This window comes from Lissotriton vulgaris, chromosome 7, assembly GCF_964263255.1.
Source record: "Lissotriton vulgaris chromosome 7, aLisVul1.2, whole genome shotgun sequence".
NCBI lineage: Eukaryota > Metazoa > Chordata > Amphibia > Caudata > Salamandridae > Lissotriton > Lissotriton vulgaris.
This window is the reverse complement of record NC_141695.1, coordinates 1,302,617,251-1,302,689,339: the sequence shown is the minus strand read 5'-3', so window position 1 is coordinate 1,302,689,339 and position 72,089 is coordinate 1,302,617,251. Positions and strand designations below refer to the sequence as shown.

The 72,089-nt window shown below is 43.6% G+C and overlaps 1 protein-coding gene across 1 annotated transcript; it reads left to right on the top strand.

The window, feature by feature from the left end:
• The first annotated feature begins 13,090 nt into the window (after positions 1-13,090).
• On the top strand, positions 13,091-60,617 carry LOC147703543 (vomeronasal type-2 receptor 26-like). Its single transcript, XM_086929508.1, has 3 exons — positions 13,091-13,210; positions 18,657-18,780; positions 59,698-60,617. The coding sequence occupies exons 1-3, from the start codon at positions 13,091-13,093 to the stop codon at positions 60,615-60,617; spliced, it is 1,164 nt and encodes a 387-aa protein (XP_086785634.1).
• The last annotated feature ends 11,472 nt before the right edge of the window (positions 60,618-72,089 follow it).

Sequence of the window (72,089 nt, the reverse complement as noted above, 5' to 3'; positions counted from 1 at the left end):
TCTTCTAGGCCAGCCCTAGTAAGTGCTTAAAAAATGGATAGGCAGACAAGGGAGGCAGGCATTGTCTCCAATGTCATGAAGACATTGTGGAGGCTTCTTCAATTCACACTGTCCAACTGCAATCGAGCAATATATATGTGACTAAAAAGTGATGGGACAGCATAAATCTGACCCAAAAATAATAATGTTCCTCTAGCAATTCTATTGGGGGGGGGCAAAGGTAGAAGTGCAACAAGAAACAATTAAAATTTTATATGGGGGAACTGGCATACTCAGTCCAGGAAGTAGAGTTTGTCCTCTAACTTAGGTGGTTCACCCAGAAGTTGTCAGCTAACACACTTGAATCTGACCAATCCTCCTCTTCTGCTGCTTCATGTATAGTGTAATTATGTGATATGAAATGTTGATTCATTTTGATCATGGTCAATCTCTCCATGTTTAGAGGCAAAAGACTGGTCCTTTTCACTGTAACAACTTTACCAGCTGAACTAAACATATGCTCAGCAGACACAATAGCTGCAGGAAAAGCAAGATATTTAGTTTCCAGCATGTTGAGCTCTGGCCATTAGCTCATCTCCCCTTACCAATATATTGATGAGTCTTGATCAACATAGAACACTTTTGCATCATCCAGATACTCCTAAAACATCCTGTGATGGCCATTGGTGCTGCCACTTCCTCAACCACTTTTGCCATCACCTCTTCCCTGGATTTAAGCCCTGTCAATTCAAACCAATACAATGCAGAGGTTGGGTCTGTTGCAGTTGTTGCTGGTGTTCTGGTTGATGGTGTTGTTGGCTGCTGTGAGACAAGACAGTGTGTTGAAAGTGGCACCCCAGAACTGCAGGGTGGGGCTCTAAGTTCCAACCATTCTTCTTCTAGATCTCCAGCCTGTTTTACTGTCGACCTCTTGTATTTTGAAACATCCCCTTCAGAAAAAAGAACGAAAGTGGCAGAATTGTTTGTACCCTGGATTAAGTAGTGTGACATAGATGTGTTGTTTGAATGACATGATGTCCTGTTGCAGCCTTGTATTACAAGCCAAGCAAAGAGTTAAGCTCCCAACCAAGGCATGTGCTTCTGTGTTTTCGTTCACACCTGCGGGGGTAATCCTTTCAGACACCTTCTTTACCTGATTCTGTATCAGATGCAACAAAGGGGTAGCTTGGCCCATTGTACTGTTCTCCTTGCTAACTTAAAAACCTCAAAAGGGAGTAGCATATGTTTCAGGCATTTAACTAGAACCCTTTTGCCTGCATCCATATTCATAGCTTTCCTAACTGCATCCCCTCCTCTTTAAATGACATAGGCATTGATCTGTTTGTACTGCTCAAACAGATGTTGCAACATGCAATACGCAGAGTTCCTACGTGTTTGCACCTCCTATATCAGGGATATGTTTAACGGTGCTCTATTAGCACGCTGAATAATCAGTAACTGCTTCCGGGCTTTAAAAGAATAGCTGAAATGAGTGAAGATTCTTCTGCAGGTGGTCAGTATGTTGCTGACTAGGTCTTTTTTCTGAGAAAGTCTTGCACTATGCAATGGTATAAACACAGGACCCTGAAATAGCCACATCTGCCATGGCCTTGAATATGTTACTGCCATTGCCCATGGCAACAAATCTAATTATGAGACCTCCGGTTTGCAGCCATTCAAACACCCTGCTGTTAAATTCGCCCAAGATTTTTACAGCTGTATGTGATTTTTCCATTGCAAACATGGCCACTGCTGCATGCTACCAAACGCTCTCAAAACCTTTTAGGGACAAGAACTGTAGATATCTTTTGCTTTACCCCCAAAAAAGAGATCCAGTGTGCCATGAAGCACATTTAATCAGTCACCTGACAACTGGTCCACATCTGTTGTCAGGTGGATATTGTGAACAACATTTTGCTGCAGGGCTTTTCCAACCAATTACAGTACATCCTGATACAGGACTGGAACAGCAACTCTGCCAAATTAGTTCCAACTTGAAACAATCCATTTCAGGCAGGTGGCTGTCACAAATGCTAAGACTCCCACTCCTTCCACAAAACACAAGTTGAGGTGGTCCAGCGCTAACATTTTTGCCAGCTTCCCATTGTACAAACGTGCCATCGGGTGGTTGCGGTCATAGGGCCCCTGCTGCCTGAAAATGCCCGTTATAGTAGTCTGTATTCTTTCTTTTTTTCTGGGACCACTGATGCAGACGACTTTTGAGAAGTAGATTGTGGTAGACTTAGTGCACAACTTAGCAGGAAAGTCACTGTATGCTGTTTTGTCTCCAGCTGACTCTGAGTCTTGTGTCACTGTGAAGTGTAGAGGTGGTTGATTCTGCTGGTGAACGGCTGAGGACAAGGGCTGCTTTGCGTGGAGATGTCACCCTCTTCTTCCTCATCATCATCATCTACCACCATGATTGCACTTCTAGATGATGTTCCACAGCTTACCTCGCCTTCACCATCTCGACCACATTAAGCAATTTCTTTCAAGGTACTCCTCCTACTTGGTTATGTGGTGTTTGTTCATATAAGTCATTTAGCCTCAAGTACCATATTGTATACCGGGCTTACCTTGATGAACATTTGTGTGGCAAATGGTGCATACAGCAATATGCTTCCTCTCTTTGCTAATCACAAAAAGTCTCAAACTGGGCAGGCAAGGCGTTTACTGTGACACTGCCAAACCCTGAAGGAGAACTGGAGGTAGGTGGGAGTTTTGACATTTGCCTTTTGGCAGTGCATACTTGTACTGAAGTAGTGGTTAATAGTGCAGGTCTCCGCTGGGCCTTTCCAAATACAGGAGCTCCTGTTCTACCTGTGCCATATCCCTTGGAGCAGATTGAATAGCAAAGTTGGACTTCTCTGTGTCACTTTCCAGAATGACTGCCTTGTCGTTGCTATTCTCCTCATCATACCCTTCCATAAGTCTAAGGCTTTCAGCAACTTTTCCTTTCCCTTGCCGCTCCTGGCGTCTCTTGGACTCTTGTGTTGTCCACTCAATGTCCCTATTATCATCATCAGAAGTGGCGCTTAGAGAAGATGCTGGAGTAGTACCCTTCCTTTTCCTTGCTGGACATCTGGAGCCAATGATTCTGAAAGAGGAGGAAGCTCCACCTCCTGTTTTGCTCGAACATTGTGAAGATCTACTACTTTTGCAGGCTGTGGCTGCTGTCCACTCTGCTCTGTTTCCTGAAATGATTGTGTGCTACTTTGCAAAACGGGTATATCTAATTTAATGTCACTACTTCTCTGGGTCGCCATGATTACAGTGGCTGCCTCACTGATAGACATCTTCCCGGGCTTAGTTTGGGTAGGTGCTATTGATGTGGGAGTACTGCTCTCAGCTTGCTTTCTGGAGACAGGTGCGTCAGGAACACATTGTCCAAAAAAGGTCTCAACCAACACACCACTGGTGGAAAGCTGCTTCTTCTCACTGACCACTTTCTTGGCAAAAACTTTCTTTTGGGGCAATCTTAAAGCTCTCAGTTGGCAGTGGCACTAAGCTTCACAAGTGAAAGAGATTGGAGGACTGATGTGATGTCACTGTACAGTTCTACTGTTTGCCGATACTGCAGGAGATGTCTCTTCTCGTATGTACCTAAAAGCAAACAAGCAAGAAAAACATTTTGTGTGAAACGTGGCATTTGTTGCAGTTTAAATTAGTACATTCAAAGGCAATATTATTGTGGTTGTTTACTTAGGTAAAAATAACCACTTTATATCAAACCACACCACCATGCCATAAATGTATTACCCCATCGGAATAATACAGAATATTCAGAATGATAGAGTGCTTCCTTAATGTCCTAAAGGAGACAACTATGGCACTCAGGGAAGTGCATGGGTAAATGGAATAGTAATCATTAAAAAAACTGGAGGTTAGTGTGCTTCTATGGCAGGCAATGTGGCCGAGGGGGAAATTAAATAATCATCAATACACAAATGAATGATGCTGATGTGTCTAAAGTCCACCACAGCCAGGGTGTCAAGAGGAAATGGAAGTTTATATACCTAAAACTCTGAATTCTGTTGAAAGGCTGTGCACTTATGGTGGATGGATGGCTGATGGATCGACTAGGGCAAAAAAATGCAATTAAGAAAAAAAGAAAACAAATTACAATTTAACAAATTACATTAGAAATTATATGAAAAAAGATTGGGACACAAATTGAAATGTTTTACAGTCATCAAAAATATTAAAAAAATCAAATTGAACATAATAAAATAAAAAAGTAAGTAAAATATATTTTTTAATAAAGAATAAACAAATTTGATAGAAAAATCAATAATTGCTGATGTTTGCATGGGAGGATGAGAATAAACCTTGAGATACAAAATATAAAAAAATGTAAAACATTTATGTAATATGTATAAACACTATTCATCTAAATTAGATTCTTAATTTATATACCACAATGATCCTGAAACATATAAAGAAACTGATTTTCATCCATCTACTCAAGCCTATGGCAAAGGCACACTAGCTGGACGCACAAAATGGCTGTCTGCTAGTGCCACATGGTCAAACAACAACACTGAGCAAAAAGGCATGGCCACAACAGAGAATGAACACATGCAGGCCCATGGCAAGAGCACACTGGCTGGTTACACAAAATGGTCACCAGCGACATGGTCAAACAACAACCGGCAAGGAGGCATGCCCACAACATAAAGGCTTTACGCTCAAAAAAAGAACTCCAAAAACCCAGAGGAGAACAAAATCCACTTGAAAAGCCTCTCAGCTGCTTCTCAACCACAAAAGGTGCTTGAGCGTTAAATTTGCAATTGGCACTCCACTCCCACCAGTGAGATTGTCATGGTGCGCGCAAGTAAGTGGAAAAAAAAGCTCTACTTTGCACCCGGGGAGGTGTGCTCCTCCACAGAGCGTGGAGTGCCCCACTTCTGCAAACTCAATGAACAAAGCGGAGTTTACCATCTGAGCCTAGTGATAAGGACTTTAGTGTAGTCAGATTACTTCATGTACAGTAAACACTGTATTTCCTGCCCCAAACTTTTATGTAAAAAATCTTCATCCACAGATCTAACTTTTTTTCTACTATATCTCTGGCATTAGTGTCCCATCCCCAAATGTGGCCTTAAATTCTCAGGTCGATCTCTGGCCTTAGTGATTTATTCACAAACTAATCCCTAGTTTCTGACTCTCACAGTTTTTCCATTTCCCATTAATTAACTGAAATCACAGCGGCCCTTCCCTAGTGTGAATGGCATTCTTATGTACTTAAGACTTTGTCCGTCTTTTTCCCCAAACAAATATCCTAAAACTGGATGAAATACCTTTTTAAATTGGACTACAGGAAACTACTTTATGGTCTGCATCATGTCACCATGTAACACTCCACTCAACAGATATATATCTATCAACTAGCAGCCCGTCCCGACGTTGTCCGGGTATGAATTGCTGCCGGCCAGTAGTATATTGTTTTGTAGGATTTCGTTTAGATAGCATTTCTTATCTGTGACAGGCCTGTGAAACGCTCCGATTCACAGTGCACTGCTGATGCACTTAAGAGTGCACGTTCAGTAGTGTGTGAACTCGAGTTTCCCTACTTTATTTTTCCTTGCAATATTATATAGCGCAAACTCGACAACATGGCATGAGCACAATTTACATTACAGAAGAACACATTCATTTGCGGTAGGCATGGGGAGACAAAGCGATTTGCCTGGAATCACAGGATGTTGAGCTGATGCTGAGATTCGAAAGTAGCTCCCCTGCTCCAAAGTTCGCAATTCTAGAACTTGTGGCGGGAGGTGTGTATAAAAGTGTATGTCGGTGCTGGCCATCAATGAGAGAGACCTGTGCATTGGGCATGGGTGGTGAAAAAATATGAGTATGTTGCTGGAGATGTGGGCCGCCGTGCCACCAATGTACTTACCGGGGGAGGGTAAACACCCATTATTCCGCAACTTTCTTTCCGCATACCATCACTCCGCATACTTTCATTACAAAAGTACCATGACGCCGCAATGCCATTATAACGCATGGCATTACATTTTATATGCTTTTACCACGCATACATTTACAAAAAAATTTGTTGTAAATGCATGAATGGTAAAAGCATGTTTTTTTAAAATGTTTGGATAAGGTAAGTATGGGTATAGGGGTATATGTTTTGGGGTACTGAGGTATATGCTTTGGGGTGTTTGGGTATTTTAAGGGTTCAAAAATAGTTTTGGGTTATGGGGTACAGGGTTAGTTTTAGGGTTTAGGGATAGGTTTGGGTTTTGGGGTATAGGGGTATTTTTAGGGTTCAGAGGTAGGTTTGTGTTTTGGTGTACAAGGGTATTTTAAGGGTTCAGGGCAAGGTTTGGGTTTTGGGGTACAGGGTTATTTTTAGGGTTCAGGGCTAGGTTTGGGTTTTGGGGTACAGGGGTATTTTTAGGGTTCAGGGGTAGGTTTGGGTTTTGGGGTACAGGGGTATTTTAAGGATTCAGGGCTAGGTTTGGGTTTTGGGGTACAGGGGTATTTTAGGGTTCAGGGGTAGGTTTGGGTTTTGGGGTACAGTGGTATTTTAAGGGTTTTGGGGTGCAGGGTTGTTTTTAGGGTTCAGGGGTAGGTTTGGGTTTTGAGGTACAGGGGTATTTAGAGGGTTCAGGGCTAGGTTTGGGTTTTGGGGTACAGGGGTATTTTTAGGGTTAAGGGATAGGTTTGGGTTTTGGGGTACAGGGTATATTTATAGGGTTAAGATGGGTTAGTGTTTAAGGGTGTTGGGGTATTTTAAGGAGTAAGGGTGGGTTATGATTATGGGGTGCAGGGGTTTTTAAAGGGAGCAGGGTGGGATTAGCACACGATATGAGACATGGCATGAAGGGCGGAATGTACCACACGCCCCCAGCGTTTGTCACGCCCCCAGTACACACCCACAGCACAACGCAGACACACCCACAAGGGACTACTTTGCTGGCACGGTTCTTTTACCTTTTTAAATGTATATGGTGTGCGTCTGCATAGCCTATGTCCTTCCGCTGCAACCGCCCTTTCCAACACTGTATTGGGTGTTGTGATTGGTGCTGTGGTTCCTGAGATTACCCGCCTCAAAGGTTTGGGCTCTCTCTTTATTATATTAGTATGGATGGGCTTTGTGTCAGCCCTCTTTAGAGAATGGATTGTTGGGGCAAGGCCCTTTCAGCATGGGCTTTTTGGATGTTCATCATATTTTTGGACCAACTTAATGCACACCTTGGAAGTTTACATTTTCAAGAATAACTTGTATATTGCTGGCTGAGAGGGAAAAGTACTCCCTCTCATGCATTGGTTAAGGCTGGCTTGCCTGGGCAGAGAGGCATGATGTACCAAGCCAAAGGTGACCTGTGGTGACCAGTGGCATCACAGAAAATTATGCAGCCTTCCTGGTAAATTGCATAGAGTTGCCTCTGAACCTTCTATATCTCACAAATATTCATTGACCTTGGGCTGAATGAGGCCAACTTCATACCGCTAACTCCATCCCCATGCCACATTTGCTGCAAGGACCTGCATTACGCCTCTGACTGTGACCCATTCAGAGTAATCCCTCCACCACATTTCTCATTTTCCAGAGAGTACATAAAGCAGTCTGCTGTTGTGGTGCTGCATGAGCTGTAGTCATACGTAGGGTTCTGATTCACTTGCATCTGTGACCTAAGAGCCTTGGTGTCAGACATCCTTTAGAAAGCAAAACACCCCTGTTAAAAATGGTCCTTTCTGCAGGATCACACCAAACATTTTGCCTTCCTCCACCCTTTTTTCTGACCTAATTTGTGTTGGCTTTAGGATTCTGGGCACTTTACCACTACTACCCAGTGCTAAAGTGCAAATGCTCTATACTCAAAACAAGGTAACATTGGCTTGCCTCTGTAGTGTGTCTGGAACAAGGAGAGGAAAGGCAGGAACCTTGCGATCTTCAAAGACCTCTTTGATGTCTCCCCCACTTCAAAGGCCCAGTTTTGAATACGTACTGGACCCCTGACACCACCAAATCAGAACTATACTTGAACCAAGGACATTTTGCCTGGAAGAAGAGTTGCTGTGGGAATCACTGACAGAATATCAAGAGTCAGAATATCGACCTACAGAAATATCGACGCAAAAATATCGAAGTTAAGAATATCCACATCCTATCTACATCATGGTAATACAAAAATATCATGAAAAAAATATGGATGTCAAAAATATCATTGTTAAAAATATCTGATTTTTTAAGTTACAAAAATAATGTAAATCAAAGTAAATAATATATATAATTAAAATAGATTATAACTAATATATAATGCAAAAATAAATTAAACATGTACATATCATATATAATATATGTACTTACTCAATAATACTTTTTAATAATTATTTTATTAACATCTATATACGTAACAAAATAATATAAATACAAATTAAATAAATATATATAACAAATGACAAAAATTACAATTATTTTTAATCTTTTTAAACTAATTATATACTACATTAACTGAAATAATACAAAAAATATTAGATAGCCGAGGGAATAAAACTACTATTCCAACTCCAAACAGTGCAACAGTATGGAAAATGTTGGATAGCGTAGGGGTAAAAATGACTATTTCCACTCCAGTGAATGCAACCGTAGAGAAAGTGTTGGATAGCGTGGGGGTAAAAATTACTGTTTCCACTTCAGTGACTGCAACAGTAGGGAAAGTGTAGGATAGCGTAGGGGTTAAAACTACTATTCCCACTCCAGTGAGTGCAACAGTAGGGAAAGTGTTGGATAGCATAGGGGTAAAAATTACTACTTGCACTCCAGTGAGTGCAACAGTAGGGAAAGTGTTGGATAACGTAGTAGTAAAAATTGCTATTCCCTCTACATTGAGTGCAACAATATGGAAAGTGTTGGAAGGAGTAGGGGTAAACATTACTATTACCACCCCAGTGAGTGCAACAGTAGGGAAAGTGTTGGATAGCGTAGTGGATAAAATTACTATTCCAATCCTGTGAGTGTAACAGTAGGGAAAGTGTTGGATAATGTGGAGGTAAAATTACTATTCCCACTCCAGTAAGTGCAACAGTAGAGAAATTGTTGGATAGCATAGGGGTAATATTTACTATTCCCACTCCAGTGAGTGCAACAGTAGGGAAAGTGTTGGAAAGCAAAGGGTTAAACTTACTATTCCAACTGTGTGTGTATCAGTGTGGAAAATGTAGGATAGCATAGGGGTTAAATTTACATACTTATTAATTCATTAAATATTGTAAAATAAATAACATAATAATAATTAATTAACCATTTTTGTAATAATAAATACCAATAAAATAAAATTAGTATTTACTTAAATAACATTAAATTACTTCCCACCCTACTCCCCCCTAAATGCACAACCCACTAGACATAAAAAAGAACACAATTAATTTAAATATCAATTAATCAATGAATACAAATGAATTACCAATTTAAAATAATGAACAATAAATGATTAATCAATACCAATAAGGAACAATTAATAATTACTTAATTATAATAAATTACCTCCCACCCTATTACCCTACAAACCCACAACCCACTTTGATATTAAAATGCTAAATTTACTTTAAAAAAATACTAATTTCTAAACATTTAATACATATATTTAAAAATAATTAAAAAAATACAAACCATTTTAAACACATACATATAAAATACATACTAAAATACATAACATTAATATAAATATTGATATTATTAACAGCGATATTTTTTAAAACGATATTACTTACTTCGATATTACTTACTTCGATATGAGAAAAAAACGATATTACTTACCTTAAGGTCGATATTCTGGTCACCGATATTCTTGACATCGATATTTTGTCCCTACGATATTTAAAACTCAATATTAGTGTAGGTCGATAATAAAAAATCAATATTATGGCTGCATACCCTGCTTTGGTACAGGAGAGACTGTCACTTTGCTACTTGCTCTGCTGTGTTGGCCTAGTGATTGCTATGCTGTTGGAAGGACTGCCACTTTGCATCCCCCTCTGTTGTGTTGGCTGGCTGCCTGCTGCTCCTTGCCTTTGGAGTGAGAGGGACAGACCCTGCTGTCTACATCCTCAAACCCACATTTCTCGAAGGTCATGCTGTATTTCCTCTTGTTTTCAGAAGTCTCTGGGTCTTAAAAGACTTCCTTCAACTCTTCTGGTGCTACTGGACTCAGCAATCTGTGAGTCCTACCCTTGCCTGAGGTGCCCCCTCTAGTATTGGGCCTCAGAAGGGAGTTTCTGCAGCTTTTTCTACACATACGTAGCAGCGGTTTTGCACTGATCAGAACCGATGTATCACCTTTCAACACAGTGGCTGCTTGATGACAGCAGCTCTACAGCCAGCGCAGCTCTATGCTGATGGACAGCACAACTCAATGACAATAGAGTACCTGCATTGTACTGGGGTTCCTATATGAAGCTTCCATCGATGGTGCGGATTGCCGCCGACGCTCGCCTCCATCCATGGATCGAGGAAGACGCTTGCCTCCATCCACGGATCAACGACAATGCAGTGTCTCCTCAACTCCTTGTCTTGAGCCCTTAACATCGACGCTTTGCTCCATCCAAGGTACTTTTTCAGCGAGACGGGAGTGTGCCCTGTAGCCAGTCTGCTGTCGAGCGTGGTTGGCCTGAACTTTGAATTTGCACTGGTCCCTCTCGACCACAACTAACCTTTTAACCGCTAAAGATTTTTGTTTATTTGGTCTTGTTCTAATCCGATATACATTCTCCGCTTTTCTAAACTGGTGTGTAGTCTTTTTGTGGTGTCTTCATTGAGTTACTGTAATTAAAGTGTGCACACATACTTTGCACATTGCTTCTTAAGTTAAGCCTGACTTCTCTGTGCCAAGCTACCATAGGTTAAGTACAGGTTTGCTTGTGTATATGACTTACTCTGACTAGAGTGGTAGTCCTTAATTGGACAAGTGCATACCTCTGCCAACTTGAGACCCCATTTCTAACAACCACACTGCAGTACAGCTACATATGGCTATGGTGAATGCCTGTCTTTCTCTCTGTGGTAAATACATACTTACCAACATTATGAAACAAGGTTTTGTATTTTCCCCTTTGACTTGCATTTAAGTGGGCAATGTTTTAGATGGAGGAAAGTTAAATTCAAGAAATGTTTGGCTTGAAAAAAACGTGAGCCTTCTACCTGGACTGTGTCTTTTAGAGTGTGTGCAGATGACCTGTTGCATGAAGTTTTGCATGATCACACTCAGTAGATGCATTTCTTTACTTTCTAATCCACCATGAGTTCATAACAACTGGTGATAGGGGAAGAGGTTCTTCCATATTTACATCACTGTGTGCGAAATCAGCAATCGCCCATCAGGCTTTCTAGTTAACTGTTAGTTGCATACAAACAATATCTGTGCTATAGATTGGAGATTAAGTTAATTGTAGAGGCATTTGATTTGCCAATGTGTGTTGACAGTGGCATGCAACAATGTGTGAAATACTTATGCATGCATGACCTTCAATCTTGGAATAGTTTTTAAATTATGGTTCAGTCATTTTTTACTCTATGTCAGTGTCTGGTTTCTCCAGCTGCTCCACACATCGGGAACACTCTAGGCTTTCTACTCCGGCAAGGCCTGCACACACCTTTCTTCTTTTAGCACGCAGGCAGTCTTCTTGGCACTACACAGATTATCCATCAGAAAGTGCAGACTTCCGATGCGGTCTTCCCAGGTCAGAAAGACTTGCTGTCACACAGACATCACAGCAGATCACACAACTGCTCTGTGAGTACTCTGCTGAGCACTCCATTCCTTGTCATGAAGAACTTGGAACTGGCATGGATCCAACCTTTATGGCCAGTCTTCTTCACAAAGGATGTGGATTCACTTTTTCGAACGTTATACCAAATTGGCTCAGTTCTCTTTCAAAAGTCCTTCTCAGGCTGATGTACAGATACAGACTTTGTATGAAGTGATCTTTCTAACAGCAAGTAGAATTGTGGCTTTGTTCAAGCAGCCACCACAGGGGCACAGTGAAATGTGAGGCCTCTTTGCCAGGTTATCATCTAAACAAGTAATCACGAGTAGACAAAAGGGCAGGCCAGGCCTAAGAGGTTCCTATCCTTCAACCACAGATACCCAAATTCACTCTGTCCATTTACCAAATGAGAGTGCTCTGAAAAAACTAATCAGGATCTCTTTGCTATTAAAGTCTTCATGAAATTTACAAATATAGCCATGCCTTCATTCTCCTCATAGCCGCCAACCAGCCACAGAAATGAAGACAATACTTTTTCACTGTCTGCGGGAGCTGCCCTCATTCTTCAGCTTACACCATACTAAACCAGAAGTATTGAAAATGGATCCCACTGGTTTCAGCACTCACACTCCAACACAAAAAGCCCCACCACCACACACCACACAGACATCACCAGCTCACTATGCATGCACATGAACTCAATATACAAATGTGACATCAGTGCAATGTTCTGGTTGGCATGTTGTGATTGAACTTCACACAAGGGAGTTCTGTAGGCCCTACTATCACTGACACAGATAATAAGGTTTGATAAACTTATACATCACTGCTCAATGTGCTACACCCAAGTCAGGGACATTAGTCCTCTGTTAACTACTGGGTCATGCGTGTTGCCCTTCACGTTGACAGAGCAGTTATTGCACCTGGCATTTTCAGAGACAAGCCTAGGCCTCTGTGTGCACACTAAATTAGCATGATGGCAGGGCCAAAATAAAAGTCAGGACACCAGATTTACATGCAGTTGGGCACTCAGGGACTCGCCCAAACCTATGCACTAATCAGGGGGCAGACCCGTCCCAACATGAGCATTTTCATTGATTACTATGCAAGGAAAATAGTTCATGCAGGTGTTTTATATTGATCATTTTTTCACTCATTGTTTCTTATATGTTTTTGAACGATATTTATCATGCTGTGACTTTTGCATAAAGAAAGTTAATGCATAGTATCTTGCCTTGCCATAGAAATAAATGACAGCTATGAGGCTTTTCTTTCCTTCCAGCTTCTGCACTACCTAAAGAATGTTCGGACAAAGAACTCAGCTGGTAAAGAGGTGTTTTTTGATGAAAACGGAGATTCTCCACCACTGCTGGATATTATCAACTGGCAGATGACTTCGAAGGATACAAGCAGGTTTCTGAAAGTGGGAACCTATGAGGCTAATGCACCAAAAGGCCAGAAACTTGTCATCAACAGAAGTGCAATTGAATGGGGTGAAGGTTTTCATAAGGTAAAAGAACACAGGTTTCTCAAATACAACACTTTCACAATGAAGATAACATTCAGTGTTGGCAAATGTTAACATTTCTTATATGCTAATCAGATTTTAGAAGTCTAAAACTTTTTTCTGACTCTTAAAATTGGATTCCAAATGGATTTTACTGGTTCAGTATTTGGGCATGCTCCAAATACCAAATCAGTATCTTATAGATCAATACTTCCTCACTGATATCTGGTCACAAAACATGTTGCCACTACCTCAAAGAACTCGGTAATGCATTTGTGAAAGGCAAGGGGTCCAGGGGACCACTATTAATTCATTAAAAAAAAAAAAGCAAACTTTTCCTTCTAATACAATCCCATCTCCTATAAGGACAAGTAGATTTTTATATTCAAAGCAATCACAGCCAGTAGCCAGCTTGCAATCTTTCCTGTGCATTCCTTCAATCGCAGTGAATCTCAATTTGTGACTTACCTCATTTATATCCATGACGTAGGTCTGATTCTGACACATAAGGATTCAGATTTTTATGAATCAGCCTATTAGCACATACGTTCATTCTTAAAAATATTTACTGGTCACAAAAATACTTGTTGCATTATGCAAGTAGATATTCTCTACGGATATGGCCATCATTCTATACCACCGCTGATGTACCGCACTTAAAAACTGAAATTTGCTGGTGGCAACAGCCTTTATGTAAAAACATTTATTGTTGATACAGTCTAATGTTATTGGTGTACAGACGAAAATGTGGTGATCAGAGGTCATGTCAAAACATTGTTTAATGAGGAGTTCATTTGACTAGGATTGGTAACATCAGGTTTATTTTTCAATGCTAGTACACTAAAAAGGTAAAAATAACACTCTATACACAATTCACAATTATTTAGTTGCGGGTAAATTAGATTATCTCCTTTCTAAATCCTGAATTTCCAGTCGTTTCGTGCACCTACCTACAGGATAAAGCTTTGTGATGTGAGTGCTGTGTGCTTGGCATGAAAGAAAAATGAGGATACTGTGGCAGAGCCTCATAACTTTATATCAAGGGTGTCCAACTCAGGTCCAGGAGGGGTGGATGAATGCCACCATTTTGGGGACAATCTCATAAAAAGTACAAATCTAGAAATAAGCGAAATGTAAGTTATGCGAATAGCGATTACTTATGCTGAAACTCTGACATATAGCCTACTCTGTTGGATTTACCTAAGGTACCTCTGATTTCGCTTTTAGCTGCACACTTCATCTTGGGTGTGCTGATTCCTTCCTACCTGCTGTTTAAACATATGTGGGTCTCTGATAGGTCATGGAGAGCATGCAAAAAAATGGCCTAAACAAACATCGCCTCCTGTCTAATGCAGTGTCTCACATTTTAAATTATGAAAATCAGAAATAAAGCACCACAAATCAATAAAGCTGGCAGAAAAGTAATAGCCTGGTAACTGCAGAACCTCTAATAATAACAAGCATTTGAAAAGCCAATAAATCCATAGTTAGCTGCCTGGGATTTACAGAAAATATACAAGGAAAGGAATTTTCAAGAGTGCTAGTTTACTCAGATCTAGTAAGATTGGCAATCTGGAAAGCAGAGAGGGAGATACAGCAGGAAGGCATACGGTTAATACCAGAGAAAGAATTGGATAAAAATACTAATACAGGTATTGGCTTCCTAAACTGCCTTGCAGGGCTCAGCAAGAGACAGGTGGGTTATGGTAGAAGAATGAAGAGGGAGTAGGTAATCTGAATATAGTAGTTAATAACTCAGCACTTGATAACTCTTGGGGTAACTGGAGTCAAAGAAGTTGCCCCACAGGCCCCTCTCAGTGGTATAAGGAAGGCACGGAAGAAGATGGTGGTTTAAGTGAGGTAGAATAGGATGATGGGGTGTCGTATAGCCTTAAGTTCATATTGTGGTATATAAATGGCCTTGGAGAGATAACAAAACAAGACAATATAAATCAGTTACCAAAGAATGTGGGAATTTTGTGTCTGGAAAAAACTTGGCTATGCGACGAAACCCCAACATTTGACGGTTTCCTCTAGTTCCACCGACCAGCTAAGAAAAAAAGGTTTGAGCACCAGGCAGGCCGGATTATGACCCTCCTGTCTACAAAAGTTGCAAAGAATGTGATAATATTAAATGTAAAATGTAAATGGCTACTTGCATGTAGGTTACCCCTGCTGATCTTAGACAAAATATATGAAAATGTTATTGTCATAAATGTTAATATGCAATGGGGGACACCAAGGAATATGGAATTGAGATGGAACATTTTAAAGAAGACTTAGACTTTTAATGCGAAAAGTATGGGTCGGATATATTTTTATTATGGGTGAAATTAATCATAAACTGTACCCAAAGAAGGTAGATCTCTGGCACAGCGAAATGTTGGAGGCATATGAAATTAAAAAAAGCATGCTTTCTAGCCTGTGAACCTTTAAGACAGGACACTGCATTAGGAAATTATCTATGGACAAAGGGTCTGTTCTGCCTGAATGGCAGATTAGAAAAGGATACCCCTGCATAGAAAACGTTTAAAGTAGGAAACCAAAACTGTCCAATAGACTATATGTTTATGTTTGCTTGGAATAATTTCCTTATAAAAGGGTTTAAGATACTCCAAAGGGAAGGCAGCGACTATACCGCCCAGCAGTTGGAGATTCGAATGGGTTCTCTGTATCCCCGAGATAAAGTAATCCCACAGCAAATCGAGTTTACCAAAAGAGTGACCACCAGACAAACGGCTGAATATATAGAAAAATTAGGGAATCTACAGCAGAAGGTAGTTTTGGGAGCTATAGGGGGGCAGAACCTACAATAGTATGAGGAAAATATAGATCAAGTGGTGCAATGCCTTAGAATTGAATTCACAAAAGATAAAATAAATCAACATACATTAATAGTAAGACTACATAAATGGTTTTCTGTGGAATGCCTAAAGAAAAAAAGAGCGATAAGGAAAGTAACTACAATTATTAAAGCAAAACATGATGGGACAAGACAAACATATCTTAACCGCATGCGCGCTAGCGGTTTTCCCGCTGAGCGCTGCGATTTTAAAAATCCCGCGTTACGTGACAAGGTCATCTCGTCACACGCACAGCGCAGGTAACGCCGATGACGAGCTGACCTTGTCACACGCATCGAAGGGGTTAAAAAACTGAAAAGAGAATATAAAGAGCTAATCACTAAGGCAAAAGAGTGCGTAAGGATAAATGCTGGGAAAACCTTCTGGAAACTATCCAATTGCTTACAATAAGAGAATAGAGTTTTGTTTCTACATACCTATCACAGTGCCATGCCTATCAATCAGTTGAGCTCAGTGATAAAAGCTTCTTAAGCATGTTGCTTAGGGTACCGACCCCTCAGCACGCCGTCTTTCAGGACCAGAGCTGAGTAAAAAGCTGTAGCCACTGGCATGTTGTGAGGCAAGAACATGAAAAGTGGACAAATGAGTTACAAAACAATTTTGGGAAAGACACAATGCTACAACTGGGTGAACCAACATTGAGACCTCTTGAAAAGCTTTGACCAGGGTAAGACTGGCCCCAAAAAAGGCCACAACTCTTCCTTTCACCCTGATGTTTTTTCCATAGATAGAAGGGTTTTTATTGCCAAATGTGGAGGAATAATTGTGGTCTGTTAGCCTATATTTTATGGCTACCTAACAAAAAGATGTTAGAGGCATAGGAATAGTGGTCCCGGATTGTTGCAGTTAGTGGGAATATGAAGCTGCGTAGCACCACAGTCTGCGGACACCTTTAAGAATGGTCTTAGCATCTGTGGCAGCACCTGTATTTACCAGGTAGCATTAACGGCATTACCTGTCGGGGCTTTGCCAGCCTTTCATCTCACATAATTCTTTTTCTTCTGTATACACTTCCAAGCATCAGAGACACTTACCAGACAGGGTTGTACTCTTGAAAGTTACCAACAAAAGTGTTTACAATTTTAAGATTGCACCTAAATGTGCCATTCATTACTACCCCAACGATGATAGAAAAGTCAAAAATACTGATATACCCTTTCATTTAACTTCAGATGCAAAATCTGTCTCCTTGTCAAGGTTTCGTTTTTCTTCTCATATACATAAAAATACTGCTGGTCTGTTCAATGGCACCATAAGATTGTCATTAGTCCTAATGCAGGAAAGTCAAATGGGATCCTTGCTGAATAGTTAAAATAATACATAATTTGAGTTTAGAGGACCCCCTCATGGGATAGACCCCAGTGTCACTGCACCTTTTGCATCACTGGTAGCTATGCGAAAGGTTCTGTCAGTCCTTCCACCCTTTTTGCTCCATTTTTGTCTGGGTTGTCCAGGCATACGTTAAAAATGCAGATATTTGTGAGAATAACATAGCAAATGCCAGTGAATATCCAAAACGTCAGCAGGTATCATTCTCTAGTGGAAGACTCCTTATCCCTCCATCGAGTGACTGACAGTGAGACAACTATAGACATGAACTTTGAATGTTCAGTTTTACAGAAAAAGGTGAATTTGCAAGTGACATTTTAAAATGGATACATGCTGCTCCTGTTTAGATGTGAATTTGGGAACTTTTCAGCATGTGAGGCCAACCTACTTGCGGAAAAGGTTTGTTGAATTTGCCTCTAAATTGTTGGTCCAAACTAAGGGGCCGATCAGGATTGCGGTTTTTCCGCATCCTCGGGGCCGGCGGAAGCCACCGCCGGCCCCGAGGATACGGAAAAACCGCAGCGGACTGACCAAGGACCCACCGCCACATTAGGATGGCTGGTGGGTCCTGGTTTCCGTCCGCAGCTTTTCCGCCGCGGTTGGCTTACAACCGCGGCGGAAAAGCTCTAATATGGTGACGGTGTCTCTCAGACACCGTCCACCATATTAGGATGGGCAGTGAATTATGCTTTTCTGCGGCGCGTTTCCCGCCGTGGAAAAGCATCCGGAACTTCACTGCGGGGGCCCGTTGCGGGCCCCCTAGGTGAAGGGGGGGTGAGGGGTGCACATGGGGGGTACCTATGGTACCCCCCTGCATTTGCATGCAGAAAGCGGCAGGCACCGCACGGTGCCTGCCTCTTTCTGCATGCAAAAGCAATGCGTGCATTTTTAACATTGCCGCGGGTGCAGCTTGAAGCTGCACCCGCCGCAATGTTAAAAATAGAGGATGTGACCGCCAGGGTGGCGGTCACATCCTAATTGCACAGGAGGGAACTCCGCATGCCATGCGGAGGTTCCCTCCTGCTCTGGGGTCGCGGACGGACGCAAGTCCGTCCGCGATCCTGATCGGCCCCTAAGTGATTAGTGTGTGCTCAATTCAAGTTATAACAGGTGGGTGGGGGAAAAAGTAGCATTCACGAACTGAGCTTGGTTTACCTACTGCCAAAATCCTCTTGTATTGAAGCCGTACAGAAAAATACCTGGTTAATGTATGTTTTACATTTTCATCTGCACAATTTCCACTTCCTTGCCTTCAGGTACCTATCTCCATTTGCAGTGAAAGGTGTCTACCAGGTTACAGGAAATCAGACTTGGAAGGGAAGCCTAAATGCTGCTTTGAGTGTATTCTATGTTCCAAAGGAAGCATCACCAACCAAACAGGTGGGTCATATTAAGATGTTTAAGTTGGTAAAATAATTATAAACGCACTGAATTCAATGGTGCAAGGCCTCAAAGCACGATGACTGCTCAGACTTTGATTGATTATCCCTCTCTGCTCTGTCGAGTGGGAGCCTCACCACTAAATGTGTGATTTTCACTCCTAATGAGTGGATTCTGGAATCTATGGGCCCGATTCACAGAATGAACTTACTACTTTTGTCATTCACAGAATGCACTTACTACTTTTGGTATTCACAGAATGCACTTACTACTTTTGGTATTCACAGAAAGAACTTACTCATTTCGGTATTCACAGAAGTTAGGACTACTAACTTTAGGACTCCTAAATGCCTTCTGTGAATACCAAAAGTCTTAAAATTAGGATTTTTCTCAGTTTAGTAGTAGTAAAGTTAGGACTCCTAACTTTAGGACTCCTAAATGCCTTCTGTGAATACCCAAAGTCCTAAAATTACGATTTATCTCAATTTAGTAGTAGTAAAGTTAGGACTACTAACTTTAAGACACCTAAATGCCTTCTGTGAATACCGAAAGTCTTAAAATTACGATTTTTCTCAATTTAGTAGTAGTAAAGTTAGGACTACTAACTTTAGGATGCCTAAATGCCTTCTGTGAATACCGAAAGTCTTAAAATTATGATTTTTCTCAATTTAGTAGTAATAAAGTTAGGACTACTAACTTTACTACTACTAAATTGAGAAAAATCCTAATTTTAAGACTTTCGGTATTCACAGAAGGCATTTAGGAGTCCTAACTTTACTACTACTAAATTGAGAAAAATCCTAATTTTAAGACTTTCGGTATTCACAGAAGGCATTTAAGAGTCCTAAAGTTAGTAGTCCTAACTTCTGTGAATACCGAAATGAGTAAGTTCATTCTGTGAATACCAAAAGTAGTAAGTGCATTCTGTGAATGCCAAAAGTAGTAAGTTCATTCTGTGAATCGGGCCCTAGGTGTTGTTTAGTTTTTTGGCCTGGTCTGAGGTAGTTTGTCCACGCATCCTGGATTTCCAGGGAAGGTCATTGTTTGAAATACAGCGTTCTAGTATCCCAAAAATTATTCACAATAATTTATTTCAAAATATTATACTTTGCACTTCCATTTACATGATTCAAAGTTAACTACACATCTTCATGGTGCGTTAGAAAAAAGCAAGTCCTTTTATTTTCTTGTTCTGTTCTTTGATTTCTGTTCAAACATCCATCGCATGGTACTGATGACATTAATGATGAAAGTAGTTCTTGCAAGACATCTTTTATGAAACTACTAATCTTTTGTAGATTCACTATCAATCAATCTCAATCGTTATTTGATTAATAAAACATAATGATAAAAGAATATCAAACAGATAAAAATACATTACAGTAAATAAAAAATGCACACAATTGTTGTTAACCCCTTCGTTGCTAGGCCTGACTCCCTGTGCTAATTTTTTATTTGGCTATTTGGTCGTGTTTGTGCTTGGGCCCCTGTAACCTTTTGTCCACATAATGTATCCATGTCAAATTTGAGTCCGTTTCTTCCTGTATCCTGAGAATTCTAAAGGTATTATGGGTTTGTGGATTCCCCTGGAGGGGACTGAGAAATTAGCCATAATACCGCTAAAAGTTGGCTATTGGGGCGGACATGGGAAAAAAGTGCTGCAGAAGAAAGCACCTGTTGTTTCCCTGGTACAACAAAGGTTTTGTGGTGCCAAGATTACCATCTTCTCAGCTTTCAGGAACAGGCAGACTTTTGTCAGAAAACAAAACAAATTTGGCACAGTATTGGCATTTTACTGGGACATAGCTAGTTTTCATATTTCATGCTCTTTCAACCACCTTCTTGTTAGTGGTAGGAATGGGTGTAAAAACAATAATGGATCCCAGGAAGCTATACATTTCTAAAAAGTAGACAGAATTCCAAATTCAGCAAGGGGTCATTTGTGTAGATCCTACAAGGTTTTCCCATAGAAACTAATGGTTGAAATGAAAAGAATATTGAAATTGAGTTGTGCCAACGTTTTCACCTGTCACTTCTAAGTATGGCAGATTTTTTTAAACAATATACTGTTACATTTGCTGGACCCTTCTGGTTGTGGTGATATATAGGACTTGTAGGTTCCCCAAGAACCCAAGGTACCCAGAGCCAATACCTGAACTGCACCTTGTAATGGTGTTTCATTGGGTACCAGGTGTTTAGCAATTTATTTGGTAAAATATAAAGAGTGAAATATGGGTATTTTCGAAATGGGAACAAAATATAGCATTTAGAAGCAGTATTTATTTGCACATCTCCGAAATTGTGGGTACCCATACTAGCATGTGAATTAGAGGACATTTTTCAAAACAACTTCTTTTTTACACATTGTCTTAATTTTGGAAGGCAGAAATGCATAGAAATCAATTGGTAATAACACTTGTTCCTCAGTTCTGTGTTCCCCTACGTCTCCCAATAAAAATGGTGTCGCACTTGTGTGGGTAGGCCTAGTGCCCGCAAAAGGAAACGGCCCAAAATGCAACGTGGGCACATTACATTTTTCCAGTAAAAGCTGACCCTTTATTCACAAAGTGTCTAGTTGTGAATTTTGGACCCTAGCTCAGCCAGCACCTAGGGAAATGTTGAAAATAGGGGTCTTTAGTTGGCAATGGTTTGCACCTTTGTGCAAGTGGAGACCATTTCTTCTAGTCAGAGTAAGGGAATACGCCCTTAGACAACCCCTGCTCACCCCCTTGGTAGCTTGGCAGGTGCAGATAGTCTTATCTCAGAGGCAGTGTGCAAAGCATTTATGCACACATGCAGTAACACAGTGAAAACACTACAAATGCACACCATACCAGTTTAGAAAAATAGGAAATCTTTATCTAAACCAAACAACACCAAAATGACAAAAATCCACCATACATATGTCAAGATATCATAAAGAAAAGGTTATTCACAAAACTAAAGCTATGATGACGTTGTAACAGATGAAAATCCCAAAGTACAGCACAAATCACGAGGTGCCCAGAGTCACACGGACCCCAAAGAGCAGAAACTTGGCAAATAATGAAAACAGAGACAGTGCAGAGGGTCAGAAAGGTGATGCATTGATGGTGGCGAGCGGTGTCCGTTCCTCGCGACAACAGGGGAGGTGAGCCGTTGGTTCCTTACTCCAATGTAGGAGAGGTGAGGCGTTGGCTCCTTACTGTTGTCTGGGAGGTCACTTTGCTTTGCCAGTGAGGTGTTGGTTCCTTACTATGGTGCGGGTCATTAGATTCGGGAGGTCATCCACGTCAGGTATTGGCTCTGTAATGAAGAAGTACTGGCATCTTTGGGGTCGGGACTGTGGTACGAGTTGGGGTGGTGCATCGTGAGTGTCAAGCATTGCCCTTGGCTCCGATGCAGGCAGCGGCCTCCGTGACATAGTCAGAGTCGATACAGGGCAGCGTTGGCAGGCGTCGGGCTGCAGTGCAAGCTGCGGTGGTGCATTGTGTACTTCATGACTGATGCCCACGGCTTCATTGAAGTCAAGGAATTGCTCGCCAGTGTCAGTTTTGCTTTTTCCCTCTGTGGCAGCTGAAATTGCAGTTCCAGGTGCAGGAAATTAAGTCTTTGTGTCCGTGAGATTTCAGAATAGGAGACAAGCTTTGTACCGGATGTTTGTCAATACAATGCATACCAATACCACGCGTGCCATTACAAAGCGGGTATTACTACGCGATTTCAATGACAGTTTTACCATGACTATGCCTTTACCACGCATGCCATTACAACGCAAAGGCATGTGTGGTAAAGCTATACTCATGGTTAAAGTTTGCAAGGTAAGTGATTCTACCCTACCCCTGCACAACCTACCCCTGACCCCCAGTCCTCTCCCTTAAATAACACTACACTACCCTGCACAATCCTCCCCAACACTAGCCTAAAACACTACACTAGACAAACACTACAACACTACCCTAAACCCTAAAACACTACACTATGCAAACACTACAACACTACCCTAAACTCTAAAACACTACACAAACTCTACAACACTACCCTAAACCTTAAAACACTACACTACACAAACACTACAACACTACACTAAACCCTAAAACACTACACTACACAGACACTACAACACTACCCTAAAGCACTACCCCCAGCATGACCCTGCCACTACCCCCAGTCCAGACCCTACACTGAAACACTACCCTGCACAGCCCCCTGACACTACCCTAAAGCACTACACTACACAAACACTACAAAACTACCCTAAACCCTAAAACACTACACTACACAAACACAACAACACTACTCTAAACCCTAAATCACTACACTAAATAACACTACAACACCACCCTAAACCCTAAAACACTACACTACACAAACCCTAAAACACTACACAAACACTACAACACTACCCTAAACCCTAAAACACTGCACTACACAAACACTACAGCACTACCCTAAAACACTACACAAACACTACAACACTTACACAAACACTACAACATTACCCTAAACCCTAAAACACTACCCCCAGCACGACCCTGCCCCTATCCCCAGTCCGGACCCTACACTGAAACACTACCCTGCACAACCCCCCGGACACTACCCTAAACCCAAAAACACTACACTACACAACACTGCACAAACATTAGGACACTACAGCAAAAGTAACCCTCATCCCAAGCACACAATCCTCCTTACCTCGCTCTCCTCATGGTTCCTCTCTCTTTGTGGATCCTCTCTCCCGCGTCAGTGTGGTAGAGGGGGGAGGATGAAGTCAGTTGCTGTGGAGACTCATTCAAATTCAAATCATCCCTCAGAGCTCTGCAGAGCCACAGCTGTGTCAACCCTGTGCAACGGCTCAGTGCCCTCCATTAATGGCTGCAGCATTCGCAGCCCCAAAACCAGGCATCACCGCCAGGCATCCCCAACTCCCCTCAACAACCCCTGGCTGCTTGCGATTCATGTAGCTGCTGCCAGGAGAAAACGCCAAACAAGCACAGTGATCGGAAAACCAGCGCCTTATTCCTGCCTGCTTATGTCACTGTGAGGAAACAGCCTCAGTTTCCTCGCAATGACGTGGGTAGCCATTACATTGCATGCGTTGTGAAAGCGCATGCGATGTAATGGTATGCATAGTAATGGCTACTCATAGTTACATTGCATGCGTTGTAACGCATGGGATGTAATGATATTGCGTGGTAAATTCTGCATTGTTATTGCTGTTTCCCCTCTGTACCAAGCCCTTGGAAATCTTCTTCAAGCAGGATAAATAGCATAGTTCAGTCTTTGTCCTCTCCTTGGCAGTAGCAGCCACTGCAGGCCAACCCAGCAAAACATCAACACAGCAATGGGGCAGTACTTCTCCTTTCACCTTCTCAGCTTCTTCAGATCTCCTCCTCGGGAGAGGTTCCTCTTGAGTCTAAAGCTCTTGGGTCTGGGTCCCATATTAATACCTTATTTTCCTTTGTTATCATGTGTCAAAAAGTCTCTCAGCTTAGTCCTCTCTGGTCCTGCTTCTTGGCAGGAGGTGAAGACAGCATTGTGCACAAGAGACAGGGCCTATTCATGTGCAAGCAAAACTCCTTCAACTAAACTTCTCCAGCTACTCTAAATGTGACCCAGTTTTATTCAGCCCAGCTCTAGTCACCCAGGAAATGCAGGGCACACCTTAACTCCCCCCCCCAGTGGCTGTCTGCAGTGAATGCACATCCCAAGCCTTTGTCACTCCTGAACCAGACAGGCAATGCACAACTCAGTTGTGGCAAATAGGATGGCTAAGCAAGAACATCCATACTTTCTAAAAGTGACATTTTCAAACCCACAATTTAAAAACCATGGGGGATATTCACAAGAACTTATCTCCCATTTATCTCCACCTTAACACATTAAAAGTGGAGATAGACCTAACACCCCATTCACAAGCTGGTGCAATCCGCAGACATTGCAAGTATTCCTTCGATAACTGCCCCAAAATGTATCTCCACTGCGGACACCACCAACAAACCCAAATGAGAAGCAGAGTAGGCGTTCCTGTGCAAAAACACACAAAAAATACATAACATCACTCTCACAATTAACTGCCAGTTCTGCGAAGTGAACCAAAAACAGGCGATAAGCTGTGGTAGCCCAGATATTTAACACCTGCCTCAAGCAGGTGTAAAGACAGACGACTACTTGCAGTAGGCAATGGAGCCCCGTACACAGCCACACCCGAAAAACAAACAATGCCATGGAGCTACTCATCATGAAGCTCAGAGCCTCAACAGGGCCACAACACCCACCTCCACCGCCCCCAGGACCGCCACCACCCTCAGGACCCGGAACCACCCCCTGACCACCACATAGGCAGTGCAGAGTAAGACAGCGGACCTACTGAAAATGCACCACTCTCACAGATCTAACGCCCGAGGAAGTCATTGCCCACTACAGGCTCAAAAGGTCAACCATCCTCGGTATCATGACCCACATCGCCCACTGGCTGGCGGTCTCAACACAGTGGAGAACCAACATCCCTCCGCAGACAAAGGTGCTGGCTGTGCTGCACCTGTTAGCCTCTGATGCCTTCCAACCAAAAACTGCCAGATTTGGAGGGGTCTCACAGCCAGCCCTATCAAAGTTCATCACAGCTGTCCTGGATGCCACCCTCAGCTGCATACCCCAGTACATTTACTTCCCCAACACTGTGCAGGAACAGCTGGTGACAAAGCAGGCCTTTTACGGCATAGCCAGATTCCCGGGCCGTGTTGGGGGCAATCGACTGCACACGTGTCCCACTTTTGCCCCCTACAGATACTGTACACCACTACTGCAACAGAAAGCATCAGCATTCCATTAATGAGCAGGCAATAGTGGACCACCGGAGACTCTTCACCAATGTCATGGCCAATTACCCAGGCAGTGTACATGATTGACTCATCTTTCAACAGTCCATCATCAACCAGCGCTTCCAGGATGGCACATATGGAATGGGACTGCTTTTTGGAAAGTGCCAAATCAACACATCACACACCCTAAAGCCACCAACATATGCACAACTGTGGGAATGCACGCATGGCCAAACCACATACAATAAATCAAACTACCCTACCACCTACCAGACATGACTACACCACTCCATGGTCATCCTGGGCTACCCCTGCACCCAATACAGACATTTCATGGCACCACAGCCACACAACAGCTGAACGTGTGGAGATGCGGAATGCAGCCATGAGCGAGGATGCAAGTGACCCGTGAGTGGGAATGTACACAAAGAGAAGTGAGGCGTGGATGTGCAGGACAGACATTGGAATGCAAACAACTGATATGTCCATGCAGACCACTACTGCTGATGACTGGATAGTAGTGAGCAGTAGATGCAACCATTTCACCCAGGCCGTCGGACAGATAGTGGAAGTGTTGCACGCTGTGTCCCCCCTGTGTGTATGAGGGTAGTGGGTTGCCCTGAGTACACAAGGGCTGGGCAGGGGTGTGGTGACAAACCCGTTGCACAGGGTGTGGTCCATTCCAAGGAAGGCCAAAGTCATTGATAGTGCAGTGCTGTGCGGCCTGCCATGAGCCAGACGCCTTGAGCAGTGGGGCCTGCGACCTGTGCGTCTGCTGCACCCCAGGACGTTGATGCACAGACCAATAAGAGGGCCCAATAAGTGCCAGTGCAAGCACCAAGCCCCAGTCCCGCGGCCTCTGCAGCCTTCGCAGTCTATCTCTGCCCCCCGATGCTGGTCCACATCACTCCTTACTAATTTACATGCTCCACTGGCGTCCTCTTCAACCCAGCAGGTCCCACATGTGGAACAGAGCCCTGAGTCCTGAATGGCAGTGATCCCAAGTAAACCCACCCTGTCAGGGATTACCACTACAGATAACCAGAGGTTTGAGAGATGGATCAATGCAATAGGGAACAAGATGAAACCCTTTGGTGCTAGGCCTAGACCCTATCAGGGGAGGAAATCTGCGCCCTGGTTCTCGATAACATTAAAAGAAACATTAGGGGAAGTCAGAACTCTAGAACGCAGATGGCGGCGCTATTACGATAGCAATGAACATGAGGTGTACAAGACGGCTAGGAGGCACTATCAGGCTTTGATCAAACATGCGAAAGTCGACTTTTACACAACCGCAATCGATGCCACAAAAAACAAGCAGATGGACATCTTTAAAATTGTCAATAGCTTCAGAAACCCTAAATTCCTGTTACAGGAAATCCCACTGTCTCAGATCCTCTGCAACGATATAGCTAACTATTTTGAACACAAATATACAATCTTACAAAAGATTTCCCTCAGATTGAGCCGGCTGACCTAGAGTCAAGGGGTACAACCGATTCTAGCACGGCATGTTTAAAAACTTTCACCCCGATTAGCCTGGAGGACCCCCGCCAGGCCATATCTCTAATGAAGTCAGGATCCCCATTTGATCCATGTCCCCCGGTTCTGTTAAAAGCTGTAATTGAAGAGGCCAATCCTGCAATAAACTCCATAATCAATTCATCACTTCGGTCGGGTGAAATTCCATCTCAATGGAAAGTTGCAGCCGTAAGACCGCTTCAGAAGAAGATATTACAGGATCCCACGACCCTATCTAATTTGCGCCCTATTTCGCTCCTTCCAGCCCTTTGCAAACTGGCAGAAACTTGTGTGAACAAGCAGCTCACAGCATTCCTAGAAGAGAATAACATTCTTCACACCAACCAAGCGGGCTTTAGAGCCCAACATTCAACGGAGTCTGTCCTGCTGTTTACAACAGAGACCATACAAGCTGCTTTGGATCAGGGCAAAAAGGCTGTCCTGATCCTTTTAGATCTATCTGAAGCATTCAATACAGTGTCTTATGCTATCTTTTTAGACCGCCTGGCCATTGCGGGCATAGCAGGCACCATATTAGAGTGGCTTAAAAACTTCCTGACACATAGGCGTCAAGCAATTACGTTGGGGCAGTTCTGTTCAGAGGAAAAGGTACTGAAGTCAGGGGTACCGCAAGGCTCAAGTTTGAGCCCAACACTTTTTAATCTCTACATGGTCCCCCTGATTAAATTAATCTCTTCATTTGACATTAGCACGATTGCTTACGCTGACGATATGCAGCTAGTCCTTGTCCTGGATAAGGACATGGCTAATGTGGAACAGACCTTGAAAGACTGCCTATCTGCGACATTCGCTTGGATGACCAATAATCATCTAAAGTGTAACTCCGCTAAAACGGAAATTTTGCGGTCTAAACAACTCCTTCTCTACCCAAAAGTGGTGGCTAGAGGATTTGGAAGCCCCGCCGAACACAATTAGTGCAGCATGAAATTTAGGGATCAAATTTAATGAATGAATGAATGAATGAATTCCGATTTGTAGAGCGCACATAGCTGCCCTGAGGCGTCCAAGCGCTAAGCATACCGTCTGAGGTTTGGGTTAGAGGAGGCAGGTTCAGCTCCATCATTAAGTAGTAAATAGGAGCGTTTTCAGGTGTTTACGAAAGGAGAGAATATTGGAATTAGATCTGAGATGCTGGGGCAGAGCGTTCCACCTCTTAGCTACATTGTAGGAGAAGGAGCGGCCTCCTGACCTTGATTTCTTTATTGGCGGCACAATGGCTAGATTTGCAGAGGTGGAGCGCAACTGTCTTGTGGGGAGGTAGGGTGTAATGAGAGGGATATTGATTGCCGGTCCTGTAGACCAGAAGGTCTGGTGGGCAATACAGAGTGCTTTGAAGTTTACTCTTTCCTTTATAGGGAGCCAGTGCAGTGTCCTCAGTCCGGGTTTTGCTGATGATCTGCGGGGGAGTTGTAAGAGAGTTCTAGCTGCGCAATTCTGTATTAATTGCAGTTTGCGCAGGGTGAAGTCAGGCGCTCCGAGATACAAGGCATTTCCGTAGTCCAGTCACAACTGAATTAGGCCCAGAACCACGGTCTTTCTTGCTTCAAAGGGGAGAAGAGGCAGGATCTTCCTGATAACTCTCAGGATGCCGAAGCAAGTGGCAGAAAGTTTTGTTGCCTGTTGATCGAACGACAGGGATCTGTCAAGCCAGACACCCAAACTCTTGATGGCATCTTTGGGAATAGGGGCAGGGCCCAAGCTGGGAGGCCAGAGAGTGTCTATGGTAGATGGTACGGTATGACCCAGGAGAATGAGCTCAGTCTTGTCTCCTTTAAGTTTGAGACAAGACTTAGTCATCCAGCTCTTGACCATCTCCATGCAGCCAATGAGATCTACATTGGCTGAGGGTTCGCCTGCCTGTGCCAAGGAGACCACCAGCTGGGTATCGTCCGCATAGGTAACGATCTTAATACCAAATGGGCGGACGATCTCAGCCAGTGCCCTCATGTAGACGTTAAATAACGTCGGGCTTAACGATGATCCCTGCGGGACTCCACACTTCAGAGGCTTGCTGGAGGAGGTGACATTCCCTTCATACACCTGGAAAGATCTGTCACTCAGGTAGGACCTGAACCACTCCAGGGCTTTGTCAGATATTCCGGTGTCCAGGAGGCGCTGCAGAAGGATGCCGTGATTCACGGTATCAAATGCCGCGCTCAGATCGAGGAGGATGATTGCCACCGATCCTCCCCGATCTAAGATTCCCCTGGACTCCTCTGTGACTGCCAGTAGTGCCGTCTCGGTCCCATGCTTGGGATGAAAGCCAGTCTGGGAGGGATCGAGCAGATGGTGTTGCTCTAGAAAAGTTGTTAATATGTATTTCTCCAAGATTTTGGCTGCCCAAGGCAACAAGGAGATCGGGCGGAAGTTGTTTAGGTTCTTGGTGCCAAGGTTGGGTTTTTTAACCAGAGCCCTTACCATGGCCTGCTTCCATATTCTTGGTACTGTGCTGGTGGAGATCGAGGTATTAAGTACTCTGAGCAGTATGGGAAGAATGGTTTGAGTGGCGGAGACCAGGACATGTGGGGGTGCTGGGTCTCTGGGGGAACCCGACTTCACTTGGTGCATGAGGGAGGTGAGGAGATCCACCTGTAACTCGGGGAATTCCGCCAGCACCGGAGGGTGGTTCGATGTATGTTCCGGAAGGGGACATGGCGCTGCTTTAGTCGGGGCAGTCTGTTCTGTAGGTGGAAAGGAAGAGTAAATGAGATTGATTTTCTGGGAAAAGAAATTGGCCAGATCTTCGCAGCGCAGCTGAGGATTCTCAGTTATAGGAGGGGGTGTGGGGAGGGTGGTGAGGCTTTTTACTATTTTGTAGATCTCTTTCGAGCTGGAGCTGGCCTCTGCGATCTTATTTGAGTAGTATAAAGACTGCAGACTTTTTATGTCTTTTTTGTATGACCTGATGGCGTCTCTATAGATAGTTTTGTCTGCTTCCGCATACTCCAGACGCCATTTGTGTTCCAGTCTCTTGCAAAAGCGCTTTTTCTCCCGTAGCTCATTGGAGTACCAGGGAGCTGAGATTCTGGATCTTTTAAAAACAGTTTTCTTTGGGGGGAACGTGGTATTGAGAGAGTTCTGTATCCATTCATTGAAGAATTCATTGGCCTGTGAGGGGGTCTGCCCGATTAGGGGAATCGTTTTTTGCAGTTCCAGGGTCCACTGGGCCAGCGGTATTTTAGACCAGTTTCGGTTTTCTTGGACAGTAGGTGTAGAGGGTGTAGATTTTTCAGTTGTCCAAAGCAGCGGGACTAGTGCATGGTCTGTCCAAGGAAGCGTTATAGGGGGACAGGCCTTTGGATGTGGGCAGTTGCTGAAAACAGGATCCAGCAAGTGGCCTTTCGCGTGCGTAGGAGATGATACCAGCTGGAGCAGCTGCAGAGCGGATAGGTCCCCGCTTAGTTTTTTGGCAATGGAATTATTGGGGTCATCGAAGTGTATATTGAGATCACCCAATAATGTGAAGTTGGAGGGTGATAAAGCCAAATCGGCGATTAACGGGGGTAGAGAGTCGTAGAACTGTTTGGGGGTGCATGGTGGGCGGTATATAAGTGCTCCGGAGAAACTTATATTAGAGGAAAATTCCAGGGTGAATGACATGATTTTGCATTCCGGAAAAGTGTTGGGGGTGCGGCGACAGGTATAACAGTCTCTGAAGATTATGGCTAAACCACCCCCTCTTTCACCTTCCCGGTCCTGTCTTATGATTTGGTATTCCTGCCCCAGGATTTGAACCAACTCAGGATCGGAGTGAGGGGTTAGCCATGTCTCCGTTAAAAAGAGAGCGTCTGGCTTTTGTTCGTCAATTAACAAAGAGAGCTCTGTGCAGTGCCTTGGAAGAGACCTGCAATTCAGCAAAAATAGTCTGAGCGTTTGTTGATTTGACGTGTGGTGTTTAGGCTTGAGGTGGGCCTTGCAATCATTGCATTGAGGGGGTAGGTCGAGTGGGCCGAATTTATGAGCACAGGTCAGAGTTACCTGGGAGTTAAAGGTGCGGAGTTCCTCGGAGGTGTAATGCCGAGTTTGCGTGACGGGAAACGAAGGGGTTGTGGCCCCTGGTCCCGGCCCGGCGCGGACGGGCGCAGACGGGCCTGCCCCAGGCACGCCTTCGGCGCGCAAACGGCGCGCCCGCTGCGCTCGTCCGCTGCGCCTGCATGGAAGGCACATTTAGGGAGAGAGAAAGTGGGCGTGCCTAACGTGTGGGCGTGGCCTCACGTTCGATGCGAAGGCGGCCCTGGGAACTTGCCCACGGAGCAGCGCTCGATCCGCTGACAGTGGGAAGCCTGGGAGGGTGCTCAGGACAGAGGAAGCTCTGTAAAGGGTGCAGGTAATTTTAAAAGTTACAAAACACAAAATGCTGCCAATTTTAAAAACGAGTGAACAAGCCTCCGGCTACCGCCTCAGAGGTAAACAATTCTGATGAGAGAGCTATCAATCAGCGCTTCTTATTGGTTTAGAAAGTGGGCGTGGCCTAACGTGTGGGCGTGGCCTCGCGTTCGATGCGAAGACGGCCCTGGGAACTTGCCCACGGAGCAGCGCTCGATCCGCTGACAGTGGGAAGCCTGGGAGGGTGCTCAGGACAGAGGAAGCTCTGTAAAGGGTGCAGGGTTAATGACACTCTATAGTTTAAACAGCAAGCAGGGGCGGTAGCAGGCGCCTGCTTTACCATCATAAAGGGCCTAAGGACATTTTTTGATCTGCTCCCCCTGGCAGCCAGGCGCACTGTCACAGTAGCGTTAATTACATCAAGACTGGACTACTGTAACAGCCTGTATGCAGGGTCAAACAAATCGGCCCTGCACAGACTTCAGATGGTCCAGCATCCGGCCGCTAGACTGGTAGAGAAAATGACCCTATGTGCAACATGGCAGCTCTTGTACCCTCCACCCACTGGAGGTTATACACCCAACTGCAAGCAGCATCATAACTCAACTGCAAGACGTATTGAGTCCCAACTATGGGTGAAAGGGGCCTTAGGTGCACAGCGTGGCTCTGCTAACAAAGCTTACCTTCCCATCTGTCTGTTCCCAATGGAGCCTACCCCGTATTGCTCTTTCTCCAAGTCTGAGGCTGTGTGGCAAGCGTTTATTGTCCACCCGTGTCAGTCACTATTTGATGTGCCGGCGCTAAAGGTAGAAGGCCCCCACAATATAGCTACTACCATCCTCCCACTTTGGCATGAGAGATCTATCCTGGGATGGCCTACATAGATGTAAGAGAGATAGAAACACCATACCTTCTCCTGATGACACATAGGCTGCATGCGAACACTGCAAAGGGCGGTGCAGCATAGTACTTTTTGGCAACCAAACTGATCTCAGGACATCTCCCTGGGCCCCTGTAGTATACTTAACATCAATAACAGGCGGTAGATAAGCCATACAAGACTAATCCAGCATCAACTGCAAAGAATCGGTATTGCTCCCTTCATAAAGCAACCAAACGTCTGTTGTTAACATTACAGTCTTAGCCTTCACAAAATGGCAGCCGCTGGTATCCAGAGAAATCATCTGTGATATTTTGGTCATCTCCCACAGCGTCCAGCGACCTACTTCCAACTAAACTTTCCCTAATCTTACCACGTGCTCTGACTGTCACATCAACTTAACATTTTACAACATACTCTGACTAGCACCAGTTCTGATCTGGTTCTGGCCTGATACTAATAAGATCATATTAAATGGTAGTGCTCGCACAGACATCCATATCTACAATGTGCCGGGGGCTAATCACCTAAGGATATAAGGCAAAAAAGAGATTTGTGAAACAAGATCAAGTGTCCTGAAGGACCTTAAGCTCCTGTACATTGCATAAACACAAAAACCTAGACAATCCATTCTGACTCCAGCAGACAGCTTTCCCTCCCACAAAATGCAAATCATCAATAAAGACTCCTCAAAGACTCTTCAAAGTATCCGCGGCCTGTGCAGGTAAAAGCAGTCGACCATGAGGGCATATGAAATGAATAATTGATTTTCCCTTGCCGTCGTCTGTTGAAATCTCCGGCACCCGGCCTGACTGCCCCACTGCTCTTACCTGCATGGGGCACGGATGCTTCAAAGAATCCTCAAGATGACGTATTAGAGGTGTAAGGAGTCCAAGGGTAATAAAGAGAGAAAATCGGTAGGCTACTCCTTAAAGCTTCTAAGTGGTCAACTGTTGGCTTAATCTACCTTGCAAGAATAGCTTTACTCCTGCAATGCTCCAGGGAACCTTCTCCTTTCTGAGAGCCATGAATCTCAGGAGCTGACCTGGCTTCCCAATCAGGAAAAAGTTATTGCACTTGCTGCTCCATGCATTCAATGCTCTGCTTATGCCATATGGTGATCTATGTTTGATATTGCTTGCGTACTCACCCTGGAGATTCCAGTGTCCATAGGTTCAGAGCATACATACAACTATTTCAGAATGTCATCTCTGTCATATGCTGTAAAGATTTGATTTTTTGACATAATCGTCTTTCTACTATTGATGTTCCATATTTTTTTACCTGACATTAGATGTTAAAGAGTACAGGTATATTTGTATTTATGCCCAATACACTGGTAATAGCCTTGACCTGCAAGCAGACATTGATCTGAGTAGACCCTACACCTCAGGCTGCGGTTAAATTAACTCTTGCCAAACATAAATCTGCTGCTGCATCATCTCATGAACCCATACCAGACAGGATCTGTAATGCCTTACTTTGCATTCACTGACTTACACTAACACTGTCCGCCGCTGGGTATGATAACCCAGAACCACCAATCTAAGTTGTATAGACAACTTTCTTCTGGACCTGAGAATGTGGCCTAGAGTGGTCGATATGACTTTGGGTCATACCACAGACAGCGACCACAACCCCCTGGAATTACACTTGGTTTCCCCATGGTATACCGCTTTAAATCCCTCTAGCATTACCCTTATGGTTAGGGAGGTCTATCCCAACGAATGATAGGAGGCGGCTAAAATGGTTGCAGGTAGTTATGAATGAAGATAAGCTTAAAATAATCAAGTCTAATCTTTTGCAAAGCACTGTAGACTTACATAGATTGTCCATCCATCAGGAAGGGCTGGACAAGATCCCGTCCCACCATGACCTTTTATTTAATCAACTAGTCACCTGCTTTAAAGAACCAAGACGTCACAAGCAAAAATGCAAGAAGCCTAGGTCACAGTTCACCTAGTTCAACAAAGAGTGCAGGAGCCTTCATAAACAACTAGCCCACGCCATCAGTACTAACGATGTGATGCAAACACTGGTAGTGAGGAAAGCTTGAAGCTAGCTCAGACAGGACGAAAAGGACCTAACTCCTCTCTTTTTCCTGATTATAGAGCGGGTAATGACCCCCGTGAGTAGGGACCTCCAAAATAAGGTGTTTCCCTAGTGTTATTGATAAAACCAATTACAGACAGGCCTCCTCCCTGTAAAGATATTACTGAAAAGGACACGCTGTCATACACAGAAAGTCATATACAGAATTTGATGTCTGCTCCTTCTCCCTTTTACACAATCTCATTAAATTCATCAGCAAGACAACAGAATGAAACTGAAAAATGAGTCCGTCTCCATAAAAAACATATCCGTGCCGAGTTGCACGGACATTTTCTCTTGGAGCAACTAAAAGCTGTGACAATCCCTTGGGGGCTCCAAGTGAAAAACGTTCCCGTCATATTCATTGAAGACTATGAATACAGAAAAGGCTTCAGTTTTATCAATACGAAGTGCAGTAGAGACCTTATGGTCCATACAATAGAGACGGATCAAAGACTATGCTTGAAAGAAGCAGAGGAACTATCAGCTAACAGAGGCTATTAAGGATAACCAGTCTGTCACAGAAGCGAAGGCTCTTTTGGAGAAAATAGGCAAGGACATTCCGATACTCAAGGACAGTGCTCTTAATACAAAATGTGCTAAATTTGAAAGAGACACCAAGATTCAAGGAGGATTACTGTACCTCAATAGAGGAACGAAGAGCGCTCACCACTTATCAGGGATGTTCCAAAAAACATTTTTTAACATTTTCAGACACCTCGTCGTCAGATTCTTCTGGAGAATCAAGTCCCAGAGAAGGTTCCCGTAAAAAGCAGGTAGCTTTTTCAGATAGGGGCCAACAACAAAAGGCAAAATACAAACCACAATGGGAAATGAAAACCAGGAACCAGTTCAACAAATCGTAGACGCCTGCACCATAGTCAATCTATCACAGAAGCAGCTGTCAAAAGAGGAAGAAACCATACTAAATCTGGGCTTAAAATTCATCCCAAATAGACAGACAGACTACACAAAACTAAAACTAGAGGCAATTGAATTTTGTAGAAAAATGCGGTTGAAAGCTTTTTTTGCTAATCATGACCCAATAGCAAACAATGAGACGACAGGGCTGAGGAATAAGTCCAAATTTGTTCCCACACAAAATATTCCTAAACAAATTGTAGCATTCGAACAAACGGTCTTATCATCCATTACCACATTGGCAAGGAGAAAGAAATACATACAGAGGAATATAACCAACAAACAGCAGGCAGCTATACAGAGTCTCAACAAGATACATCGGTGATTAATAAGCAGGCCGATAAAGGTGGGGCGATGGTGATTTGACCTAGGGAGATGTACATGAGAGAAGGAAGGAACCAAGTAAATAATCAGACTTGGTATCAAGACAAAAGAGCAAAAGTATTGTCCAGCAAATAGTCAGAGCCGATACCTCCCTACCTAAACAAAAAGGTGATTTATTAACACAATGGAACTTGAAACCTATTGAAGGTCATCGCAGGTGCCGCAATTGTGTCGCTTGCCATCCCACAATAGAAGGCATGGAATTTATCCACAACAATATCAGAAGGAAACATCATGATTTCCTTAATTGTAGAACCAAGAACGCGGTATATGCCATAGTTTGCCCATGTTCTAAAATATACATAGGCAAAAGAAACCAACAAATCAATGCTAGGATTACACAACACAGATCACGAATAAGAAAAAAAGTGAAAACTGCACCAATGGTAGAACATTTCTTTGAGAAATCACACAGTGAAAATGACTTCAAATGGACTATACTGGCGGTCATTAAGACTTCTAAACATCAAATTGATATTGATGAAGCACTACTTATAAAGGAGGCTTACCTAATTCTTAAGTACAAATGAACACTGACAGGTCTTAATAGCATGTCAGAGTTATCAAAAACTTAAAAACTACTGCACCCAGAATGCATTGCAATGGTTTTTCAAGGTAATAGGGTCCTATTGGACAAAACTCAGGAACTAAAACTCCCAAGCACATGGATACCATATTAGTTTGAACACCAAGGACAAACTCCATAGCTGGCCAAACAAAGAAGGTGCTGAAAGCAGATGCAGATTAGAGATCTAAAATGAGGTAAGCAGAAAAAGATATGGAAGCAACAGTTTGCCAAAAAAGACATAGAACGACAATCAGTAACTGCGTTCTGAAATATATTTCCTGCAGAGTATGCAAGTCAAGTTAAAAAGCAAGCCCCATAATTGTAAGGAGAAGCTGCAACAAAGATTTAAAACGCTGAGTGCACAGCATGTCATAATACAAATGCACAACAATTAAGTTTTCTTCTGTTTCACACAGAACTACCGCCTACTGTGAATAATTACCTGCTGGCTCAAAATATGCAAGGAAGAGAAAGATAAATAAAAAGCTTAAGGTAAATGGCCCAACCACAAACAATGAGACTAGTGAATAAAAGGAAAATAGAAAGGAGCCCCTCGTAACAACTGTTGTATGTCACATACCCTTACAGAAATTGCCATTGCTGTTTAAATACAATTACCCTGATGAGTTTCCTGGTACTTCGCGCCCAGGAACAGAAACGTGTCGGCAGATAAATATAGAGAGGACTACTGAATAATTACAATTTGTGACCTGAGAGAAAAATCTCCAGTGTTTCACGAAAATCCAACGTGCCCTGTATAAGATTGGATATTGAATATAGACAATAAAGAGTCTTAAGGATCATAACCAAAAGCATATCACTAATAGCAATATATGTATTGGATGTCTTTTTTGTTAAAATGTTTTTTCATGTAAAAAGTGTTTGTGATATATGTTGTATTGCACATTTATGCCTTATTTAAGTGTGTTTGCTAAACAATTTTGAGAACAGCACATTCATGTTTTATTTAAGTGTGTTTGTAAATTGTATTGAGAACAAGGATGTATTGATATGATACGACATATGTCTTGTTGCAGATTGAAAAAAATAACTAAGAACAAAAAATAGTGATAATAAAAAGGTGAAAATAAATACACCGGTTCAAACTAAAATCAATGGGTTTGGCTATTCAGCAAAGACACCTAGCTTTAAAAAAAACACGAGGCACAGGCACATTCCTCTTTAAAAAGATAAAAAGAATTCTAAGCATTTTTGGCTCCTAGTAACTAGGGGGATGCAAGTAGACCCATGCCGCTGACAAACAATATCTCAACATCAGCTTGGTTTGACCACTTCTCATTACTCTGTTCTAGGCTCTGCGCCCCTGAGAAGGATGACTTCAACAATGGTAGAGTCTATCCTACTACCTTTGATTTCTTCTCAAGAGATGAATTCACGTCCAGCGTTAACTTCATTACAATGGCTAAAGCCCCCACCCCGGATGGTATTCCAGGCGATGTCTTTGTTAATGACCCAGAGAATTGGGCATCTTACATCTTGGCCTTAGCTAACTTGATTGCAGCAGGCGCTAAAAAATTCATCTTCATGGAAGGGAGCAGAGGTAATTCCTGTATACAAGAGGAGCAATAGATCTGCACCGTCCAACGACAGGCCTATTAGCCTCGGTGATTGTGTACAGAATGTGTTCGCACACGCACTCCTTCTCAAAATACAGGCCTGGATCACCAACTATAGTATTCTGTCCTTATATCAAGCCGGGTTCAGGCAAAAAACAAGTACGGTTGACCAGGCATTTTGTTTCCTTTCATTGACCTGGAAACAGTGGTTATTGGACAAGGAAGCCTCCATGTAGGTTTCATTGATCCAAGGTCTGCTTTTGCCTAGTCATCAGAGATAAGCTTTGGACTGTCCACAAAGAGATGGACCTTCCTCCCATGGTTTTAGCACATGTCATCTGCCTCCATGAGTCTAACAATGCAAGGGTTTTACAAGGGCAATCAAGGGCAGCTTACTGATCAAATTAAAGTCAACAAGGGGGTCCGGCAACGTTGTGTACTGGTACCCACACTCTTTTTGTTATATATAAATGGTGTAGTCCAGTACCTCTCTGAGGTCCCCGCAGATGCCCCCACCCTAGGAGGCGAGAAAGTAGTTACTTTGCTGTTCGCTGATGATACTTTGTTAGTCTCCAAATCCCTGTGAGGATGACAACTGCCTCTAGACTGATTAAAGGCCTTTTGTGACTCTTGCAGCTTGGAGGTTAACATGTCCAAGACAAAGCTTCTAATGTTGAACCAACATAGGTCATATGAAGGGAAGTTAACATTGGGTGGGGTCTCGCTGGAGAGAGTGAGCACCATTGATTATCCTGGGATCACTCTCACCAACGACATTTCCTGGAAGTCCCAGATATTGAAGCAAACACAGCAACATAGACAGATAACTGGGGCCTTGTTCAACGAGCACAGGTCCTCCCATAGTATACCGATAGCAGCTTCTCTCCATATATGAATGTAAGGTAATAAGCTCAGTGTTGTATGAAGTGGAATTGTGGGGATTCGTGAAGATGGAAGGTCTGCTGACTACAGGGCACATGTTTCTGAGGCCCTTAGTTTTGCTCCCACAAAGTACCCCTCTTCACCCACTAAGGCTGGACATGGGAAGAGCTACCATTACCAAAAACGCCAAGTTACACCCATTGCTATTTTTTCTCAATTTAAAATCAGCCCTAGAGTGGTATCCATATGCTGCTGCCCTCTATGTAGTGCAGGCACTTGATCGATTTAAGAAGATTTCTTGGCTCCTGGAGGTGAACTCTTTGCTTATCCCAATCCGTCTAGAGGGACTGCGAGAATCAAGGGATCCTGAATGGCTGCCTACCAAGGAAATGCTAAAGAAACATTGCTGCCATTGGGTGGCTCAGTCTACCGTTTCATACTTGCCCTGCAGCGTTTAACGACTGAGTTTGTGGAGTTCAAACAGATTCCCTCATACGAATATTATCTTGAGGCTATCACGATCCCCCAGGATAGGAAGTTGTTTATGCAATTTAGTTTTGGTTCACTCCCTGTGAACTCTCTTACAGCTTCCTGGCATTTGTCATCCTCTGACTCACAATATTGCCCAGGCTGCCCCCATGGTGCGGATTCAATTGGTCATATCTTTGTTGCCTGCCCACTGTAACAGCGGCCAAGAGCCAAATGGCTAGCTCCTGTTTGAAAAAGCATCAATATTCGGTGCCATCTTGAGGTACTGCGCATCTTAAAATCTGACGCTAGTTTACTGGTAGTCTATGCAGAAGCAAACTTTCTCTGCAATGTGTGGGCAATTTGAAGGTCTGTCCTGAAACTGCAACAATAACGTTCTAGACAATGTAGACATTATTTTTTATCTACTTTTCCTGGAGTTTGAAATCTTTATATATTTATTTCTTGAATAAATGTATATGTTGTAATTTTAACTGGTTTACCCTTTTAGCATTATACCAACCACTAAGCCTTTATGGTGGGCCTTTTTGTGCACTATTTCCTTGAGATATGCTCTTTTTGCATTGTGTGTCTTGATGCTTTTTGTCACTTGTATTTGTTTAATATTAAGAAAATGAGTATTCATTTTAACTGATAATCATTATTATATACATATTTTTGTGTATGTACTTATTAGTTCTGTGCTTATGAATTTTATGTATTAGCACGTTTATGGTCATATGACCGAAATAAAGGTTATGATGATGATGATGATGATAACCCATATAACTTACTATAGCTACCCACAAAACATACCCACCACAAACACATACACCCACTGTTAGAAATTGGATTTCTGGTTGGCTAAGACTTGCGCCAAAGCCAGGCAGAAACCACCACTCTAGTCAGGGCAAGGGAGTCACACGCCAAGATAAACCCTGCTCACCCCCTTGGTAGCTTGGCACGAGCAGACAGGCTTAGCCCAGAGGCAATGTGTAAAGCGTTTGCGCGCGCACCCAGCAACAACACCCAAGGCCCACCACAAAGGAAACTCCATACAAAGGTATATATAAAAAATAATCTGTGTATTATACCACAAACGTTAGATGATAAACATATACTTTACAAGGTGCCATGGGCACGGGCAGAATTTACAGGGGATATATGTACAGGACAGGGCCACATGGACCACTGTCAGGAATAATCACTTGTAGAATTAGCACGTAGAACATATACCTGTAGAACCAAATAGCACATATAGCACACACCCAGTAATCACTGGTAATAGGTAAGTACCACCTACGCAACCCTAACCACCTTATTAGGATAATGCCACGCAGGGAACCGGGACCTCACTAGCACCACCTGTACTTGGAAGAACAACCACCTAAGTATCACAATACATTTACTGGTACAGATATGAACACATTACACATGATGCATCACAACATTCAGAGGTGTAGGGAAGAAAACACATGATGCATAAACATACATTCAGTGGTGTAGGGAAAATCACATGATGCATAAAAACACATTCAGAGGTGCAGCCAATAACAAATGGGCAGAAATCACATAAGCCACAACCTGTGACGGTCCCCAGGCCAACTGACCTCTCTGGGGCTAGGACGCCCAGTGTCCCAAATGTCAGGGGGCCTAAACGGCGCAGCTGCCCACTAAGTGCTGGGCAGCTGTAGGATCTCCTCTGGGCTTTGAAATGAACAATGGGGCCCAAAAACCTGTGTGAGCCTGGCAGGCTCAAGAAAGAAAAGGTCCCCTGGAGCCTCCTGGGCTCGAGCAATGAAAATGCAGTCTTGGAGCCTCGTGGGCTCTAAAGAATTGTGCCCAGTGTGGGGGGAGCGGCACGCTGCCTGCTGGGGCCGCTCTACTACCCAAAATGCCCCCAAATCGTCGGAGTCCCTCTCAGGGGGGACTCGAAATAAACAAAATGCCCCCAGAGCCTTCTAGGCTCTAAACAATGATGCTGGCCAGACGTTGGAGTCCTGCTCTTGGACTCGAAAAGACAATGGCCCCCGGAGCCCTCTCAGGGCTCTAAAACAATAATGCCCGTCGTTGGAGTCTCTTGCGGGAGACTCGACACAACCAAATGCCCCCTCTCTCCCTCGGCACTGGAGAGCTTTGTGGGAGCGGCCCACTGACTGTCGGGCCGCTCTGTAACTGTTGTGAGGAGCTCCGCACCTCCCCGACCCAACAACCTGGGTCGTCACTCACTGGGTCTGCGGCGGGGAGGCTCCTTTCCCGGACTCTGCTGGCGCCTCCTTCGTCCTGGGCGGCCGGGCTCTCCTACCTTCACGGTAGCCCCCGCTGTCCACACGTGCACACAGGGCTCACACCGCTGTCGCGGGAGCCCTGCCTGGCTAGGTTCACTCTTCTTTCCGGCACAGGAGCGCGGGGTGGGCTCCCATCCACTCCCTTTTTGCTTCTGCTCCCTCCGCCAATGTCGCGGCGGGAGGCTCGGCCAGCTGGGCCAATCCCAGCGCGGCTTTCAGGTAATGCTGGCGGCTGCCCTTCTCGGGAGGAACTCGGCCTCGGGCTGCAGCAGTGATACGGGGAAGCACACGAGGGGTGGGCTCCCTCCAATTCACGATCCCGGACGGGGTAGGCACGGACGAGGCCCCAAAGGCAGGGTGGGCACCTGCCAAGGCAAAACAAGCACGACCAATAAATGAGGTGGGCACCTGTGCCGAAAATCAAGGTCATGGGGGAATCCCTCGCAAAGTGATCGCAGTTCCGCGCTGCTGGGGAAATCCAGAAACTCGTCCCCTCTCAGGCGGCAACCCCATGCGCTACAACAAGACGCAGAGTCTCAAGTACATGAAAGGTTCTTTTTAGCAGGTAGGGGGCAGCGGCTGGACCCAGGGGCCAGCTCACGGGACCCTCCAGGCAGGGAGGCAGCACCCAGTGGCGGCTCCTCCTGGTGCCCAGCAGCAGCAGCAGACCCCCCCTAAAGTTAGGATCAGGAACAGAGAACCACTTTCATGGGGACACAGCCCCTTTTTATACAGATAAATCCTTTGTCTAAAGGTGCTGGCAAGGGGCGAACCAGATACAACTGGTTCCTGAGCACTTTGTTTTGGCTCAGCCCCTCTGCCTATTCACAGGATGGGTAGGGTCATCAGTCGCACCACAGGGAGCAGAGCCAGTATTGTGTGGGGAAAGCCCAGCCCTATTCAGGTCCCAGGTGGACTCCTCCCCAGCCATCGGCATGCTAATCTCAACACTCACCACCGGGGCAGACCCATCCTGACTCATGGAGCCAGTCTCACCAGCCAGCTCCAGCCAATCACGCGCCAGCACACTCACTGCACATGCACACCCATGTCTAGAAGTGCCACTTCCACACTAGACACATTCACGCCTCACGCATCATTGCGCAGCATTCAATCTCACGAGTCCACACATACCAAACTCGAGCCTGCACTCCCCACGCATAAGGAACTAACATGGTCACATACATTCCCCATGCATTCCTATGGGAGGGCAGGCCAACCTCACTACACGCACGCACTTTACCCTGAGACTCAGAGAATAAGTGCGCCAAGCCAGAAATCATGAACGTCAGGTCGCCATCAAAAGCAAAAAGTTCAGGGGTGAACCAGCCAAAAAGGCCCGGGTCCAACACCCACATGTTGTAGTGCGATATCTGTACCTTTTATAGAGTCAGAATTTAATCAAGTCCCTATCTATCCTATCTCCCCTACTCCCCTCATTCCACATCCCCACAACATCCCCCTATCACCCCCCCTCCCTTAGACTCATAGCACCATACACATCTGCAGGTCTGGGTAGGCACCCAGCCGGTTTGGAGATTAGCCAGCTCGTGGCCCTAGGTACCCCACATATAACATGGGGGAGGAAATGCATCTAGGGCACATTCCAGGGGTGGGTAAATGGGCAGGCTGGGTTAAATGGTTTATAGTTATGCTGCTTTTGTTGCAGTCTCAAATGTTGTTTGTGCTCCTTTTGCTGACTGAATCGACTTATACCCTGACTACTAGATATGTTTCCTTCTCATTGATGTTGGAATGCAATGTGTCTGTTTCCGTGGTCCCTAACCTTCCCATACCACCACCCGACTCCCAAAGACACATCGATATATGTTGATGGCACAATCTCTAAATATTATTTCACTATACACTAAGGGGTAAAAATGCAGCCCATTTACAACATGTTGCATCTAGGGAGAAGTGTCAGGTTTTAAAGCCCGGCATCACATTATAACTGCATCAGGTATAATGTATGCAGGGGGGGTTTCCTCAGCAAAAAAAGCCTCATAAAAGTGAAGCAGTGAAAACTACAAGATTTCACTGTGCCACTTCTAGGGTTCCACTGCGTCAAAACCTTACGCCCGCCTGAAGCAGGCATAAGGAGGGATGCTGCACAATAAGTGTAGGCCTTCCTGAGCATTGCTGCAGCTGCGTTGTGCTTGCAACATGACTTTTGCCCCAACAGATGAATCAGAGTTTCTGACACATCTGTCTATCCTTATAAATATGGCACTTCCATGGTGGCGTAAGGGTTTCTCAGGGTGGGGCATGGAAAGTGACGCATCTCTACAGATGCGTCACTTTCTTGTAAATCTGCTCTTAATGGCTTAACCAATCTGTCAAACGAAGAGTAGTGGCAGATTACACTCATAAACTGGAGGGTGACATCATTCTGGTACAATAGACCCACCTAAAATCCATTCATGACGTTACATTGTAAAAGCACCTGGATTGCCAATATTGGCATTTCAACACTCCCAAACAAACAAATTAGGTAGTTACTTTAATCTCAAAATAAACTGGGTTTTTCCATTGTATTACACACCCATGATCAAACTGGTAGGTGGCTCGTATCCAAAATGAAAAAAGAGGTCTAAAGTTTTCACTGTAAACATTTACGCACCTAATGATAACACCTCGGACTTCCAAAATGAACTAGACGAACAGATATATGACATCTCTGACAACATAGGTGTTGTTTTAGGAGGGGACTTTAATCTCCCCATGGATGCTAATCTCAAAAGGATATCAGCCTACATATTTCTAGGAAATGGAGTGCATAAACAAATAAAAATCACTTCTAAAACGGCAACTTAATTGATATCTGGCGTTTCTACAACCCTAGAGGTAATGACTACACATTTTATTCTTCGCCACACCACTTCTTCATACACATTGACTATATTACGTGAGCAATTCCCTACTCCATTTTGCCCACTTAAAAAAAATTGAACCTATAGTGAAATCTGATCATTCATGTGTGTCAATTAAAATAACTTTCCATGACCCCACACCTCCACCCCGTAAGTGGCGTTTGAGCAATGACATTCTGGATGGTCCCTGAAATAAAGCCCGGATAGAGATGGCCATTACAAACTTCCTCAAGGAAAACACTGTGAATGACACCTCACAGACAAAACTTTGGGATGCTCTTAAAGCAACACTGAGGGGACACTAATAAATATGGTATCTGCTTAAAATATAGACATCTCATCCCACCGTAAGGAGCTGAAGGGTGCTATTCAAAAGGTCAGCACCAAACATAGACATTCAAAACTCTTGTCACTCCTTCCCAAACTGCACGCTGAACAGTACAAATATAATATAGTACTAAGCAGAAGAGCCGAAAAATGGATTGATGCAATCATAGCTGACTGATTGTGTAGTAATAAAAAAGTGTGCAAATCCCTTGCAATCTATCTAAAATACCCCAAAAATTATTTCGATATTGTGGCATAAGAGACCCTAAAGGGATGAACGCCACCACCACCTCCACTCCTTCAAAATCTTCTACATGGAGTTTTTCAACTCATGTACTGACGTAAATAATTAATTTACTCTCTTAATTTCTATGCAGGTAAGTACTTAATCAATAATAACTCAATCAGAAGGAAAGAAAACAGAGTCCGTGGTGTTAGAGTTTCTAAGGGTTTTATTCCTCATAAAGGAATCAGGATATCGTGTTCTGACCACCACACGGGGTGTCAGAAGGGATAGATGAGCGCGCTCTCGTTTATTGACAATACATAGCTTATATACTTGATTTACATCATAATGTTCAATGTAAGAGGCGTAACAGCTGAGAGAAGACAAGATAACAGTATACACGTGGTACTAGTACATCATCAAGAGGCGTAAACTAGGCGTAAACTAGGCGTGTACTAGAGGTGTGTGCTAGAAACGTCACTGATAGGTGACGCAAGTGGGTGGCACCAAGGGGTGGTGCTAACAGAATGTTGCAATGTCAGCAGAAATCGGAAGCTTGGATGCGCGCGCAGCTGGATGACGTGTAACTGGAGGGGTGCAGGGGATTTGACATTTACACTGACGGAAAGAGACAGAAGTCTGGCATGTCAGATCAACTTGTGCTTCTATCATATCTGATATCTGATGTTTAGGAACTAAGCTATCTGGGCAGAAAGGTCTCTAGAGCAGAAGCTATTCTATACTTGCTGTGAGTGCGTGTATAAGCGCCTGAGTGTCTGTAAGAGAAGCGTGGGGCGAGGGGCCTTCCATGAAAGCATGGCAACGGAGGCTATGAATTACTTGCACAGAGACAGGTCGGCCCTTTAGCCCTGTAGCTGAGGAAGGATGTTTACTGAAACTAGCAGGCTGGAATGTATTTTCGGAGAGGGAAACAGATAACTCGAAGGTTATAGTCAATCTTGGCAGGCAGCAGGCTGAGCTGAGCACGGAGGGCCGCGCTAGAAGTAAGTCAGAGTTCACGGATACGGGGGCTGCTTGGGCAGGGGCCCTCGCAGTCAGAAACCAGAAAAGAGGCTCGGTGGCAGAGATTCAGGGCCTACTTCAGCCAGGGCTGAAAAACGTAGGAGTACACTTCAAAAAGACGTTGGCATAGCATACTTAGGAACGGACCATCCAACCCATTCATGGTGGGTCTGAAAGAGGACAAGTTAACGTTGGACGCAAATGTATTTGCGTCTTCATAGCTGGTACAGGAGGGAAGTTACATGCACTTTAACTCGTACATGGAGTCGGTGGGGTACGCGCTAGGGAACATAACTTGATCATAAAATTTATATTACCTCATTCCCTCCTTGTTCCCTACGGACCCTTCATGATATATCAATCCTCATGAATCTATCAGTCTGTTCTTGTAACATTATATGTTCATCTTTCTTTCTTTGACTGTTTGAGAGACAACTGGAATGCTCAATGCAGGATGTGGCACACAGTCCACATATTGCTGGCCCACACTGTAGGCACAGGCAGCAACTGAATACTATAACAAGGCCAATGCCTAGGAATGATAAGATCTTCCATCCCCAAGCGGTTAACGTTGTCCAGAACCAACCGGACCAAGTCCAGGTGCCTGGATTCTGATGTATCTGATTTGCAATTTTATGCAAACGGGTAATAGCTTGATAGACAGATGGTGCGTTTTGTGGAATGAAAACACAGCAACTTGACCCGATGACCTTACAGGCTCCACCTCTATCTGCCAAGATGACGTCAATCACAAGACGATTTTGAAGGACAACAACCCGCATAGCAGATTGCTCCTCTGTTAAGTTACCTAAGGCGGAGGCAGTTTCATGTACTACTGCTTCAAGTGTTCTCGTTAATCTGCGTATTAATTTACTGTTTTGGACAGGTCCTAGGAAGAAAAAGAATCCTTTATTGAAATCAGTGTACTGTTCCCATGCCGTTTCTGTGTAGTCGACAAGGGGAATATCTCTCTTGGGTCTATTTGGTACTAGATTCGTATTTCTATGGTAATCTGGTGGAGCTAGAAAAACAGGTGGCAGAAGGAATGCAATGTAACAGGTACCATCCCAATCTGGAGGCAGACGTATGTATGCGGTATGACCACAAACAAAATAGGAGTGACTGATAGCTTTGAAGGATGATTTACCATGGTCACTGAATTCGACCACAGTAGTGCATTTACTATGACCTACGTGTACTGAACCTTTCTTGCTAACACATAATTCACCTGTGACTGGTAATACTAACATATGGGGCAAAACTGGAGCTGTTTCAGATTCAACAGTAAGGATCATAAGGCTAATTGTGTAATTACCTAATCCATATACTTCATTTTCTAGATCAGTTCCTATTCGAGTGGGAAGTCCCTCTTTATCAGGGTAACAGACGTTGAGCAGGACTAAGTTCAAGTTTCCCCAAACCCAGCCCCCATCGAAAACAGCAATATCAGGATCTAAGGAATTAATTATTTTAAACCATGCTCCACAGGAGCCATTGTGAGTGAATGGGTACGGGAAGAGGGGCAGAGCTCCCTTGTAATTCTGGTAGGGAGGGAGTCGGCTACATATCCAGCAGTCGGTAGCATTATTTGTCTGATGGGAGTGGTGTAACATACTAATGAATGTATTGTTGCGCAGCGCAAGTCTGTAAGAGAGTTCATGTGCAGGAAGTTCACTAAAAGTGTGTTCAGCAGAGACATTGTAAGCAGATTGTTCACGCCTGAAAATAGGCCAATATATAGGTGGCAGAATGCTGGCAATAATAATTAGAATACTTAGAAAAAACATTATTAACAACGTCACTATGCAGTGACTACGCAGTGATTTACAGTATGTACGTTTCTTTGCTTCTCTCTCTCTCTCTCTATCTCGATCTAGGGGATACATGTCAGAAACTATTTAACCGATTCACCTAGGGGAGGACTTAAACAATTAAACTGTCTGACTTGCTAGATCGGAGTTTCATTCGGTATTGTTCTTGGGGAGTCTTTTCTCGTTTAGAGACGGTAACGTCTTGTGCTTCAACACAGTCTTTGGTGGGGGTGGACGAGTCAGAGTCCTGTTTCAGTCCGTTTTTTAGTTCATTGCATAGTTTGATGTGACTCGTGTGGACCCACCCCTTTCTCCCCTCGATCTTCACAGCGGTCCTTGTGGTAAGGAGGACGGTCTTCGGAGACTTCCAGCGGGGCTCCAGCGGACTTTTCCGGTCGAAATTCCGGACGAGTACCAGGTCCCCTGGACGGACCTCATGCGCCTTTACATCGGTATTGTCAGGGAAGGCTGCGGCAACCTGTGAACGACATGATTGGAGTGCAGACATCAAGGAGGCAAGGTAATCTGTCAACATGTTACAATCAACATCAGTGATCTTTTTCGGAATGGGCGTCCCCCACATATTCGGTGGTCTGCCAAAGACCACTTCGTACGGGGATAGCCCTGATCTTGAGTGGGCGACCATTCTCATGTAGAATAGTGCCACGGGCAGGGCGACTATCCAGTCGACCCCTTTTTCCTGACAGATCTTGGCAAGACGGATTTTTAGTGTCTGATTATGCCTTTCTCCAAGGCCAGCTGCTTCGGGATGTCGGACACAGTGGAACCTCCACTGATATCCTAGCAAGAGGGAAACTTGTCTCATCAACTCGGACGAGAACGGCTGTCCGTTATCTGAATACACGACACGGGGCAAACCGTACCGTGGGAAGAATTCACGAACCAACTGTCTGGCAGTGGTCGGAGCAGTGTAGTCTGGGACTGGGTATGCTTCGGTCCAACGGGACAGAGCACAAACAATTACAAGGACATACTTAAATCCTCTACAGCTATTCATCTGGATATAATCCATCTGGAGGACTTCAAAAGGGTGATCGGGAGGATGAAATCCTCCTTGCTCTACAGGGACGCTTTTACCTGGATTGAACTGACAACAGATCATGCAAGTACGCACTTTCTGTTTTGCTGCTGCTCGTAAGTGTTTGTTGTACCAGAGATTCTGTAAACTGTCTAACATCGCCTTCTCTCCTAGATGGGCCGGGCTATGTGCTGTATTTATCATGACCTGAACCATTGAGTCGGGGAGAAACCATATAGATTTTCCCTTCGTCACCCAACCTTGATCTGTCTGAATCCCTCCTAGTTCAGTCCATTTCTTTATCTCCTCTGGAGTAGCATGTGTCTGGATATCAATTACGTCTAGGGCGGGATCTCTAACTGCCATACACTTTGTTGGTACTATTGTTTTTGTTATGTCAGTAATCTGGGTGTGAGTTAGTGCTGTATGTTTTGCTGTCTGGTCTGCCAGGTCGTTACCCTGGGAAACAGAATCTGTGACTTTAGTATGTGCCTTACACTTCATGACTGATATGCCCGAGGGCAAATGTATTGCTTCTAACAGTGCTTGAATGAGGGGGCCATGTTGTATCTTGGCCCCATGGGAAGTCAGAAAACCTCGTTCTTGCCAGAGGACTCCGAAGTCGTGTACAACTCCGAAGGCATAGCGGGAATCTGTGTATATGTTAACATTTCTGTTCTTGGCTAGAATGCAAGCTCGGGTCAGAGCGATGAGCTCTGCTGCTTGAGCAGACAGTGTGTCAATACGATGTGTTTCTTTAACTTCAGTTTCAGTGGTCACGGCATACGCGGCCACTAATTCTCCTGTACTTGTTCTCATGCATGAACCGTCCACATAAAGTGTCAGGTCTGGATTTGTCAATGGGACATCTGTTAAGTCTCGTCTAGGCTTAGTTACTGCATTAATTATTTCTATACAATCATGTGGAGCTGGATCTGTCATAACTGTAGGTAACAGTGTTGCTGGATTCAGGATGCTGCAACGTCTGATTTCTATGTGTGGCTGGAATAGTGTTAATTCATAACCTGTCAGTCGTGCTATAGTTAAGTGTTGAGTCTGGGTTCTGTTTAACAAAACCTCTACAGAATGTGGTACTTGAACTGTTAACTGATGACCTAAAACAATTGAATCACTTTGTCTTATTGCTAACGCTGTTGCTGCTACTGACTTTAAGCACGCAGGGAGTGCCTGTGCTACTGAATCCAATGTACTAGAGAAATAAGCGCAAGGCTTATGTGAACCTGCTTGATCTTGAGTGAGGACAGACAATGCTGTACCATCACGTTCTGTAACAAAAAGTGTAAACGGTTTGCTGTAACATGGTGTTGCTAAAACTGGTGCTTGGCATAAGGCTTTCTTTAAGTCTTCAAAAGCTTGTGTATGTTCCTGAGTCCAAGGGAGGGCAGTCGAAGTCGCTGCCTCCTGTGTCGTTAACTGGATGAGTGGTTTAGCTAGGAATGCATACTGGGGAATCCATTGTCTGCAGTACGAGGTGAGGCCTATGAAGGCCCGCACTTCCTTCTGTGTCTGGGGTTGTGGCATATTTGCAATTAACTGAATGCGATCGGGAGTGAGCTGTCTCCCCACTTTGGACAGCAAGTGACCCAAGTACACAACTTGCTGAACACAGAATTGTAGCTTCGAAGGAGACACCTTGTGTCCCTTGTCGGCCAGGAAATGTAAAACTGTCAGTGATGCTTTTTCACATTCGGGCTCACTTCGTGCGGTGATCAGCAGATCATCGACGTATTGTAGTAAAGCGGTGTTAACTGGCATTTGAATACAATCTAGTTGTCTCTTCAGTGCTTGACTATAGATGCTGGGGCTTTCTGTGAATCCTTGAGGTGCGCGCGAAAATTTGAAACTGCGTCCATTTAAACAGAATCCGAAGAGATATTGGCTCTCTGGATCAATAGGCACGCTGAAGAAGGCGTTCTTGAGATCAATTACAGTAAAGAACGTTGCTTCTGAATCAATAGCAGTCAAGAGAGATGATATATCGGGGACCACAGGATACTGTGGGATAATGCATTTATTCAATTCTCGAAGATCAATCACCAGCCGATATACTGGCGGTGCATTGGGATCAGTACGTTTAAGAATCGGAATGATGGGTGAATTACAGATATTGGAGTCGGTTTCGACGACCACTCCTTGGGCAATGAGCTCTTCAATGATTTTCAGTAAAGCCACTACAGCATCGGGTGGTAACTTGTATTGTCTGATTCTGGGTAATACAACACCTGCCTTGAGTGTAACGCGGTATGGTGTAATGTGCATACATCCTACATCAGTTGGGCCTTTTGCCCACAAGTAATCAGGTACATTTTTCAATCTGACGTCAAACTCACGAAGAACGTAATGACCCTTGAAATCCCGCAGAAAGAGTCTAACTCCCTCCGGGGAGCAGCAGATTATAGCTCCTAGAGCCTTCAATGTTTTAATTCCTAACAGATTTTCCGGACATGATTTTGTTAGTAGCAGGTCTGTAACGCGTGATAATGGACCCACAGCCAGGGGAACTGGTTCTGATACTTCATTTACAATAGGCTGTCCTGAAAAACCAAGGGAAACATTTTGTGAGCCTGAGAGGGGTGCCCCTGGAACTTCGTCATGACTTATTGTAGTGCGACTTGCCCCTGTGTCAATTAAAAACTTTCTGTCTTTCCCCAATACTTGACTGTGTACATAAGGACCTTCTTGATCTACAGGAATCTCAATAAGAGGCAAGCCACCTTCCCTCTCTAGGCTGTTTCATGTATATCGGGAATATTCGGGGTAAGCAGACTGGGCATACTGGTACATCTGTTGTGAGACTTGCTGAGTTGCAGCAATGGGCTGTGGCTGTGGTACTGCTACGGTCTGTGCTGTCTGTGCGGATGCATGCATAGGCTGTGTATTCTGTGTAGACTGATGCTGGTTATGGTCTTGTCTAGGCGGATGCGGTCTTTCTTTAGTTTTACCTGTCGCTATGTTATGTTTCAGAACTGGGCATTCGTGTACGTAGTGACCTGGCTGCTTGCAATAATTGCATGTCCCTTTAACAGGAGCTGCAGTGTGACTTGTCTGGGTCGTACCTTTTCTGTGACTGTCGGATGGGACCGTCTGAGCTACTAACATTTTCATTTTCGTGTCTTTCATACGTTTCTGTTCCTGATCTTGTTCTTCCCTAATTCTATTCTGGTGATATTGTAACATTTGTAACATCTGGGATGGCGTATTTGCTTGCCATGTACTCTCGACTTTATACACTCTATTTTTAACCAACGGTAGGGAATTCTCGACTAACTTTGATACAAAAAGATGTGGGTACGACTCGCTACTTGGCTGGAGGCCACTATTGATAATAAAACATTTCTCGAATCTTGAATAAAAGTCGCTAGTATCTTCATCTTGTTTCTGTTTACAGGACGAGATTGCGTCCCAATCTTCTTTTCTAGTTGTCAATAATCTGGGCAAGACCTGTACTATCAAACCTGGTAATGCTTTAGTTTTGTCCCCAAGGCCTAACCCTGGAACCCTTTTTTTCTCTTCTTCTTCTATTTCTGCCCAGGCAATCTTTGTGTCTCCCACCTCCCATTCCTTTTCCTTCAGTTTCTCGAATATACCCGTAGGCAGTAATACTTTCAACATTTTCATGATATCATCATATGTGTAGTCTCCCATCAGTAACATATCTTTGAGCTCTCTATGAAAACCTGCAGGGTCTTTATCATGGCACGGAACTAATTTCTTCATTTCTAACAGTTCTAATTTAGTCAGAGGCGTGTGTACATACACGCGTTTCAAAACCTTGTCCTCACCCATAACAGGGTGCACTTCTCGTAAGGGGTTCTGACTTTCAATACCACCCCCGCACTGCATATGGTACATTTTCCTCTCTGGAGGTGGGGCGGGAACATATTCAGAATTTACAAAGGTATCATATCTGCGTCGTTGTTCTAGAATTATTTGAATTAATTTGGTACTTAAGCCTCTCCATCTATCCATCAGTAGTGCTTCTAGTGTCTCGTGTAAGGGACCTGGATCGGAATAATGTTTTCTGTATTTAATGAGAAGGTGCTGAATCATGTATACACCTGCTAATTTCTGTTCGTCGGGGGAGAGGTTCAAAAATGTCTGTGCTACGGTATCATCATTATATATGTCTGCATTCTCGGCCCATGATACAGCTGATCGGGCTAGTTCTTGTTCATCCATAGAATTGAGTACATGGTACCCAACTCGATCTCGAAGCCGTTTATCAGTTTCCTGGAACTGATGCTCAGCAGAATTCGGATTTGTTAAGGCAGAGAAGAAAACTCTCTTGCTCTCCGGACGGACACCTTTCCTAAGGTAGTTTCCCCTACCTACATATGCTATAATGTCTGTAGACTTTCCTGATGTCTCATCTTCATTTTCCTCCTCGGAGGAAGCTTTATCAGTTTCTTCCTGGTGTGCAGTTAATACTGCCTTTCTAATTTTCTGGGACATAGCGGCTATGCAAGTCCCCTTGTCATGTTTTGCTTCTGCTATATTTTGGCCCCACTTGTTCAATACGTCTAATTCACTCTGATCTGTTCCGGGCCTGTCTCGTTCTCTTATTACACAATTAATGAAGAATCGTAATATCTGTTTTTGAATGTCAACTTTCTGTTTATACATGGCAGCTTGGACACTGTCGGGGTCTTTCCCTGTCTGTATGAATTTGTATAGTCTGTCGAGGGCTTCCTGCATGCCCACACAGCATAACAAGCTATCGGTGGCAGATCTTAAGCGCAGTGATGCTAATACCATTAGATCGTCTGTTCCGGGTACTGGATCATATCTGCAGAACGACATCCTATCTTTCAATGCCTCAAGCCGGGATGAGTAGTGGGGAGACTGGAAAGGATTCTGTGTGTCTTTTAAATGCAATCTGTGTGTCGGTGGCGGGGTCTGTAGACCCGCTGTCGCACCTCCTGAGGCGGATGCTTGGGCATTATCTCTCCGCGGAGTCTGTATCTGAACGTGAACTTGTCGTTTGGGTGGATCAGGCAAACGTTGTTTCGGTAGGTCAGTTTTGAGTAGGGGAAGTGGCGGGGCTGGCGGAACAGGAGAAGTCTGTTGCGGTACTGGCGGAACGTGACCTGGGGGTGGAGTACCACCCCCGTCCCTGTCTGCAGGCAGGGCACGAACAGGCAGATTGGTGTAAGCTGGTGCTACATCATCTAGATAGGAATTTAGGAATATGTCTTTAGTAGTCTTGTGCATTACTTTAGTTGGAACCAATGGTGACGGCAAATTTTTCGGTATTTCTGAAATGGCGTCAGGGGTACCTTCGGCCAAAAGATACATGTTGTTCACTTGGCTATTTTGGGTACGATCTATTTGTTCTAATTTTACTCGAATTCCCTCAGTAACTAATTCGTTTTCTTGGGCCTTTTCTGATTCTTGAAGTCTGTCTTCTCTACGGAGTGCTCTTTCAGCACGCTTACGTGATTCCTTACGCCAAAATTCTATGGCGTCTTTCTGAGATTGTCTGGCTTTCTTTTTCCGTAATATTTCTTCTACCTTTATGATGCACTCGGCATCCCATGTTCCGTTAACTGGCCATCGGTATCTTTCCTCTAGGTGCTTGGTATAATCGGTCCATAACTCTAGATACAGAATGGCGTCTATGCCATGTTTATTGTACATAAAATTACCTGGAGTGTCCCTAGGGGGGATTGGAATCTCTTCCTCTAACATCCCTTTCCTAGTTCCTATCTGCTTTAACTTGTTGAAAAACGGCATTGTGCCTACTTGATACTGAAGTGCTTGATCCTTGATACTCAATGTCGACTGTAACTATTTATACAAGAAAACACAATAATGCACAAAAACAATCACATTCATACCACGACATTAGTTACAAAAACATTTAAAACATAGATGACTACCCCTCTATACTAGATGTACTGCTCAACAGTACAGATACACTGTTGTAACAGTGCAGAATTTCAGAAATTCGGAATACTAGATATACTGCTAAACAGTACAGATACACTGCCTAAAAACAGTGCAGACCGGACTTGCGTACCCAAACCCGTCTAGATACGACCCAGCAATGGTACTCACCGGGAAGCACGGAAAACAGAAGGCCTCGAAAAACTCGACTGGACTCGGCTCGGAACTTCGGAAAACTTCGGAAAACTTCGGAAAACTTCGGAAAACTGGTGGGCCTCTTCACACCTCGGACCTTGCTTCTTTCGGCTGGGCTCTGGTCGGGATCCTCCGCACTCCTCACCGCCTCGTCTGGGCACTGATTGCAGTCTTCGTCACCTCCGTGGGTCAGAGGGAGATGCAGGAAATCCTGCCAGTACACGTGTATTCCATCTAACTGATGGCAGGGGACACAGTATGCAACGCGCCAACCGGCGCGTGAGGTGGGGGAGGGGTCCCTGTTCGGGCGCCAAAATGACGTAAATAATTAATTTACTCTCTTAATTTCTATGCAGGTAAGTACTTAATCAATAATAACTCAATCAGAAGGAAAGAAAACAGAGTCCGTGGTGTTAGAGTTTCTAAGGGTTTTATTCCTCATAAAGGAATCAGGATATCGTGTTCTGACCACCACACGGGGTGTCAGAAGGGATAGATGAGCGCGCTCTCGTTTATTGACAATACATAGCTTATATACTTGATTTACATCATAATGTTCAATGTAAGAGGCGTAACAGCTGAGAGAAGACAAGATAACAGTATACACGTGGTACTAGTACATCATCAAGAGGCGTAAACTAGGCGTAAACTAGGCGTGTACTAGAGGTGTGTGCTAGAAACGTCACTGATAGGTGACGCAAGTGGGTGGCACCAAGGGGTGGTGCTAACAGAATGTTGCAATGTCAGCAGAAATCGGAAGCTTGGATGCGCGCGCAGCTGGATGACGTGTAACTGGAGGGGTGCAGGGGATTTGACATTTACACTGACGGAAAGAGACAGAAGTCTGGCATGTCAGATCAACTTGTGCTTCTATCATATCTGATATCTGATGTTTAGGAACTAAGCTATCTGGGCAGAAAGGTCTCTAGAGCAGAAGCTATTCTATACTTGCTGTGAGTGCGTGTATAAGCGCCTGAGTGTCTGTAAGAGAAGCGTGGGGCGAGGGGCCTTCCATGAAAGCATGGCAACGGAGGCTATGAATTACTTGCACAGAGACAGGTCGGCCCTTTAGCCCTGTAGCTGAGGAAGGATGTTTACTGAAACTAGCAGGCTGGAATGTATTTTCGGAGAGGGAAACAGATAACTCGAAGGTTATAGTCAATCTTGGCAGGCAGCAGGCTGAGCTGAGCACGGAGGGCCGCGCTAGAAGTAAGTCAGAGTTCACGGATACGGGGGCTGCTTGGGCAGGGGCCCTCGCAGTCAGAAACCAGAAAAGAGGCTCGGTGGCAGAGATTCAGGGCCTACTTCAGCCAGGGCTGAAAAACGTAGGAGTACACTTCAAAAAGACGTTGGCATAGCATACTTAGGAACGGACCATCCAACCCATTCATGGTGGGTCTGAAAGAGGACAAGTTAACGTTGGACGCAAATGTATTTGCGTCTTCATAGCTGGTACAGGAGGGAAGTTACATGCACTTTAACTCGTACATGGAGTCGGTGGGGTACGCGCTAGGGAACATAACTTGATCATAAAATTTATATTACCTCAGTACACCTATCCCCTTATCTAAAATCTCCGACTATCTTAATTCTTGTGACCTTCCGAAAATATAACAGCAAAATCAATTAGAGATGAATACACCATTAACACCAGAGGAAATCACCAGTGATATCCTCTTCTATAAAAGGGGAAAAGATGCTAGCCTAGATGGCTACTCGGCTAAATTCTATAAAACATTTGCTTATGTAATGTCCGATCTCCTCCATGCCGTATTCACCCAATATGCCTCCTAGGTTCATTTCACAGCACCAGCCACCAAAGCCATCATTGTAGTGATACCAAAGGAGAATAAAGACCACATGAACGTCAAAAACCATGGGCCAATCTCACTGATTATTATTAATTGAAAGATATATGCAAAGATTGCGGCTTGCCGATTGAAATAGGTCAGCAAAAAACTTAGCTCTAACCCACAAACAGGCTTCCTTAAGGGCAGACTTCCAGCAGATAAAAGGACCTTCTGACATGCCCTAGAAAGGGCAAACCTTTGCCTTTCCCCGACTATGGCCCTAGTCCTTGATGCAGAAAAGTCTTTTGATAAGGTCTTGTGACCTTTCCTGCACTCCATCCTAAATGAATATGACATCAGAGAGGGTTTTCTACACATGACCATGACCCTCTACTCAGGCCCGACAGCGAGGGTGAGAGTGAACAGTCACCTCTCCCATTTCTTTATCCTCTCACAGGGCACCCATCAGGGGTGCCCCGACTCTCCCCCTGCTTTTCCTACTGGTTATTGCACCTTTAGGAACAACATAGGAATCCCAGGTATCCAACTTGCCTTTGGCAGAAGAAGTTGCTGCATATGTGGATGACGTACTACTGTTTACAGAAGATGCCCCGAAAGCCATGCCAATTATTATGGAAGAATAAGTAGGTACTATCAGGTTGTGGGCTATTCCTTAAATATAGATAAAACGAAGTAATTCCCCCTAAATATACATTGCACAGCTGATGTCATTGGTGAGTTTGGCTTGAAGTGGCAGCCATCAGCGTTCAAATACTTGGGCGTGTGGCTCTTTCAAGATCTGAAACATTGCATTGCAATAAATGAGCAAAAAACGCTGAAGGAAATTAAAGAATTTTTTGCCACATGGGCACCTAAAAAGATTTCCTTGTGGGGGCATGTTGGAACAGTGAAGATGGTGATAGCCCACTGATCAACTTTATAGCCAGCATGCTTGCAGTGCTTTTATCTCCCAACTTCTACAAATCAGTGGACATCACCATTTCTGAATTTAATTTGTAGGGGAAAAGCCACAGCTCTCCACGAGAGCCCTAAAAAGAAATAAAACCTCTTGAAGGATTAAATATCCTGTACTTCGCTTGTTAACAAAGAGCCTACCTGGTTGCATAGATTCGGTGTGGCTCAACCCACAGGAGCGTAACCCCGCCAGGCTTACTATTGAGGCCAACTTCATTTCGCCACTCCCCCTCAGCGCCATCCTTACGATTTATAACATCTTGAAACTCCCTCTTGCGCACTCATACCAAATTATAGAGGATACCTTAACATCTCACCTCTTGTTAGACAAACAATTAGTCCACCGTACACAGGGCTCGACCCTTACTTCACTATGGTATAATCGTGTCATTAAAATAGTTGGAAAAATCTATTTTGGGAGACGTGGTGGGCCCAAAAAGGTTCATTACCATTCTTAACCAAGGACCACCAAATATACTGGAGCCCTTCTCTACCCTGCAAAAGAACTTTGACCTACTTAACATTGACTTCCACAAATTTCCATTATTCAAAACCTCTTAAAACAAATTGAAGCCCCCTCACACACCAGACTTGCCCTCTCTATTAGCAGCCATTTGAAGAAAAGGACACACAGTTTCCCACCTTTTAAACTACTGGACACACATAACGGACAGGCTCTGAAATTAATTAGCAGGAAAATGGGAATCCCACTGCCAGACAATGAGCACTCACCGCTTTGACGAAATGACATGGAGCAGGATCTGGACCTCCCCTTTTGAGGCCAATATCACTCCTGTCCTTGCAAAGTCTAGATTCTGGTCTATTCAAAAGCGTTTCTGACACCCTTCCAGACTACACAAACTGGGACTAAGGGACTCGGACACATGCTGACACTGTTTTGAGGCTCATGGGGACCTACAACACATATGTGTTACAAGCAAGATGGCATCCCCATAATGGACCAGAATTCAAGACCGGGTATACAGGATCAGTAATATGCTGATAGAAATATACTTCCTGACTACATCCTTAGGTCTCCAAGCCAGCACACGTGCAAAGGAATTTGACTCTTCCAAATCCTTACTGATAGACCTCCTCTTTCTAGGCACCAAACCCGTCCTTTCATTTTGGAAATCCCCTACACCTACACCCTTTGTCAAATGGTAGAATTTATTGTGCTCAGTCAGATGCGCTGATAACATCCTATACTCTAAATGTCATGGCCCCTCCTCCCTCCAAAAACTTGGGGATGTGTTTGACGAATACTTACAGAAAAATAAACCACCATAAGTTCTCCTACACATCTCCGTTTGTGTCATCAGGGATCATAATCGCCTTATCTCTGAATCTGAGTTGGGTGTCATCCTGCTCACGGATCTTTCTTTGGCCCCACCCCATCTCTTCCCAGCATAGCTATATCCCTCTTTCCCCCAGACTTTTCCCCCTCTCACCTCCTTATTTCTTTTCCCACTTTCTCACTCTTTAGCCAGCGGACCTTGTCTGCCCGCACTCCAGGCGGTCAGAAATCACCGATATTGACTTGGTTCACCGCTTGCCGAATATAACTATCTCCATGTTATGTTGTCATAACAACAGCTATAATTACAGTGTTATCAGTAATCTATATTAAGTAGATCAATGTCTCTCCATTTAAGTTTCCAGGACATTCGGAGGGTCTGGCTTGTTTGCACTGTCACTGCAATATTTGTTTTCCTGCTGTAAATTCTCTGGAAAACAAAATCAGCAGCTACAAAAACAGAAATGTTCCTAAAACTTCAGAATTTTTTGTAACTTTCCTCCCCCATAACAGTTTTCCAAGCTGAAACCAAAGTCATTAAAGATTAAAAGGACATCACTGTTATGAGGAATATGATGTGTCTATGGCAAAAGGTTGGCAAAGGCGAAAAATAGAATGTACACAGTGACTAAAAACTTGCTTTTTGCTTTCACTAATCATTGCTATCCATAAGAGTAATTGTTTTTTAATGTATTTATTACCTCACCTACATTTTCACTGTCTTTCCTAGGTTCTGCAGACTGCATGAAGTGCCCTGATAATCACTGGTCCAGCGAGTCGCGAGATAGATGTATAGAAAAATCTATTAGCTTCCTGTCCTATGAGGAGCCTCTTGGGATGATATTAGCGTTAATGTCTATTTTCTTCTTCCTAAATGCCTCTTTTGTCTTTGGAGTCTTTGTTTGGTACCGGGACACTCCTGTGGTGAAAGCTAACAATCGCGGCATCAGTTACCTGCTGCTCATCTCACTCATGCTGTGTTTCCTCTGTGCATTGAATTTCATTGGCCGTCCCACAAAATGGACCTGTATGCTGCAGCAAATCATCTTCGGGGTCATCTTCTCCCTTTGTATTTCTTGTGTGCTTGCTAAAACTATGACAGTAGTTGTTGTATTCAGAGCCACAAAACCCAACAGCAATCTCAAGAAGTTCTTAGGTCCTAAGATTGCCTACAACCTCGTTCTGACCTGCACTTTAATTCCAGTGACCATTGGGGTGGCTTGGCTGTCAACATCCCCTTCTTTCCCAGAGCACAGCACTATCCCGGCCATGCAAGAGATATTCCTTGGCTGCAATGAGGGCTCCATTGGATGGTTCTACAGTATGCTGGCCTTCATGGGATTGTTAGCTACTGCCAGTTTCTTGATCTCCTTTTTGGCCAGGAAACTCCCTGACAGCTTCAATGAGACCAAGTTCATCACATTCAGCATGCTTGTGTTTGTCAGTGTTTGGTTGTCATTCATACCAGCTTATCTGAGCACAAAGGGAAAGTATATGATGGCTGTAGAGATTTTTGCCATTTTGTCATCTGGTGCTGGACTTCTCTTTTGTATATTTGCTCCCAAAGTATTCATAATATTTTGGAGGCCAGAAAGAAACACAAGAGCCTACTTAGCTTCAAAATCAAAGTCAAGTTTGAAAAATAGATAAAAATGCTAACACTTGTTCATAAGTAGTTTTTTTTTTATAAATGTCTTCACCTACTGGAGAAAGTAGCACATATGTAGCACACAGGTACCTACTACTACACAAAGTCTATATTACATCACAGAAAAAATTGGGAATGACATCCTAATGGTCCAACATCAAATGCAATAGGAGTTTGCTTTCAAATAGCAAGTTCTAATGCGGTGTACAATTCATATGACAGCATTTATTATTTATTTACTAATATGTTGTAGAAGTAGGTGCTGATGAAAATACCAACACATCTTACTAGGACACTTTGGTTTGTCACGTTATTGTTTTAACAATGTAAATCATTTACTTATTTCGAGATTGTTTTACAAGGTAAACATATGATGTTCTTGCTTCTCTTTTACATCTTAACATTTCTTTAGTTAATGTATTTATTTTGTCTAAATTAAAAAAATGGAGGAAAAGAGGGAATACAAAATATAAAGAAATTCCTAAGAAGGCAGTAAATCAGTATGGCAGCAGCAAAGTGCCAACCTCTGAAAACCAGCCGAGGCATATTTTGGAGCAAGACTTTCATATCTTCACATACCAGTTTCCACCTTCGTTATTTTGATTGGGGTGTAATTGGATTCGGTGAAGATGAACATGCAACACACAAATGTAATGACAGTGCATTTTCCCATGCTTAAACTGACTTTAGCAAATGTAGGCCTGTATTTTAAAATGTTTCTAGCTAGTAGCCACTTTGCTTTGCGAAACATGAATAATTAGAGGCATATGCACATGCTCTGTGCAATGCTGGAAAGTCAGTTTTTGCATGGCTGTTCGTGGCCTTGTAGATATGGAGCAAGGTACAGCAGCGCGAGTCGCTGCCTTGCCTTACTCTGTATTAGGGAGGCATTCCTTGGGTGTTGCGGTGGGTTCTCCCATGCAACCACGCAACACCCATGGATTTTGACGCTGCCGCAGATTTACAATATCTTGTAAAGCTGGGGCAGCACTAAAAGCTTGCACCTCCATAGAGCAGGCATAATGAGGAGAAAGGTTTACATTTCTCCTGATTTTTCCTGATATATAAACATTAACACTTTTTGAAGTGCAGTGACTAAATTTTGTCTACAGAAAGTGAACTATACGTTAATCATAATATTTCTTCTTCGATGCTGCTAGTTTGTGACCTGTTTAGTTGTTTGTTTAGTTGTTTTCAGTTTTAATTAAAAAAGTTTGTGAGGTTCTCAGAATTGTTTCTTGAAGTCTGTTATGAAGCTCTGTGGTTATACTGAATAAGCAGCTACCATGTTGAGGTTATATGAAATCCCATTATTAATGTAATAACTGCACTTTCACAATTGCTTTATTAACCTTCTTGCTTCTCAAATTTGCTTGAAAATGCACCATTGACCTACTCTTTTTTCACTCGGAGGGGGAACCCCCCGGACCCTCCTTTAAATGTTCCGGCTCGCTCGCTCCCCACAATGTTCTCTCACAAAACGTTTACGGAACATCACTTTCAAATGTCACCAGCCACTATTGATTCAGTCAAGTTTTTATGCAGATTTGGGTTTGTCTTTCAAAGTTTCATGTTATTGTCCATTAATGTCACTTCTAATTCAGACCCTTCATAGTTATTCTTCAGCCATAGGCAGTTCCTGATACAATAGGACCACTCTTTGACATTGTTCTGTTTGCTGCCATTCCTGAGACAATAGGTTCGCTCCTTGGCATTGTTCTGATTGCTGCAGTTCCTGAGACAAACTCCTTGGCATTGTTCTGATTGCTGCCTCAGTTAAGTAATCTGCTTTTGACATTGTTACAAATGGCACAGCGTATATGTTAAGAGGGTTTCCCACTTTCTCATTAGAACTTTGTGAAAGACAATATAGAGGCATTTCATTTAAATGTTGGAGGTTTCAAATAAAAATATGCCAGATTTTTGGGTGGTGGGCAAAGTGATAGGTGGTGGGTTGGTCCTCCGGGGGACCCCCTCCATGTGTTTTGCAGGGGGGCCCCCTCAAGTTTGGTTACGCCACTGGACAGTGTGTGTTTACGTGCAGCATGCTGACTACTGATGGTAGACCTAGTTTGATTATTAGCTGCTGACATTGGACCCATAGTTCCAATGTGTATATTCCCATTGGTGCAGAGTTAGTTTCAAAGGAGAATTTATATTTCTTGTTTATTCAACCTCATTTTGCTTCAGTGTCTTTGGCTTCTCCCAAAACTCTATCAACTTCAGTGTAGGCCTTAGTCAAAACATTAAACCATTCATCTTGATTTAGGTTTTCTAGTAAATATTTGTGAGTAGGTCTGTTCTAAACTCTTTTGTTTCATTATGGGATCCGAAAAAAAAATATTTTCAAACCTCTTATTGATTTTCACAATTTTCAACCATGGTTGCCTGCACATCTTTGTCATTATGATTCAGGATTAATGTGGCATCCACAACATTACACATACCAATTGTGTGGTATCTAGTAACATACTCGGTTGGCTACTCCCAGTCAGTGCTTTTCTTCATCCCAGGAATCAATTTGATTCCCGACAATGCTATAACAGACTGATATGGTGAATTTTGCAAAGAAATACTGAATATTTAGCAACACATAAATGCTTCAACATTAGGCCTTTTTTCACTTTCAGACCTTCATTCATGTTTCCCACATTTCACACTCAGGGATCCAGTTCTATCTAGACCAGAAGTCATGGAGTTACAGGCGTAACCTGTTGGGTGGGTGTACAGGTTCCTACAGCACTTCGAGCCTTATTTACTAGAGGCCGGCGTTGCCACTTTTTTTGACTCGCCAGTGGTTCATGCCTCTCAATCATATCTATGAGGTGACACAAAGCCACCCTGAGTGGCCTTGCATGGCCTCATAGATATGGAGAAAGAGAAGGCAGCGCTGTGCGTCAAGCAGGCGTTCCATGTGCTTGTGGTGGGTGTTCCCACACAACACTCAAGGATTTCGATGCTGCCCTAGATTTACAAAATCACACAAACCTGGGGACGCACCAAAACCTTATGCCTCCCCAGAGCAGGCGCAACAAGGAGTATTGCTTTTATTTTCCTTGTTTTTTCTTCTTTCTATTTGTGCTGCATTCTGCAGCAAACAGAACAAAGATAACGCCTCTCTCGAATTTTTTTGGTGCAGAAAGGTGCCCGTACCTGCAGAAAAACAATCCTGTCAGTAACACAGACACCTTGCACCATGGTGAGAGGGTGCCTACATTGGTGCTGGTGAAAGGTCTGGCCCATAAGTTCTGAACCTGTTCTAGAAACACAATTTGATGGTTCTTTTTCCCAGAATGAAAGTGTGAAAGATTAAGTGTTGTTGGATCATGAATCTGATTTCCAGCCACAGTCCAGTTACAAACTCTGATACTAATCCTCCCATATCCTTAGGATCGAGTGTGTCAAACCTGTTCTACTGCCTAAAGGCTCATACTAGCCTCTCATAGTAATCATGTACTGACTATTTAGGTTTCTGGGTTGTTCGATCTATCTTAACCCAATCTATGTCTTGAGGGGCTATTTTGGACTGCAACCATGTGATCTCCTGATCATGCTTTTTCATAACCACTGGTGTGGGACAATGGGATCCTTGATCCCTCTCTGGATCAACAGCAGGCCACTCAATAGCTATTTTACAAGAAGACCACAGATCACTAGTAACACCAATTTTAAACAATGTATTTAAGTCAATCCACAACACCTTTGAGAACCTAAAAAAGCAATCAACTTACTTATACCATTCAGAAGGTTTCTCCCTCAACCTGGGAAAATTACTTGTAAATGCAGCTAGGTCATCCCTACTCCAAGGAACATGCACATACCCTATGCTAGATACCTCCCGTAATAGATATGCCCCGACTACCTGTGTCCCCCCTCCTGGAGGTGGTGTTTCTCCCATCACCCTTCTCACACTCTTCTTCTTTGGCCATCTTTCCTCTGACTTAAACCAGCATGCTCCAAGACCTTATTCCTATGACCAGCTACTGAATATGTGTCTTCAATCAGTTACCCTCTTCTCTTCCAGCTAAGTGAGCCTATGATTTCCCTATAAGGTTTCTGTTCGTGACAAAACTACCCCAAATGTCTGAGTTAACTCTGACAACTTCTGATGTGCCTGTCATGCCCTTTGGGTGATATCCTTTGCTACAAACAACAGGTCATCTGGTTCATAGGTCTCTATTATATCCAAAGGTAAATTCCCACGGATGATCTTGTGTACCTCGGCCTTCAGCCTCACTATATCAAATAGTTTTGCTTTCACTGTAGCCTTGATAGTACCCTGAATCAATATACTGCTCTGACTCTCCTTTCTGCTATTATGGTCTCTCAACCAGTCTATAACATCTAGGACATGCTGACTTAGAGAGGCTCCCTGACTTGCACTTGTTTCTAGGGTTGCACCACTTAGTCCTCTCACTGGAGTTTCCCACATCCATAAGTTTGCCATGGGAATAGATCGTATAGTACCAATGCGTACCATAGGAGGATCAGCAGTAGCTACACAAGAGGTACAAGATTCCATAGGCATTAAGGCTGGACAATTCTCACTCATGATCCCTGTTATTCCCAATCTAGCCGCTTCAACCTGAATGTACTGTCACTGACTAAGACTTCCAACTGAGCTCGGGTCACACACAGGGACAACAGGACCAATAGTGACCAGTACTGTAAGAGTTTCTGTTAACCATGAAGACCGCTTGCTCCGCCATTCTATACCTCCCAAGGTAGGCATTCCTGTCCCCCCTACTCCTGCTGATACCTTTCCTACAACTCCTGAACCAGGACCCACTTCAGCCACTGCACTTCCCACATTTTCTTCACTTCCAGAGTCTTGCCCCCGTCCTCCGATTGTGGACTATAAGGTAGAGGATGCTCAGATAACAACCTGTTGCTACTGTCATTTCCATTGATCTTATCACTCCTGCCCTGGGGCCCTCCCTCTCCCTACCAGCACCCGGTATAATCTTGCTCCTTCTATGGTACTCACTCTCCATTTCATAAGCTGTGCATCCCCCTTTGCATTCTGATCTGACCTTGCAGTTTTCTTCATCCTCCCTTGGTATTTCTCCTTCTGTTTAGCATATGCTTCATGCATCCAGGCGTCTAACACATCAAACTGTGTTGGTCTAGGCAAAGGTCTCAATGCAAGCATTGGTCCTCTTAACTGATGTAATACATCGAACAGATATGAACCTAAGCATGGAAAGGACAAATCACCCTCCTTTTAGTGACCTTATGTAAATTTTGAAGCCAAAATATAGTGTGGAGCCCAACTTTTGTTGCCATGTAATATGCCTGAGTATTCTCAGGTGGCATGTCTTCAACCACTCTAGTAATGACCTCTCCATCATCCCTTAACAGATCTCGCAAGACCCTAAAATATTGCATGATTTCAATTGCAATTTGTTATTCAAAAGATTATGATGGAACAGTATCTTCCAACCACACTTCTGGACGACTACCAACAAATCCCAGCACAGTGTTACCCCAACCACCTATTGTAGCATGGCACTCTCTGACATCATCTTCAGTCCTCACAGAGTCTCACCCTCCTTCGAAATTTCTCTGCACGCATTCACTCACACAATCATTTAAAAGGATCAATAAGAATTTAATCATCCAAGAACAATAACACACGGTGACCCTCGACCTGCGCTGATAACCCAAATCACTATACCTCACAAGATCCACTAAATGAGTCCTATATGTACCATTCACACAAAATTCCCTGTCTTAGGTGGAACTGCTGATGATGTCTCACAACAACTCCTCAATTCTTCGATCAGACAATTACCATATCCATCTCTGTGTCTTCTGTACCTTTAATATATCCCAGGATCTTAGGGCCATCTCGGGATCTGCAACTCAAATCTCAATCCTTGGGGCACGTTAGGCCAAAACCACACTCACTTAACTCTCACACCAACTCCGCCAGACATCACACAATCAAATCATTCCTGAAATCTTACACACAACATTAGCCCTGTTAATACTCACTCTCCTCTGTCAACCTCTGATCTCGTCGTACCCTCAAATTCCATCACTCCATCATTCGGATACCATTGCCTTCCATTCTCGGTCATTGGGCTCCATTATGGGCTTTGTGGTTCTAGGCTCCACCTATTCTAGAGTAGTTTTAAATTCTTCCCTAGCTTCATGTCGCAACTACCCTACACTGCTACTAACTGAAAGGGTCAGGCCTGTCAGTTCTGGACCTGCTCTAGAAACACAATTCAATGGTTCTTTTTTGTAACATGAAAGAGTGGAGGAGAGAAAAGTCATTAGGGAGCCAATCAATTACTCTATAATCCTCTTGGATACATATTAAACACAGACAACTGCGTAAGGTTAGTTTAATTTATTACAAAGCCAAAAACAACTGAACCGCATAAAGCCAAATCTGTGTATTTAATAGCAAAATTAGTTCAAGAAGTACAATGCAGAAGATCAGAAAGCATGAGTCCAAATTCCCTTGCTTCGAGAGTTGGTGAGTGAAAAACATTAAATCTACACTAACTCTAAAGTGTCATCCCTACTTAAGCATTTTCAGTAAGAAGGATAAAAGATGTCAGCATGTGGAGTCTTTCTAAGAAGTCTCTTCACCATCAATGGGTCGTATAGCATAAAGGTACAGAGAAAGAGCTTGTTCTCAGATGCTCTCTCTCCAAAGTCAAAAGAAGAAGTGGGCGCTTGCTCTACTCCCAACAACACATCATTCATAGGTGAGATTCCAAAGATCCATTGTGAGTCACACCATCTGGTTTGGGTACGATCCTGAAGGGATTTTTCCATTAGAGAACAGTGTTCTTTCGTCGCTACATTCTGTCTTTGGTTCCCAGGCCTTCTCCTGTGTGAAGCACAGCAACCTTCCTTTTTCGAATAAAGCAACACGATTAGAACTTCTCTCCTTGACTAACTACTAAAACAAAGATGTTATTCTAGCTAACAAAAGTGCTTCTTTCACCTTCAGCACAATCGTGAGAAAGTACAAATTCCAGAGCACACATAAATTCAACCTGTTAATTCTAAAGCAGGAGTTTCCAAGAAACTGTATTACAGTCCTATGAAATTCAGCTAACATAAGAAAGCATATTAGGAGCTTTTCCAAAATTGCGTGGAAATTAAGACACATATGGTGAATAGCTATACCTATATGTAAAATGGCACATTAAGTACATGAACAATTGTAAGTTTCACAATTTTTCACATTAATGGTTTCTGCTAGTTACACTCACTTTCTACATTGATTCTCCATGTTACCTTTCAATGGCATACAATACATCACGTTTCAGGTTAATACATTTCAAATCCTAACATGTTATGTTACTATAACAAAGGATTATATGCGGGCGCTCTACAAATGTGATTATAATGCACCCCTTCGAATAAAAATTTGATTTTCGCTACATCACTAGGAACCGTAATGCGTGCCGGCTGAAAGGATAGGAATGCACCGTATCGGTAGGTACAGTGCATTCCTGCCCTATCAAATTGGCATAAGGCAGCACAGTAAAAAGAATTGCAGCTCTGAGCTACGCCAATTTTTTTGTAAATGAGGCCCATTATCTTTGAGAGCGGAGACTTTTCCACTAGCACCCATTGTTCAACCTCCTCCTTTCATCTGCAATGAGAGCGATCCTTAGCGGATCTCTAGTGCTATACAATTGCTCTTTCAGCAAGGACCAGGATAATATTATTGCCGATCGGGGTGGTGCTTAAACCTACTAAGCATATTTCCAACTTTAGGAGGTCAGTAGGGCTAAAGGCTCATTCCAGCTCCTGTATTACTGCTTACCAGAATTGGGCTATTCAAGGACAAGTCAGGTCATAGGTAAAAAAAACAGCATCAGATATGTTACATCCTGGACATGTTTTACCATCTGTCCCATGGATCCTGTATAGTTTGAGTGGTGTGAGGTAGGCAATCTTTGTCTCACACCACTTGGCCTATTCCACCCAGCCCACTTTTCTTGAGTTGTTTTAAGGCTGCTTGGGTCATGTGAGAGGTACATTTGTAAAGCCAGGAGACTAATTTGCCTCCATCTCCAAATGTAAGGGGACCTGCATTACCTTTTGTGGCTGTGGGTGCTTGCAGCCTGTGTTCCACAGTGCCTGCAGAACATGTGCTACTTCGTACAGTGGGAAACAGTGGGTACATTTGGGGAGCTTACCTCAGGAGAGGAACTCCATGCCCAGTAGTTTTGGTGGAGGTTCTAGAGAGAAACGCATCCCCATAAGGGCCGTAACTAGATCTCCTTCTCTCCATCACAGGCCATACATTCTCAGGTTGTCTGTTTGATGGCCCACTACCCAGTGGGTGAACTATTGTAGCTGGGCTGCAACGATGTATAACTCAATGTCTGGGGCTCTCAGATCACCCTCCCCGGTCATTTATTCCATAATCCAATAGTAAAACCTACGTCTACCTCCATCCCACATTAAGTCTAGCTCTAGCATATCTATAGACCATAACCAGACTTGGGGGAATTAGAAATTATTTATTGACTGTATGATTAACTAAAATAATTACAGAAAAATATATACATTGATGCCCCCGTTGATCCTAATGGATAAAAAGTATGTAATATGAACAGATCTGCAAAAGAATCTTTTTCCACATTTTATTTCAGACTTTTTCATCCCACCTCAGTAAGGTCATAGTTAAGCCAACAGTAATAATTGTACTAATCCCATTATTGCACTGAATGATACCACAAGGTATGCTTTCAGAAAGTATTGTACAAATCCTGTTATTGCACTACAATTTTGATTGCGCCCTATGGCATATTTCATTCATTTCCCATACCCATTGTCATCAGCTTGGTCATCCTGGGGCACCTGCCCTGACTCACACATACCCAACACCAAGTTAGCCTATGTCAAGTTTACACAGCCTCCCATCATCTCATCACAAACAATTCCTGGACCATGTCCCATCCAAAAGAGCAGCATTTCATAGATATTAAACTGTTGCCATCATTGTATTTCTCCCATATAAACCCCCAACAAAATTTTAAGGGAATGATGAAGAAACAACCTTATCTTATTCCTCTTTCTTCAATCTGACCCGTGATCTTTTCTTGTTTGTCACAGGCTTCCAGGGGTATGCTGACATGATCAAGTTACGAGTCATTTCTTTGTGTCCGTTCCTTCTGGAAGGCCTCAGAGCAAGACCAAACTTGCGGTATTGGCCATCAGACATTCGCTCAGGAGGCTGGAAGGATGGGGGCCAGTTTTGGAGTTTTGAGGGCCAGTTTTGTTACTGTGGGATGATTGTGCAGCAAAGCTGTAATATTGGCCCCCAGTAACATAACCAGCAGTACTAGGGCCAGTTTTGTTAAGCAGCAGTGCTTGCTTCATGCTTGCACCCCCGCCAACCGGGGGGCCAGTCTGACAAAATTGATAGGACTGCTTTAAGTTCCCAGTCCGACCCTGGTTCAGTGTCTGTATGGCCCATGAGTTTGTGCTCCTAAGAGACTGCTCTATTATACCCTATAAGGCAGCAAAAGAGAGCTGATTTGATTTGCCTTTTAGACAGCAGATGATGGCATTCCTACATTATCGAAGGTTTAAAATATGGAACATTGGTCATAGCCAGAACTTTCTCCGTGGAAGTAAACTCTTGCAGACAAAAATCACATGCATCAATGACTCCTCTGATTTGTTGCACAGTCTGCATTGCTTAATGTTGCCTTCGGTTTGATGCCTGAATCATTAGTATCTTAGAGATTTCAGGCCAAATCACCATCTCATAAGGCTGATTTTTGCTATGATGGGGAGCTCTGAACACAGAACTTTGGAAGGCGTCTGAAGTTTATTATTCGATAGCCCAGCTGCATGCTTTTTGTTCCCTATGGGCCATATTTATGGAAGTCATGTGGAGCAGGAAAGTAAGTCACCTTGCATTGCTGCACTGCATGACAGGGAACGGCCAGGACTACAGCATATTTAAGTCAAAACAGCACATTCCTGCCCTTTGCTCTGCACTGGTGTCCTTTTGGCTCTGAGAAGCACCAATGCAGGCACACTTGCATCATAGTGCAAGGGTGCCTGCAATGTAAGGAGGATACTTTTTGTGTAGAAAGGGGCCCCTGCCCACACAAAAACAATTTTGTGAGACTGTTTCCTCTTTCTATGTGTGCTGTAGAATGCAACACATATAGAAAAAGGAAAAAAACAGGAGAAATGAACATTTCTCCCTGTTACACCTCACCAGGGAAGTGGCAAGTTTTTGGCCCATTCCCACGTCTAACCCTTCTGGTAAATCTGAGAATGCATCGGAATCCATAGATGTTGCGTGGAAAATCCTATGCAACACTCATGGAAATGCCTCGCTGGTACTGAGTAATGTAAAGCAATGAGTTACGTTGTGTTGCGATGCATTACTTGAGATTTATGAAACCACTCAGTGCCATGCAAGTGGCTTTATGTGGCTTCATAAATCTTATTTTTAATTTACATTGCTCTTGCACCACATTGTGAGGTGAAAGAGTGATGTGAAGTGGCTCACAAATATGCCCAAAAGTCTTTTAAATCTTCTGCCATCGATAGGGATTTTACAATCTTCATTGTGAGTTTAGCAATTATTTTTATTGGGAGCTCTAAGTTGACAATATTCTCCAATTCCAGTGCTTGAATGGACTTCTTTAGGAATGCCCCCAGTTCAGAGATGGACTCCTGGATTTTCCTCCATAGCAAACATAAAAGTGGAGGCAGCAGATTTGGCTATATGCCAACACCATAGGAAATGCACTCCCTCACAACAGGAGCAAGAATTATGAAAAGTTATAGAAGATGCATAGGCTGAATTAGCTAGAGATGATTTAGGAGCCAGGACTATGAAACCACAAGTAATGGGTAGTCCTAAAAAGGATACTACCAAGCAAGCACCTGATTCTTCAAAAAAGAAATGGAATAATACAAAATAATAAAATAGAGAGAATTGTACACAATGAAGGGTGGGTCTCCTCGGCAGGAACCACCCGAGGGACGGTATAACCTCAGAAATTGTGATATTATTAAAAAACCTGACAGGTATCAGGATACTGATACACGCTCCTCTTGTTCCTTTCAGGGTTCATCTTAAAACTCAGAGAGGGTAGGACTGTCAGAATCAGATCTGAAGAATGAACAAAGCCAAGAGACACACAACACAATTCAGACTTTATTATCAAAAAAGAAGATAAACCAAAATCAAAACCTCAATGAAAGATGAAGAAAGTAGCAGGACTTAAAATAAGAAATGCCCAGGCTACTGAGGACTCAGCTTCTGAATGGGAAATGGGCTATGACGATGCTAGACAGCACAGCAGAAGTAACAAAAGCTCACCATAACCTGGTGAAATTTCTGGTGACAACGGTGTTGAATGAACATACCACAGTTGCGACACCTGATACTAGGGTAAGTGTCCCACACCAGTTATATAAAATAACACTCCATATGGAGGGGGGCATACCCAGGATAGTTAAAGGTC

Bases quoted from the DNA above. Each gene is read 5' to 3' on its own strand.
- LOC147703543 (XM_086929508.1), top strand. From the start codon at position 13,091: ATGACTTCGAAGGATACAAGCAGGTTTCTGAAAGTGGGAACCTATGAG. The intron at 13,211-18,656 runs GTAAAAGAACAC...CCTTGCCTTCAG, and splicing joins GGGGTGAAGGTTTTCATAAG to GTACCTATCTCCATTTGCAG. The intron at 18,781-59,697 runs GTGGGTCATATT...TGTCTTTCCTAG, and splicing joins AAGCATCACCAACCAAACAG to GTTCTGCAGACTGCATGAAG.